Genomic DNA, 72,089 nt, shown 5'->3' on the forward strand with positions numbered 1-72,089 from the left:
CTTAATATCTTTGGTTAACACTAATCTTTTAATATCAGATTTAAAATTACATATGAGCTATCATCAACTGCCGTTTGTTAATGAGCGTTCCAAACTTCTCCCACCCTTTAGAATTGTACCATTTAGTTTATATTGCTTCTCCTCTTTCTTCCAGCCAAAATGTATCACTTCGCACTTCTCTGCTTTAATTTCATCTGCCACGTGTCCGCACATTCCACCAGCCTGTCTGTGTCCTCTTGAAATCTATCACTATCCTCCTCACTGTTCACTACACATCAAATTTTTGAGCCATCAGCAAATTTTGAAATTGTGCCCTGTGCACCCAATTCCAAGTCATTAATATATATCAAGATAAGCAGTCCTCCCAGCACTGACCTCTGGGGAACAATTCCTCCAATCAGAAAAACAATCGTTCACTGCTACTCTCTGTTTACTGTCACTTAGCCAATTTCGAATCCATGCTCCCACTGCACTTTTAATTCCTTGGGCTTCAATTCTGCTGACAAACCTGTTATGTGGAACATTATCAAACAACTTTTGAAAGTCCATATTCCCATCAACTGCATTGCCCTCATCAACCCTCTGTTACCTCATCAAAAAACTCAGTCAAGTTAGTTAAACACGATTTGCCTTTACAAATTCATGCAGGCTTTCCTTTATTAATCAACACTTGTCCAAGTGTCGATTAATGTTTTCCCGGATTATCGTTTCTAAAAGCTTCCCCAACACCGATATTAAACTGACTGGCCTGTAGTTGCCGGGTTTATCCTCACACCCTTTTTAGAATAAGGGTGTAACATTTGCAATTCTCCGGTCCTCGGGCACCACCCCCCTATCTAAGGATGATTGGAAGATTATGGTCAGAACCTCTGCAATTTCCACCCTTACTTCCCTCAGCAATCTTGGATGCATCCCAGCCGGACCGGGTGACTTATTTATTTAAGTACAGCCAGCCTTTCTAGTAGTTCCTCTCTCAATTTTTGCCTATCCAGTATCTCAACTACCTCCTTTTTTTCTGTGACTTGGCAGCATCTTCTTCCTTCGTAACGACAGATGCAAAGAACTCATTTAGTAACTCAGCTGGGACGCGGGGACATGACCTAACATTTAGAGCCAGGACTTGCAGGAGTGAAGTTAGGAAATGCTTCAACGCACAACGGGTGGGAGAAGTTTGGAACGCTGTTCTGCAAACGGCAGTTGATGCGAGCTCAATCCAGAATTCTAAATCTGAGATTGATAGATTTCTGTGAACCAAGGGTATTAAGGGATATGGGGCTAAGGCGGGTATATGGAGTTAGGTCACAGGTCCACACTGATCTGATCGAATGATGAAAAAGGCTCGAGGGGCAAAATGCCACCGCCACTTGCTGCCTCCTGATATGTGCCAGCGTCTCCTCCAAGAAAGCGGGATGTGTGCCTGCGTGATGTTCCTATCATGGTTGAAAAGCTGCCAGTGTGTGTGGCCTGTGAGTTGTGGTTGGGCGGCTTGCAACGGTGATAATGTGGAAGGGTGAGAGGGTTGAGTACTGATCGAAAGTGTATGTTGGTATGTGGGTGATGGGGGGTGTAGTGCGTGAAGCAATGGTTGCGGCTCGTGGTGTAGTTGGTAGGAGGCGCCACTTGACAGTTGATCTCACTCATTTTGACCACTCATGTCAAAGCATTGAACTTCTTCCTGTTCTGCATCCATGTTCATGATGCTGTGCGCCTGGCATTGACCTCATCTCCTACTGCCTGCCACTACCTGTTGGTTGTATGTCTGGAGGGCCTCTTGCTCCCCCCCCCCACCCCACCTCAGCGCGGATATAGGATGTCCCTCCTTTAGTCCACCTCTTGCACCAAGGTCTCTGGTGCATCAGCAGAGAACCTTGGTGCACGGAGTCTCAGACCGGCAGATTGGTGAGGTCTGGCCTGCAGATTGAAGGATGTGGGATTTAGTGGTGCACAACCTTTATTCAATGTTTTAAACTAACTCATCAGTATATAAAAATAGGGATGGAACCTGCATCTGTGCTTTGCGTGCGCGATGTCTGATCTCCGTGCAGACAGCAGGCTGTTATATTCAGCAAATAACAGGTAACAGCTACCTTTAAGAGATTTCTAACAGACAGCCTGCCTTTAAGAGATTGGAGCTACCCCTACTGGTGGAAAGTGCGAATTGCATGGAATCCTCGCTCTACGCTGATTTCCAACGCAGATTGCAGGTGAGTCCTCAGGCCTGACGCAAATCTCGTCCTGCATGTGCAGAGACCATTGGGCGTGAGTTAATAGTGGATCGTGCTTCTCCCGCCCAGTTAAAGGGGCCTCACCCTGAGATTTCACGGTGTGATCCATCCAGTTAAAGGGGCCTCACCCTGAGATTTCACGGTGTGACCCATCCAGTTAAAGGGGCCTCATCCTGAGTTCATACGGTTTGACCCGTTCAGTTACAGCAGTCTCACCCTGAGATCTCACGGTTTGAACCGTCCAGTTGAAGGGTCCTCGCACTGAGATCTCACGGTGTGACCCGTCCAGTTAAAGGGATCAAACCCTGAGATCTCACGGTATGACCCGTCCAGTTCAAGCAGTCTCACGCTGAGATCTCACGATGTGACCCGTCCAATTAAAGCGGCCTCAGCCTGAGATCGCACGGCGTGACCCGTCCAGTTAAAGGGGTCTCACCCTTAGATCTCACGGTGTGACCCATCCAGTTAAAGGGGTCTCACCCTGAGATCTCACGGTGTGACCCATCCAGTTAAAGGTGTCTCACCCTGAGATCTCACGGTTTGACCCGTCCAGTTAAAGGTGTCTCACCCTGAGCTCTCACGGTGTGACCCGTCCACTTAAAGGGTCCTCACCCTGTGATCTCACGGTGTGACCCGTCCAATTAAAGGAGCCTCACCCTCTGATCTCACGGTTTGAACTGTCCAGTTAAAGGAGCCTCACCCTGTGATCTCACGGTTTGACCCGTCCAGTTAAAGGGACGAGAGAGAGAGACAGAGGAAATTTTCCAGCTCCAGAAAAGCATGCAGGATCTGCTCCAGCTGCAATCGATGGGGATCGATGTCGGGGAGGAACTCCGGGAGTTGAAGGGCCAGAAAGTCTCACTCTTCGCCTCCGAGGCCTCGAGGATCACCTTTCGGTCCAGATCCCGCCCCGTGGGGCATGGCGAGAAGTGTTCGCGTTTCTTCTTCCAGCAGCTGCTCAGAGAGACCTCTGGTGATCAGCAGCCTGAAGGAGGAAGAGGGCTCGGTGGCGTCTTCGCAGACCGACATACTGAGTATCAGTATTAGTTGAAGTTGAATTAATTGACCAAGAGATTGATAAAAGGACTGAGGGGCAAGCTGAACATCTTACTGAGGTGCAAGGCGGTCATCTGACTGAGGGGCAAGGCAACCAACTTTTCGGCGGGCAAGGGGGCAATGTCAAACAAATTGGCCGCCATGAATCTTAAACAAAATGGCCACCCTGATCCTGCAACAAAGTGACCACCAGTAAGGCAGCCATCTGACTGAGGGGCAAGATGGAGCTTTTTATGGTGAGTGACACGGAGGGTTCGTTTGCTGGTCCTGTTAAATCACTGTTGCACTATAGTTAAAGATACAAACTACGTGAGACTGGCACTAGCTGGTGTTTAACACAAGGGTGGCGGTGCAGTGAGGGAATTAAACACCAAAATGTGAACTTCTGCAAAAAAAATGGAATAACATTTGATTATTCGGACAAAATAGTTACCGATAAGGAGTGACCAGAAATTCGGAGGAAAAGTCAAATTAGCCATTTTGTGTCGAAAATGCAATTCTAATTGTATTAAGTAAATCAGAGCAAAATTGGACTCAATCTGAATGAAGTTCTGATCTGGGATTTTGTTTGTTTCTCCTTATTCATATTTTTATTTAATCTCAAACAATAACAGTATTTGTAACAGTAACAGAGCAGGAGAGTGCTGCGGGACCCTGTCCAGTTTAGTAACACATCAGAAGGGTTAAGAGTACATTGTGATTTATTACAGAATCCAGCAGCTCACTGGGAAAGTTACACATGGTCCAGATGGAGGAGCAAAAATGTGCAAAGTCATTTTACACTTTAAATTGGGGCAATGACTTTTTATCTCCACAAGGTTTAATTTTGTATTTAACTGAAATGGTTCTTTTTCCTAAAGAAACTTCAGGAACACACCATGGCTTCATAAAGAAAACATTCAGTTCTCATCAATACACAAGAAAAGTTACAATTTGAACAACATCTTAAGTTTATGCCCGATTTAGAATTGCTTTAACACCAATAAAGCAACACATTCTGAATTCCTAAAATGCATAACCGTTTAGAAATCAAATGTCCATCTTAGACTAAGCCAATAACAGCAGTTATATCCTTATGGTTGGCTCAAGCGTGCCGGGAAGATTCCAGGTATTTTGATGGATAATGTTGCAGTGCATGGTTGGCTTTCTCTTGTATCCAGGTCATCTGCTTCACAGGCAATCTATAAACCAGCAGCGAGGCACCAATCTGGGAGTTAGCGAGCAGTCATGAAGATTCCAGTTGAGGTGGTGCTGCCAGGAAGCGAAAGGCGAGGTTGGAGCAGTCGTGGTGGATCTGTGTCTCTCCCCACTCAACTTCTGCCCAAGTTTTAAACACCGTTTCTACACAGAATCGCACCTCTGGGGATGCTGGCTTGTCAACAACAGGTTCCTACAAATACAACCCACGATTGATTGACAATTCACTTGTTTTCTCTCAGTGTCCACGGCGTAACCAAGTCAAGTCGGCAGGTGTTCAAACGACCTCCAGCCCTTCTGGAATCGTTCTTGTTGCTATAGTGATCTATCCTCTGCTGCGTGATGTTTTACAATGTGTCATTAACAATCCGTTTAACGGTCCTTCCTCCTTTTAAGAGGCCGTTTCTTTCAGACATGCTGAAGCTGATTGAGTCTCAGACTTTCGTTTATCAGATGAATGTTTATTACACAGAGCAGCTGGAAAACTCCTGCAGTAAGTAATGTTCAGGGTCATGAAACGAAGAGTGAGCGACTTTATTGTGCAGCCTCCAAGCATCACCTAAAGAAATGTCCTATTAAATCCACAAGAGTGTTAACCCAGAACAAACATGAACTGTCTGGCCTGCTTCATCTGCTGCTGTTCTGCTGGTCAGCACTCTCACACACTCCAGGCTGATTACACAGTTTGTTTGGTAATTTAATGCTTTCTGTGTTCTATTCTCACTCCTGTCTCAACCGTCCTATCACTTTATGTGTTTGTCCGCCTTTCATTGTGTCTGTTCTCTGTTTATATCGCTTATCTCTATTAATTTTCTGTGTTTTTTTCTATCTTGTTAATTCCACTTTTACTTCCATCACCTTGTAATTCTTCGTCAGTCTCTCTCTCTCGTTCCATCCATGTCTGCTTGCTCTCTCTCATGTTACATATATATTTATGCTTTCTTTCGTTCTTTTTTTCTCTATTTATTTTGTCTCTCCTGTCTTACAAACTCTCTTTATTTCTCTCCTTCTCTGTGTAATTCTGACTAAGCCCCTCTTTTTTTCTATCTCCCTATCTCATAGACCCTCTCCCTTTTATGTGAATCTGCCTTAATTTTCTGCACTTTTTGAATCATTATATTTCTTTTGCTCTGTGTTCTCTCTCTCTGTCCCCTCCTCTCTCCGTCTCTCTCTCCCACTATCTCTCTCTATCTGTCTATGTCCCCTCCTCTCTCTCTCTCTCTCTGTCTCTCTCCGTTTCTCTCTCTCTCTGTCTCTCTCTGCCTTTCTCTCTCTCTCTGTCTCTGTCCCACTATCTCCCTCTCCTTCGCTCTGTTTTTCTCTCTCTTTCTCGCTCTCTCTCCCTCTCCCTGTGTCGCTTGCTGCCTCTCTCTCACTCTTTCTCGCTCGCACTCTTTGCGTCTCTCTCTCACTCTCTATAACACTATCTCTGTCTGCCTGTCACTCTCTCTCCCCCCTCCCCCCTCTCTCCCTCTCTGTATCTCTCCCTGTCTCAGTCTCTTTCCCTCTCCCTCTTTCTCCTTCTCTCTGCCTTTCTCTCTCTCGCTCCCCCTCTCCTCCCTCTCTCCCCTCTCTCTATCCCTCTCTCTCTTCCTCTTCATTTATGTGCAGGGCACTCATTCTGACCAGGCCCACAGCAGCTACTTTCATTCCCAACTGTGCAAATATTGCTGGATGGCCATTTAGTTGAAGTCCAGCTGCGCTCTTTAGTGCCGTCATTTGGAGCAAAAATGCCCGTGTCGTTGGCAGAATAAATCCTGCCTCATTGGGTCAGATTATCAATAAAATATAACATCAGAAGCATATTTAAGATCATTTCAGGGCGCTGTGTTGCTAATATAAAAGGTACTTTCCGTCGCCCCGGGAAGTGTAGGGGATGGAGTATGAAATGGGATTTATTTCTCGTGCTTGAAACCCTTCAGCTCTTTCTATGATTTCACTAATTTAACAATTAGATTGAGTGGGTATTTCACCGCGTTCTTCAGCTCCTCTCTGAATTTAGTCTGGGTCAGGACATAAATACACGTGTTTGTGCAGGAACTGAGAAGCTGTAGCATTCCTGCTGTCTGTTTTGTGATATAATTAGGGTCGGAGTAGGAATAATAATACCGAATGTCTGCAATTCGCACATAAATGTAAAATAAAACTTGTGTCAGCCACAACAGTATAAAACTGCCCGATATACTGAAGAGTAAAATGATGGATTTCTTTCGGTTTTTCATTTCTGGATCACTCTGATTCTCTCCATTGCTGCGGCCCCGGAGTACCCTGCGAACTCGACTGGACACTAAAATACGCCTGACCGTCAGAACATTGAACAGTAAAATCAGACAGAACGGGATAAAAGGGGTTAAAATGAGGTGAAACATCTCAAATGCGGCCCATGCGGGGGAAGTACGGAAGCTCAGTATAGTCTCACAACCCCAAGGAACATTATCAACTATATGTTGAGGTTCAAATGTAAAGTACCAGGGGACACTTTGTAAACAGCCCAGCACACTCACTGTTCCCAAAACCACAGCCGCTGTTTTCTCGGTGCAATATTTAGTTTTCACATTCTCGCAACAAATGGCCACAAATCGATCAAAGGTGAAAGCGACTGTGAACCAGACAGAAACCACAGTGACTGCATTACTCAAGGAGGTAATAAAACTACACACGGGAGTAATGAGCAGGAATGAATCTCTGAAATAAACCATACAAATCCAATTCAATATCACACCAATGATAACGACCAGGAGATCAGCCACTGCCATGCCCACCAGGTAGACACTGATACATTTGGAGAGACCGCACTTTCCTCGGGACAGGATCACAATCGCCACCAAGTTAACTGCAAGAGAGAGAAAAGGAAGCAGAGAAATTACTGATCAGACCTGGAGACAAAGCAGCGGTTTGAGAGGATCTGGGGTGAAATTTCCAGCTTTGTTGCTGCATCGAAGGGTGGAAAGTGATTGATTGACCAGGGCAGAGCTTTCGGGCAGAGAGATGTTTTTAAACACAATGATCAATAATGAATTGGGAGATGGATACAGAAAGTGAATAAAGTGAGCACTGGATCCAGTGGAAGGGCTGCGTGAGGGCGCAGTGCCGGTGGGGAAGGGAGAAGGGGTTTTACACACCGGGAATCGAGCGGATTAAAGCCGGATTTGGGCTCCAGACTGACGGGAAAGAGAGCGAAGGGTCGGGAAGGTGAGGAGACAAAGAGACACATCTAGTTTGTTGCTCTGGTTTAATAGAGCCGACAGGGGCTGGCACTAAACGGGAAAGGCGGCTGCGGACCGTCCCAGTGAGACAGATTGGGAGGTAGACAAGGAAAAGGACATGTCAGAGCTGGAGGGGAGTCCGGAGCAGATAATTTGGGAACTTGCACGAACTGAAGTAAGGGATGAGGAGACAGAGGATTCAATGCAGTGAGAGGAGAGGCTGGGATTCACAGGGAGAGAAAGCAGCAGAGTGTTAGAGGAAATCTAATCTATAGGTCCCAATAACACATTCCAACTAATGCTTTCAACAGTTAATTTCTGTGGTTATTGATGTCAGGGAACCTTTGTTGGGTATTAATTATATCAACCTTGTTATTTATTGAATTCAGCCGAGTTTGAAAACACAGCATCTTCAAAATTCATCAAGATCAATAAATTGCTAATTCTACTCTTGAAGTAAATTTCAATTATATTTAGTGCTAAGTTGGAAAACAAGGAACATTCACAAAAACAGACTGAGGACCTGACAGGGATATAAACATGAGGAGCGAGTCCCACAATAAAAACTCACCCAATCTGACCACATCATAATAACACCTTCAAATCACATTTTCTCTGTTTAATTGTACTGGAAGTTTCAGCAGTTCATTCTGATGAATTATTCACACCACAGCCTCTCGCTTTACCTCTCACTCACCCTCTCTGTCACTCACTCTACTCTCTTTCTCAAGTCCATTTTCATATCCGATTAAATCCTATCATCCTGTGCCTGCATTCTGTTCACCATCCCCGTGTTTCACCGATCCTATTTTCAGTGTCGGCTTGTTGAATGGTGAAGCCTCTGTGGAATAGTTTAATATTTCAACAGATCATCCGAGTCTCCACCTGTTCACCTACACTGTTCACTTCATCTGCAAATCATGGAATAAAGAGAATCAAATGCCTCTCCCAGGGAGACCTCACAATAATTGAGATTCATTTTCCTATAATTATGAAGTAAAGGGAAAGATGGCGGGATTGTTCAATTAACAAAACGCCAAAATCACACTTATCTTCTACAGATACAAAGATGGGCTCCAGATTCCAACATATACGGTGCAAATTGAGATAACATAACAACCAAACTTTTCATTTTACAGTGAAGCCCAGTGACAGTCAGTGAATTCATCCACAGTGAAGCAGAGAAGGAGATGTGAAAGAGTCAGCAGAAAACTCAGTTCAGTAACCAGACATCTGAAGCGGCGTCAGATACACACATAATGAAATAATGTTTCATAACAGTGATCACCAATAAATACATTGAAATCCCAGTTAAACTGAAGCATGTTATTGGGGAGGGAGGACACTGCATTGCCTCCTTGTAACACTGAGACCGTGAGCTGCCTCATTATCAATCACTGAAAACACATTGATGAAAACATATTCCAGGACAGGTTAGTTCCACAACAAGAAACTGTTATCATCTCCTGATGGTCTGATACCAACTCTTAGCCCAGACACCTGATTCCAATTCATTCAGTACAGAGAATAATCCAGTAACATTGCCAGCTTTGTATATAAAAAGTCATTACAGATTTAATGTGACTCCTACAAGATCGAACATTTGGAAGCTAAGGACATACCATTATTCAACACAAAATTCAGTGCAGAGAATAATCCAGCATCAATGCCAGGGTTGGATATAAAAGGGTCATTATGAATATAATGCAGCTCCTACAAGACCGAAAGAGCAGAGGCTTAACATATTCCACCATTCAACCAATAGAACAGAACAGGTGACTGTCTTAAACGCGGTAGGAGAAAAAAATCATATCCCAAGTACAGCAGCAGAGTCAACTCTGATTTACGTCATTAACAGCTGGGATAACGGCTTACCTGGAACTCCAACCGCTGCAAGAACAGGATAATAAATGTCTTGTACCCGAAATATTACTGGATATCCCATTTCTGTGAGAAGCACTGACTTCTGGTACCCTGGAAACCAAAGCTTCGGCAGACACTCTGAGCTGCTCCATTCCAACAAGCCCTGATTTATACAGGGGATAAGTCTCCACTGACACGGTTATACTCCTGACCATTGCTATTAGTTACAGTCAGTTTAACAAACACATTCCATCAGCAGCTTTGACTCCGATGTAAATAATGTGGTGAATAAAACACAAACATCTCAAAGTCCACGATAATACTTAATCAGACCTCTCTCAGGAATAAAGTTTAAATCTGTTCTCATACAGGACTGATCCAATAATAATAAACGGCTTCATTTACAGCTTTTATATAACTATATTGACCATGTTCACTCCTGGTGTTTCATTTATAATTGAGACAGATGTCTCCGCAGTGTAGACTGAATACAGGGACACAAGCAGACCCGTTTCACTCTGTTCCTGCAGTTTCCCAGTTAAAATATGAATTGTGAGTCTCTGATACGAGGACAGTTAAAGGACAGGTTGAGGATTGCAGCCTAGAAATGAATGTGGGTGATATGAGGGGACGGACACTGAACGTGTCCCATTGACATTCCTCTCTCCGCTATTTCACTGCAGATGTTTACCCGTTTATTCTACATTGGTTAACAGCTCCAGTAAAATTGGCCCCTTGCAACACCGAGCTGAGCTCATGACCGGATTTGACCTCCATCACAAAGGCCCGGTGATTCCCTCACCCGCCTCCATTCCTTCCTCAGCCCATTGCCATTGAAACCCTCATCAATGTCTCTGTCCCCTCCAGTCTCCATTCCTCAAAGGCACTCCTGACCGGCCACCCAACCTCCACCTTCCATAAACGTGAGCTCGTCCAAAACTCTTGTCCGTGTCCAACCAGCACCAGGTCCTGCTCGGACTCACTGACCCTCACTGGCTCCCAGTTACATATTCATTAAATTTAAAATTCTCATCCTTGGGTTTAAAACCCTCCCCATTTCCATACCTTCAGACAACACACCGGTCACCATCTCATTCATCGGACACTGGCCTCTTTTGCTGGGACTACCCTCACTTGGTTCCACTCACCTATCTGATCAGAGCCAGGAGAAGCTTCTCTTCCCACCCTATCACCGTTATCTCTGATGTTTCTAAAGGTTCAATCCTTGGCTCCCTCCTCTTCCTCATCTACATGATGCCCTTTGATGAAATAGTCCACAGACATGGAGCAGCTTTCAGATGGACGCTGACAAAACCACCGCCTCTCTTGACCCTTCCAATACCTTTGTGTTGTCAGACCCACTTTCTGTTTTAGATGAGCCACCAGTTCCTCCAGTTAAAAATTGGGAAGTCATGATCTTTGGCCCCAAAATCTCCACATCCTTGCCAGGGATTCCATCCTCACCCCTGGTTTTTTGATTGGTGAGTCACTCACCAATCACTCAAGCCCTTACTGACTTGCTTTGGATTCCAATCTCCTCAGCCTTTAGTTTATTTTTATTCTTTCTCACACTTGAATCCATCAGGGCCTCACCCCTCCCTATCTCTATAAACTACCAGTTCCGACAGCCCCTCCCAAACATTCTGCTCCTCCACCTCTGGCCGCTTGTGCATCTGCAGTCCATTTGTCCCACTTCTGACAGTCGTGCCTTCAGCCATATCCACGCTCCTGAATGCCCTCCCTGAGCCCCTCCATCTCCATTCCTCCTTTCACGTGTCAGACGTGGCTCAGTGGTAGCAGTCTCACCTGTAAGATAGAAGTCTGTGCATTGAAGTCTAATTCCAGAGAGTTGAACATATAATCCCGGCTGACACTGCAGTGCAGTCCTGAGGAAGCACTCGACTATCGGAGGGTCACGACTGAGGGAGCACATTACTCTCGGAGGGTCAGTACTGAGGGAGAACATTACTCTCGGAGGGTCAGTACTGAGGGAGTGCTGTATTGTCGGAGGGTCAATATTGAGGCAGCACAGTACTGTCTGAGGGTCAGCAGTGAGGGAGTGCTGCACTGTCGGAGGGTCGGTACTGAGGGACTGGCGCACTGCTGGATGGTCAGTGCCAAAAGAGCGCGGTACTGTCGGACGGGCAGTACTCTGGGAGCGCTGTGCTGTCGAAGGTGCCGACGGTAGGATACTTTAAGCCGAGGGCCCATCTGCCCTCTCAGGTCGATGTAAAAGATCCTACAGCAATATTCGAAAAGGTGCAGGGGTGTTCCTTCCAGTGTCCTGGCCAATATTTACCCTTCAACCAATGTTAATAAAACCGAATTTCTGGCCATTTATCTCATTGCAGAGTGTGGGAGCTTGATGTGCGCAAATTGGCTGCCACGTTTCCGACATTAACACAGCGACTACTCTTAACAATGTACTTCATTGACTGTTTAGGGACGTCCCGAGGTCAAGAACGGCGCGAGATAAAAGCAAGTTCTTTCCTTCTTTCAGACCTTCCAAGAAACCCATCTCTTGCTCCAAGCTTTTGCCGTCCTTCCTACTATTTCCTTCCTTGCTCAGGGGTCGTCGAAATTCTACTCTTGAAAACCAATCATATCCCCTCCGATTCTCCATTTACTTCTCCTCCATTTACACCCTCCTTAAACCCACTCTTGACCAAGGTTTTCGCCAGTCCTCCTGATATCTTCTTATTCCTTTTACTTCTCCGTGAATCCGTTTGGGAATGTTTATTCCATTCAAGGCGGTCTGGGAATGCAAGTTGTTAACTTTCATTGGAATGTGTTCATTATTTGTCCACTGTATGAGCAAAAGTAGTTTCTGGCATCATATTCTTGTACCAGAAAGAGATTTATATCAGAGACAGACTTACTCACATAAATAAACATTGGAAACTGCTCGTGGACACCGTTTTGTTCGAACAACATAACTTGGTTTATGTTCAGGCATCGCATTGAAATCGGTTTGTACAACCGTGAGGGATCCTTTCGGGAGTGCTCTATCTAATAGGAGACAAGCAACACTGACTGGGATGAAGATTTATTAGTTATTTGTCTTTTTACTCTTTGATTATAACCCGTTTTACTGCTCTCTGGGAATGATGACTGAGATGAAGATTTATTAGTTATTTGTCTTTTTACTCTTTGATTATAACCCGTTTTACTGCTCCCTGGGACGGATGATTATGATGAAGATTTATTAGTTATTTGTCTTTTTACTCTTTGATTATAACCCGTTTTACTGCTCTCTGGGACTGATGACTGGGATGAAGATTTATTAGTTATTTATCTTTTTACTCTTTGATTATTACCCGTTTTACTGCTCTCTGGGACTGATGATTATGATGAAGATTTATTAGTTACTCTATTCGGTTAAACCACATAGTTCCATAGCAGTTTCGGTGTCCCATTATAGAAACAACATTAAAGCCATCGGGAGAGCACAATGTAGATTCACTCGAATGAGGCCAGGTAAGGGAAACTTATTTGGAAAGACTTGAAAAAACAGGATTATTTCCATGGGAATAGAAAAGACGAGACTTAAATCTTAAACAAAAACAGGCCATACGGCCCAACTGTTCCATTCCGGTGCATATGCTCCACACGAGCCTCCTCCTTACTTCATCTAACTCTTTCAGAATATCCTTCTGTTCCTCTCTCCCTCGTGTACTTATCCAGCTTCCCCTTAAATACATCTCTACTATTCGCCTCAACTACTCCAGGTAGGAGCAAGTTCCAAAATTCCATCCACTCTCATGGTTAAAAAGTTTCTCCTGAATTCCTTATTGAGATTATTAGTGACTATTTTATATTGATGACCCCAAGTTTTGGACGCCCCACAAGTGGAAACATCTTCCCGACCTCTAACATATCAAACCCCTTCCTCATTGTAAAGACCTCTATTAGGGCACTCCTCAGCCTTCTCTTCTCTAGAATAAAAATACCCAGCCTGTTCAGTCTTTCCTTATATTTATAACCTGTCAGTTCTGGTATCATTCCAGTGAATCATTTTTTGCACCTTCTCCAGTGACCGTGTATGGTTTTTATAATATGGAGACCAGAACTGTTCACAGACCTGAAATGTTAAGACTGTTTCTCTCTTCACAGATGCTGCCTGGCCTGTTGTGTGTGTCCAGCATTATCTGATTTAATTGCAGTCTGCATAGACTGGTCTGAACAAGCTCCTGTACAAGTTCAATATAATATCTCTGCTTTTCAATTCTATTCCTCGAGAAATGTTTGCATTTTTATGGCCTTCGCCCCTCAGCAAGACAGCCAGCTTGCCCCACAGTAAGATGGCCGCCTTGCCACACAGTATGATGGCCGCCTTGCCCCACAGTATGATGGCCGCCTTGCCCCTCAGTAAGATAGCCAGCTTGCCCCTCAGTCAGATAGCCAGCTTGCCCCACAGTATGATAGCCAGCTTGCCCCACAGTATGATGGCCGCCTTGGCCCTCAGTAAGATAGCCGCCTTGCCCCTCAGTAAGATGGCCGCCTTGCCCCTCAGTAAGATAGCCAGCTTGCCCCACAGTATGATGGCCGCCTTGCACCTCAGTAAGATCGCCAGCTTGCCCCACAGTATGTTGGCCGCCTTGCCCCTCAGTAAGATGGCCGCCTTGCCCCACATTATAATGGCCGCCTTGCCCCTCAGTAAGCCTTGCTGGCAGACATTATGTTTTCAGTTCAGGGAGGGAATGAATGGTTCCCTGTTACCCACTGTGTACTGTACATGTCCAGGAGCTGTCACTGTTCCATACATCGGCCGTAAAGTACAGAGAATGAGAGACACACTGAGAGAGGCATTTTGTTTAAATGTAAAGGCACTGATTTTTTTACAGGTGTTTGTCTCAATTTTGTGTTTATTCAGGGCCACCATTTTCTGTCAACACAGCACTGGGACATTTATTACAGAGTACCTCGCCTCACTGGGAAAGAAACACACTGTACAGAGGGCAGGAAATATAAAGTGAAACATAGATACAGGTCTGAATGGAGATCAGAAATTGCACAGATAAAACTAGGTGCAGATCTCGTTGTTATGTTTGAGAACTGTTTTTTTATTCCTTCATAGGATGTGGGTATCGCTGGCAAGGCCGGCATTCATTGCCCATCCCTATTTGCCCTTTAGAAGTTGGTGCTGACCTGGCTTCTTGAACCGCTGCAGTCCGTGTGGTGACAGTTCTCCCACAGTGCTGTTAGGAATGGAGTTCCAGGATTTTGACCCAGCGACGATGAAGTAACGGCGATATATTTCCAAGTCTGGGTGGTGTGTGACTTGGAGGGGAACGTGCAGGGGGTGTTGTTCCCATGTGCCTGCTGCTCTTGTCCTTCCAGGTGGTAGAGGTCGTGGGTTTGGGAGGTGCTGTCGAAGAAGCCTTAGCGGGTTACTACAGTGCATCCTGTGGATGGTACACACTGCAGCCACTGTGCGCCAATGGTGAAGGGATTCAATGTTTAGGGTGGTGGATGGGGTGCCAATCAAGCGGGCTGCTTTATCTTGGATGGTGTAGAGCTTCTTGAGTGTTTTGGAGCTGTACTCATCCAAGCAAGTTCAGAGTATTCCATCACACTCCTGACTTGTGCCTTGGAGATGGTGGAAAGGCTTTGGGGAGTCAGGAGGTGAGTCACTCGCCGCAGAATACCCAGCCTCTGACTTGCTCTCGTAGCCACAGTATTTATATGGCTGGTCCAGTTAAGATTCTGTTCAATGGTGACCCCCAGGATGTTGATGTTGGGGGATTCGGCGATGGTAATGCCGTTGAATGTCAAGGGGTTAGATTCACTCTTGTTGGAGATGGTCATTGCCTGGCACTTATCTGGCGCGAATGTTACTTGCCACTTATGAGCCCAAGCCTGGATGTTGTCCAGGTCTTGCTGCATGCGGGCTCGGACTGCTACATTATTTGAGGGGTTGCGAATGGAACTGAACACTGTGCAATCATCAGCGAATATCCCCATTTCTGACCTTATGATGGAGGGAAGGTCATTGATGAAGCAGCTGAAGAGGGTTGGGCCTTGGACACTGCCCTGAGGAACTCCTGTCGCAATAACTTGGGGCTGAGATGATTGGCCTCCAACAACCACTACAATCTTCCTTTGTGCTAGGTAAGACTCCAGCCACTGGAGAGCTTTCCACCTGACTCCTATTGACTTCAATTTTACTGGGGCTCCTTGGTGCCACACTCGGTCAAATGCTGCCTTGATGTCAAGGGCAGTCACTCTCACCTCACCACTGGAATTTAGCTCTTTTGTCCATGTTTGGACCAAGGCTGTAATGAGGTCTGGAGCCGAGTGGTCCTGGCGGAACCCAAACTGAGCATCGGTGAGCAGGTTATTGGTGAATAAGTGCCACTTGTTAGCACTGTCGACGACACCTTCCATCACTTTGCTGATGATTGAGAGTCGACTGATGGGGCGGTAATTGGCCGGATTGGATTTGTCCTGCTCTTTGTGTATGAGATTTTTGGACTGGTATGTAATGTGTATCTCAGTCTGCACTAATAGAATTGATACTCTATCTTTAAATCTCATTCTCCGAGTACATTCTGAACAGGTATCTAATTTGTTTCTCAGGTTTACTATCTTTCAATATTTCTCAATCTGATACTCAACCTGAGTTTTGGACTTGTATGCAATTTGTATCATATGATACACTTTTCGAATGGATATTGCATGTATTAAAGTCATGTGTGTGAGAGTTCTTGGCTAGTATTCAATTTGAATCTCGGGGTACATTATTGGGATTCATTCTGTACCTTTGAATCGGGTACCATGTGTGATTTCTATCTGGTATTTAATTTGTAGCTAATGTTGCTCTACTGTGAGATTATAACAGTGCCTTTCACTCTGAGAGTGTGATTTTGGACTGGGATTTTGGTATCTACCTGTCAGCGGGACTGAGTTAGGGGGAAATGGAACAGTGTCTGCCTCACCTACTCTGCTTGACTGTTGGATTGAAAATGTGTCTCTGCAAATTGTGATCAGTGTGGCACTGACTACTTCTGCTGTCTGAGACTGTGGAACTGATGACCTGTCTGTGTCTCTGTGCTGTGTGAGTGATAATATACTTACTGTGTGTGAGAAGGAGCTGGCTGCATTGTTCCTTCTGCCTCGGGTGGAGGAAGCATCACATTTATTCTGGATCGTTCAAGGGTTTGCCTGTGGAAAGAAAATTATCTCTTGTTACTCAGGAACATGTGAGGGAGAAAATTCAGAAGTGATCAGTTAAATATCTCTGTTAATGATCATTTTGAATATCCACAAAATGAAATCCAGTGATACAAACAGTGTCAGTGTCTGACTCCACTGCAGTACTGCAGCACTCAGCTTCTGCATACCAGGTGTGTTGGGCTGTTTTACAACAATTCAATGACATCCAGACACGGCCCAACCCCTGCACTGATCCATGAATGGGACTACCCGATGGGGCAGGGACCTTTGTACAGGTCAGGTTTCTAATCCCCTCTCCCATGGGACTAACCGTTCAACCGAAACTAAACAGCCGCTGTTTAAAATGTGTCCTTCACACTTCTCACCTGATGCCTGCAATAGATGCTCTTTGTATAACTCCCCACATCCTTACTGTCCGGCAATGTTTCCACTCTTCACTGTCCAATAACAATAAACAGGGTGAGGCTGGAACTAAACCAGGACCATTCACTACTGGTTTGGGGAGAGAAAGCAGCAAAGATTTTAATAGCAGGTTCCTCCCATTCTCTCTCCCTTCCCCTGGACACACCCTGTACACACACAGCCCGAGAATGACCTCTCCTTTCCCCCCTCTCACTCCATGTTCCGTGACCAGTTCCTAATCCACTCCGCCTCTTACAAACAGCCCCCGGACTCCCCCAGAACTTCCCCCGGACTCAATGCCGATCACTGATCCCATCTGCGGACACGGTCCCGAAGCGATCATCTGCTGTGACGAGGCTGCTCTTTGCTCCCTTCCCCCGGGGGCCGTGATCGCTCCATTCCCAGCTGTTTTAAACCATCTTCTTCCGCTCACTGAGGGAATGGCGCCCACAATTCCCAATCCAAAAATCGATGGAAACTTTCCCCAATTGGAATTTTTCCGAGTCTGAGCAAAGTAAGTGGGTCTGGGGGAGAGGTCAGAGGGAATGGGGTCCACAGGCAGTGCAGGAACAGGCACCCGAATGGGAAACAGATGGGATTCCACCAGTGCCTAACGCTGGAATCCAGACTGACTTTACAATCTCCAACTATTAAACTAGATGTTTCCATCCCTGCTGTTTCTCTCGGGGTCTTTTGATGGTAAAGAGCATTTCAGAGATAAAGTGAGCGGCTGTGAAATCAGCCAATGGATTCTCTTCATTAATGGCCCCTATAATGTGTGACTGGGAGAGGATTTCCCAAACCAATCCTGGAGAAACATGGGAGGAAAGTGGGAGTCGGTGTATTTGCTGGGACCGTGTAGGGTTAATATCAGGCAGCAACAGTCGCAGATTAATTTAACCGGAGTGAAACTGTAGGTCACTGAGAGTAATATCGAACAGCCCTGAGCTGTAAAACTGCAGATAGTACAACAGGCATTAGAGGGTTAAATGTGACCCATTGTTTCTGTCCCTCTCTGTACTGTCCCCGAGTGTGGGATTAATAGTGTTTCTGACCCTTGTACAATATCAGTGAGAGATGAGATTGCATCTTCTGTCTCTCCAACGCGATCTTTCTGGATAAAACGGCACTTTACCGGTCAGTCTGGAACTAATACTGTTAACGTCTGTCTGTCACTGTGTCTCACCGCTCTCTCTGTCTCTCTCACCGTGTCTGCCTCCCTCTCTCTCTCTGCTGCTGTATATGAAGGCGGATACTGCTATTGAGCGTAATTTGGACACAGATAGTGAGTGTAAGACTGATACTGTCTCTCTCTCTCTCTATTGCTGGACATGAAAGTGGGATACTGTCTGATATAAAATAGAGAGAATGAGATGTCCGTGCCGGGCCTCACTGTAACTGGGGATGTGTTCGGCTCCAGTCCCAGTTCATGGTCATAATCTTTTCACAGATTCAGGGCGAGAGTCTCTGTGAGACGGTAACACTGGCGGAGAAACTCCTCGTCATAACTCAAACCCCAACACATGAGATTCTCCAAATAAGCTGGAATAAGGTGTTTGTAAAACGCTGAACCCGTCTGGGAGGGGATGTGTGGGGAGATAGAACAGGGAAACAGACTGAAATGGAGGAGCCGAGTTGACTTGTTATTTAATGGACTGTATTTAGGCAGGAATATTAACGATTTCTCATTGTAACGGGGCTTATTTGAAAGCTTCGGGTTTTGGGAACCCTTGAATATGAAGCCCGGGTCTGTCAGGGTTTGTGCGGAGCGCTGAGGTTCGGTTCTATTATCGATAAACGGTTTGAAACTGTGGGAGGAGAGAACTGGAGGTGGAGCTGGAAGATCAGAGGCCGCTCTCCGCTCTGTCACTCTGACTGTCTCCTCCCCTCCCGATTTCTCTGTTTAATCCCCCATATGGAACCAAAGCGGGTCGGTGGACTCTAAACACGGTTTACTCGTTAACAGGACGAAAGGCGAGTAATGTTCCTGATCTCCTGGGCACCAGGCAATTCACTGTTATTTGTTTCTGTACAGAGTTACATTTCAGTGATTCCCCAGTGAGTTTGATGCGTTATGTAAATAATCCAACAAAATAGAACAGAAACGGAGCGAAGCGCTGAATCCCACAGATGTAGAAAGGTTAGTCGAGCAGTTCTGGTGATTCTTTACGAGCCCAGCATGGCAAGTAGTTTAAATAAATACAAGAAATCTGGTGATGTGTGGGCTGGGGTCTATAAGTCACCGTTTAAAGTACCGGACTGTGGTCACTGCTCTGACTCCAGTCCCATTAATACCTCATCTCGTCCACAACGAGACAAAAGCAGCTCAAAGCCACACTGGTAGCATGATATCAGGGTCTCCCTTCAGACAGTAACCAGCCCTTTCACAGATACAGAGGGTGACTCTGAAAAGAGCCTTTACATCGAGTTACATTGAACCTACAGCACAGAAACAGGCCATTCGGCCCAACGAGTCTATGCCGGCATTTATGCTGCTCATGAGCCTCCTCCTTCCTGACTTCATCTAACCCTATCGGCATATCCTTCTATTCCTTTCTCCCTCATGTGCTGATCTATCTTCCCCTTAAATGCCCCGATGTTATTTGCCTCAGCTACTCCTCGTAGTTGCAAGTTCCACATTCTAACCACTCTCTGGGTAAAGCAATTTCTCCTGAATTCCCTATTTAATTTATTAGCGACAATTTTATGTTTATTACCTGAAGTTTTGGACTCCCCACAAGTGGAAACATTTTCTCTCCATCTATCCTAACAAACCCTATCATTATCTTAAAAACCTCGATCAGATCAACCCTCAGTCTTCTCTTTTCTAGAGAAACGAGACCCAGTCTGTTCAGTCTTTCCTGATAAGAATATCCTCTCATTTCTGGTATCATCCTTGTGAATCTTGTTTGCACCTTCTCCAATGCCCCTATGTCTATAATATGGAGACGAGACCTGTTCGCAGAATTCCTAGTCTGGTCTAAACAAGGTTCTATACAAGTTCAACGTAACTTCTTTGCTTTTCAACTCTATCCCTCTAGAAATGAATCCTAGTGTTTGATTTGTCTTTTTATGACCTGATTAACCTGGGTCGTTACTTTTAGTAATTTGTGTATCTGTACCACTAGATCCCTTTGCTCCTCTATCCCGTTTAGACTCTTATTATCCAAGCAGTGTGTGACCTCCTGATTCTTCATTCTGCAAGTTTATTAATGTCATCTTGCATTTTGATGCTTTCTTCCTTTGTATTAACTAAATCCCCCAATTTGGTGTCGTCCACAAATTTTGGAATTGTACTTCCGATTCCCGAATCCAAATCGTTAATGTAAATTGTGAAGAACAGTGGTCCCAGCAACTGGAACTCCACTTCCCACCTTTTGCCACTCTGAGTAGCGACTCTTCACCTCTATTCTCGGCTTTCAGTTTTGTCACCAACTTACTATCCATTCTGCCACCTGATCCTGACTCCACGTGCTCTGAACTTAGCCATGAGTCTACAATGTGGTACATTATCGAAGGCCTTCGGAAAATCCAAATATATCACCTCCACTGCATTAAACTTGTCTGCACTTTCTGTTCCTTCTTCAAAGATTTCAATCAGGTTGGTCCTGTCGTTTGGGTTATCAGATTAAGCCTTGGCTGGTTTATTTGCTCTTGGAGCTCACAATGCTGGTTTTATTCGGCAGCAGCACGGCCTGGATATCAGACAACACCCTGAGCGATGGTCACCCGTCCCAGCAGCTTGTTGAGCTCCTCGTCGTTGCGGATGGCCAGCTGCAGGTGTCTGGGGATGATACGCGTCTTCTTGTTTGTCCCGGGCCGCTTTGCCGGGCAGCTCGAGGATTTCAGCCGTCAGATACTCGATGCACAGCAGCCAGATAGACCGGGGCTCCGGCACCCACACGTTCAGCATAGTTCCCCTTTCGCAGGAGCCTGTGAACACGGGTAACAGGGAACTGCAGTCCGCCGCGGGATGAGCGAGACTTGGCCTTGGACCGAGCTTTACCGCCGGTTTTTCCTCTTCCAGACATTTCCACAATCTCACAAACACTTTCACAAAGAATGAAGAAATCCTCCCGCACTCGCCCTTCTTATACCTTCTGGAGGAGTACAGTGGGGGCACTTGTGATGGGTCTCTCTCAGAGTGTTTACACTGCCCGCTCACCCTCACTGATATTCTATCTTTGAATTGCTGTAATATTGACCTTTAGTCATATTGCTGCTCCTCCTCCTTTCCCTATTTCCCTGTCCTTTCTAAAGATCTGAAAGACTTGAATATTAAGCTGCCATTCCTGCCCAGTTGGTGGTCAGGTCTCTGTAATGATTTAATGTAATTATTTAACTTTACTCAAAGGCTGATGTGAGCTGTGGTAAAATGTATTTCCAGCTGGTCAAGTATTGCAGGTATCGACTGTCTCTTCAGTCCGATATCAGGTGAAGAATTACTGGCTGGTGTGGAATTTCCATTGATTGGGGGTTGGCGAAATCGACTGGGCGGAAACAGGAACTGCAACAGAGCGAGAAAGGATCCGTCAGAAACCAGTGAAAATGAAGAACAAAATCCAACAGCCTGCAGTGTCTGTTCAGGATCTGATATTTGGGAACTATTTTATTGTTGATTATTTTCAGCGATGGTGGTATAGTGGTGAGCATTGCTGCCTTCCAAGCAGTTGACCCCGGTTCGATTCCCGGCCATCGCAATTAAGTGTTCTTATTAGTTTATTTCCATCAGAAACTCTTAAGTTTACAATCGAATTTGATACAGTTCAGTTGGATATTGTTTCCAAAACATAATCGGGTGTAATTAGAGTAAAATATTTTCAACCTTCATTTCTTTTCCCTATTGAAGGAAAAGAGGAAAAACATGCTGGAAATATTGAGTTACCAAGGGTCTCATGAGAGTGAGGAAGGGAAATGGTATGTTAGCCTTTATTGTAAGGGTGTTGGAATATAAGAGTAAGGAGGTCTTGCTGCAATTTTAGTATGAGGAAATATTGTGTAAAATTGGCCAATATACGGTGGAGTTTAGAAGAATGAGAGGTGGTCGCATTGAAATGTATAAAATTCTTAGACGGCTTGACAGTGTAGATGTTAAGAGTCTGATTCCCCTGGCTGGAGAGTCAAGAACTGAAGCTCATCGTCTCAAGATAAGGGGTCGGCCAATTAGGACCGACATGAGGAAACATTTCTTCACTCAAAGGATTGTGAATCTTTGGAATTCTCTACACCCCAGAGGACTGTGGATGCTCAGTCGTTGAGTTATATTCAAAGCTGAGATCGATAGATTTTTGGACTCTTGGGGAATCAAGGGATAGGGGGATCGGGCGGGAAAGTGGAGATGAGATCGAAGATCAGCCATGATCTTATTGAATGGCGGAGCAGGCTCGATAGGCCATATGGCCTATTCTGCTGCTATTTCTTATGTTCTTATGTTGAGAGCATTATTTCCAAGTGTGCTGACGACAATAATTTATGATGTGGAGATGCCGGTGATGGACTGGGGTTGACAAATGTAAGGAATCTTACAACACCAGGTTAAAGTCCAACTGTTTTATTTGAAAATCACAAGCTTTCGGAGGCTTTCTCCTTCGTCAGGTGAGTGTGGGATTCCATGGAAGGTTACCGCATTTATCGTCAGAGAACAATACCTGGTGATTACAGATAATCTTTCCAACTGCCCGTTGTCAAGGCAATCGACGTGTTCAGACAGATAGATGTAACCTCCAGGACCACCGAATATACAAACGGCCAGAACAAAAGACAGAGAGAGAGAGAGAAATTTCCGAAAGGAACAGAAAGACAGAGAATGGCCCGTTGTATTAATAACAGAGAACTTATTTTCGCTGGTGGGGTTACGTGCAGCGTGACATGAACCCAAGATCCCGGTTGAGGCCGTACTCATGGGTGCGGAACTTGGTTATCAATTTCTGCTCGACGATTTTGCGTTGCTGCATTTCTCGAAGGCTGCTTGGAGGCGAGTGTAAAGCGACCATTGTGAAGGGCAAGGTTGGGCTAACAACTGGGGAATTAGCTCAAATAGTAGAGCGCTTGCTTAACATGTGAGAAATAGTGGGATCGATGCCTGTATTTTCCCTCACTTCTTTATCTTGGGGTATTGTCCCGAAACAAAAATGGTGTCAGTTTTCAGCAAATCCATGACCCACGGAAAGCCGAAGCTTGGACAAAGAGAACTCAAGGGGCGATAAATCATTTGGTGTGCTGCAGTAAGCAAAAGTTTTTGATTTTTGTGTTTAGCAAAGATGGAAAGATGAAGTGAGACATGGAAAAAGCTTCACAGGTCCTGATATCTTTTCTGTGGTTTGAACTCAGCATTTCTAAAGATAATAAAACTGATGAATTCCCTGCTGTGTGAGGAGCGCACGAACGGTGGAGACTGCCAGGCAGCACTGACAATTTGGTCAGTTTACAAGCTATCTAAATTCATAAAGTCATGGACAGTTTGCAAAAACAATCCAGTCAGGTTGGAGCTGACCAGACAATCTTCTGATTTGTCATTCGACACGATATCCACTGCTCAACTGGCCGAGGTTGTGCAGAGAAAGTAGCAGTTCACACTCCCACAGCGCTGCGGTACGAGCAGGAACCGAGTCAGTCTCGGTCATGCACACGTGACTCCACCAGTCCGGGAGTGTCAAAAGGCGCACAGTGAAAATTTATCGTTCAGCTGGTACAGCGGAGGACTGCAATACAATTAACAGATAAAAGTCATCCTTAGGTTTCTGGTTGGAACTAGCGAACGTGCTTTTGGAGTAAGCAGAAATTAGCTCAAGGCCGTTTTCTTTACTTAACAGACAGCCAAAAGCTTAACATGTTGGCGCTGAGGCACAGGAGACCTCCTTTCCTTTCTGAAACCAAAACCTTTTGTGTCTGCCCGAAAACGGCTGTTTTCCTCGAGCACTTGCCTCTGCTCACCAGCAGGGAGTGCCTTTGAATAACAACACGTCAAACCGCACTCACTTTCAGGCAAATCAGCCTTCCATCAGTCAGTCAGACCGACAGACAGACAGAGCTCTCGCTGTTTCCTCAAGCTCGGGCTGCTGTTCATTTCCGATGACCTCGACTGCCTTCCGCAGGCTCGGGCTCTTCTCGGCATCATTCACGATTACTGTGCCTTCCCGTTCTGCTGTTGCTCACTTGCGAATACTCGATACCGCGGATTGGAGCAAAGTTTTGAAAAAATTCAGGGAGGTGGCAATTCGTGGCGCTGCTTGGAGGCGAGTGTAAAGCGACTATTGTGAAGGGCAAATAGACCCGCCAAGCAGGGGAATTAGCTCAAATGGTAGAGCGCTCGCTTCGCATGCGAGAAGTAGCGGGATCGATGCCCGCATTCTCCACTCACTTTTTTACCTTGGGGAATTGTCCCGAAACGAAAATGGTGTCAGTTTTCAGCAAATCCAGAACCCACGTCAATCCTCAGCTTCGATAAAGAGAGATCAAAGAGCAGCAAATCTTTTGGTGTGCTGCAGTCAGCAAAAGTTTTTGATTCTGGTATTTAGCAAAGATGGAAAGATGAAGTGAGTCATGGATAAAAGCTTCACAGGTCCTGATATATTTTCTGTGGATTGAACTCAGGATTTACAAAGTTAATAAAACTAATGCACTCCCTGCTGTATGAAAAGCGCATGAACGGTGGAGATTGCCAAGCAGCATTACCAATAAGGTAAGTTTGCAAGCTATCTATAGTCATAAAGTAATGGACAGTTGGCAAAAACAATCCAGTCCGGTAGGAGTTGTCCAGACAATCTTCTGATTTGTCATTAGACACGAAATCCACTGCTCCACTGGTCTCGGATGTGCAGAGATCGTAACAGCTCACACTGCCACAGCGCTGCGGTCTGAGCAGGAAATGAGTCAGTCTCGGTCATGCACACGTGACTCCACCAGTCCGGGAGTGTCACAAGGCGCACAGTGAATATTGACCAAAGAGAGCAATCTTGGCTGCTTCCCTTCGATCGTTCAGCTGGTACAGCGGAGGACTGTAATACAATTAACAGATAAAAGTCATCCTTAGTTTTCTGGTTGGAACTAGCGAACGTGCTTTTGGAGTGAGCAGAAATTAGCTCAAGGCCGTTTTCTTTACTTTACAGACAGCCTACAGCTTAATATGTTGGCGCTGAGGCACAGGAGACCTCCTTTCCTTTCTGAAACCTGAAAGTTTTTTGTGTCTGCCCGAAAACGGCTGTTTTGCTCGAGCACTTGCCTCTGCTCACCAGCAGGGCGTACCTTTGAATAACAACACGTCAAACCGCACTCACTTTCAGGCAAATAAGCCTTCCATCAGTCAGTCAGACCGACAGACAGACAGAGCTCTCGCTGTTTCCTCGAGCTCGGGCTGCTGTTCTTGTCCGATGACCTCGTCTGCGTTCCGCAGGCTCGGGCTCTTCTCGGCATCATTCACGATTACTGTGCCTTCCCGTTCTGCGGTTGCTCACTTGCGAATACTCGATTCCGCGGATTGGAGCAAAATATTGAGAAAATTCAGGGAGGTGGCAATTCGTGGCGCTGTTTGGAGGCGAGTGTGAAGCGACTATTGTGAAGGGCAATTGGTCCCGTTACGCAGGGGAATTAGCTCAAATGGTAGAGCGCTCGCTTTGCACGCGAGAAGTAGCGGGATCAATGCCCGCATTCTCCACTCACTTTTTTACCTTGGGGAATTGTCCCGAAACAAAAATGGTGTCAGTTTTCAGCAAATCCAGAACCCACGTCAATCCTCAGCTTCGATAAAGAGAGATCAAAGAGCAGCAAATCTTTTGGTGTGCTGCAGTCAGCAAAAGTTTTTGATTCTGGTATTTAGCAAAGATGGAAAGATGAAGTGAGGCATGGATAAAAGCTTCACAGGTCCTGATATATTTTCTGTGGATTGAACTCAGGATTTACAAAGTTAATAAAACTATTAGATTCCCTGCTGTGTGAAGAGCACACGAACGGTGGAGACTGCCAGGCAGCACTGCCAACTAGGTTAGTTTGCAAGCTAACTAAAGTCATAAAGTAATGGACAGTTGGCAAAAACAATCCAGTCAGGTAGGAGTTGTCCAGACAATCTTCTGATTTGTCATTGGACACGATATCCACTGCACCACTGGGCTCGGGTGTGCAGAGAAAGCAGCAGCTCACACTGCCACAGCGCTGCGGTATGAGCAGGAAATGAGTCAGTCTCGGTCATGCACACGTGACTCCACGAGTCCGCGAGTGTCAAAAGGCACACAGTGAATATTTACCAAAGTGAGCAATCTTGGCTGCTTCCCTTCGATCGTTCAGCTGGTGCAGCGGAGGACTGCAATACAATTAACAGATACAAGTCATCCTTAGGTTTCTGGTTGGAACTAGCGAACGTGCTTTTGGAGTAAGCAGAAATTAGCTCAAGGCCGTTTTCTTTACTTTACAGACAGCCAAAAGCTTAACATGTTGGCGCTGAGGCACAGGAGACCTCCTTTCATCTCTGAAACCAAAAGCTTTTTGTGTCTGCCCGAAAACGGCTGTTCTGCTCCAGCACTTGCCTCTGCTCACCAGCAGGGCGTACCTTTGAATAACAACACGTCAAATCGCACTCACTTTCAGGCAAATAAGCCTTCCATCAGTCAGTCAGACAGACAGACAGACAGAGCTCTCGCTGTTTCCTCAAGCTCGGGCTGCTGTTCTTTTCCGATCACCTCGTCTGCGTTCCGCAGGCTCGGGCTCTTCTCGGCATCATTCACGATTACTGTGCCATCCCGTTCTGCTGTTGCTCAATTGCGAATACTCGATACCGCGGATTGGAGCATTGAATGCATTCAGGGAGGGGGCAATTCGTGGCACTGCCTGGAGACGAGTGTTAAGCGATTATTGTGAAGGGCAAATTCACCACCGCACCTGGGGATTTAGCTCAAATGGTAGAGCGCTCGCTTCGCATGCGAGAAGTAGCGGGATCGATGCCCGCATTTTCCACTCACTTTTTTACCTTGGGGAATTGTCCCGAAACAAAACTGGTTTCAGTTTTCAGCAAATCCATAACCCACGTGAATCCTGAGCTTCGATAAATCGAGATCAAGGGGCAGTAAATCTTTTGGTGTGCTGCAGTAACCAAAAGTTTTTGATTTTGGTGTTTCGCAAAGATGGAAAGATAAAGTGAGACGTGGAAAAAAGCTTCACGGGTCCTGGTATCTTTTCTGTGGATTGAACTCAGGATTTACAAAGTGAATAAAACTAATGCATTTCCTGCTCTGTTAAAAGCGCACGAACGGTGGAGACTGCCAGGCAGCACTGCCAATTCGGTCAATTTGCAAGCTATTAAAAGTCATAAAGTAATGGACAGTTTGCAAAAACAATCCAGTCAGGTTGGAGTTGACCAGACAATCTTCTGATTTGTCATAAGACACGGTATCCACTGCTGCATTCGCCTCTCGGGTGTGCAGAGAAAGTAACAGCTCACACTCCCATAACGATGCGCTATCAGCAGATAATGAGTCAGTCTCGGTCATGCACATGTGACTCCACGAGTCCGGGAGTGTCAAAAGGCGCACAGTGAACATTTACCAAAGAGAGAAATCTTTGCTGCTTCCCTTCGATCGTTCAGCTGGTACAGCGGAGGACTGTAATAGAATTAACAGATAAAAGTCATCCTTAGGATTCTGGTTGGAACCAGCGAACGTGCCTTTGGAGTAAGCATAAATTAGCTCAAGGCCGTTTTCTTTACTTTACAGACAGCCAACAGCTTAACATGTTGGCGCTGAGGCACAGGAGACCTCCTTTCCTTCCTTCAACCTGAAAGCTTTGTGCATCTGCCCAATAAACGTCTGTTTTGCTCGAGCACTTGCCTCTGCTCACCAGCAGGCCAAGTGCACCTTTGAGTAACAAAACGTCAAACCGCACTGAAATTGTAACGAACAGAAGACAAACACACGTCTTCGTTCAAAAACCACCCTGCAGGTGGACACGGAGTGAGATAAACACAGGGCAGAGATGCAGACAGTATCCGGAAACATCGGGAAGTAGACAAGAGGAATAGATTGAGCGCTTTGTTGTCAGAAAATTGTCTGAACCTCCACGGTCAATGAAAGGGTTTTTGTTGGTCGGTTTCTCATTGAACCGGATAATTCGGGAGAACTTGGTCAATGGTTGGTTCGTATTCCCTTGTCCCCCACCAGCGGAAAAGGTTTGTCGATCCCACCCGACAACTCCTTTCAAAAGCCACTCTGTCCAAAGCCAATGTATCCTTCCAGATTAAAAGGGAATAAAACTTGAAATGAGCATCACTGTGGATCAGTTTTCTCTCACTCAAAGTTATCTGTTTAATGAAGTGAACGATGCAGCTTCCAAAGAATCAGGGAACAGCCACTGTCCCCCTTTTTGGCAGGAGAATAAACTCGATCTGGATGTTGATCGAGACCAAGTTCCAACATAATGTTCCCACCCGGTATCAAACCAGAGTCCTTTTAAGAGTAAAGTGAACGTGATAACCGCGACACTACGGAAACCGATGGTATTTATCTGAACACAATGGGCAACTGAATGGTGTCCTCTCTCTGCTCGTACTTGGAATGTGTTGTTCTGAGCACAGCAAGCGATCGAGACAGTGGCTGCTCCACCTTTGCTTTAAAAATTCTCAGGGTAGTGAGTTTGAGCCCCACGTTGGGCGAGTACCGTTTTAAACTTTTATGCTGCTTCCACCGGTGAGCCCCAGCTCTGACACTTCCCCCACCCCCATCTCCGTCTCACCGCGCACGATGGGGCCGCGCCCGGGCTGAATCTCTCCAATTCGGTTTCCGCCCCTGTCGCAGCATGAAATCTTCCTTATCAACGTCACAAATGATACCCGACGTGACTACCACCATGATAAACTATCCCTCCTCATCCTTCTCAAATACAATATCTCACCGTGCTGTTATGGTGTTAGACTGGTCTCCTCTCTCTGCTCTCATTTGGAATGTGCTGCTTTTCCGTCTGATAACACTTAGTATCATCGTATTATGTTGGTCCAGAAGAGGAGATCATTCGGCCCATCGTGCCTGTGCCGGGGCAAACACACGTATTCGTTCAAAATTCGTTCAGAGATAGATTGAGTGCTTTGTTATCAGAAAATTGCCTGAACCCCCACAGTCTGCAACTTTCCTCCTCGCTATCAACCACACGGCCTATTTTTGTGTCACCGGCAAATTTCTCAATCATGCCCCCTACTTTTGAGTCCAAATCGTTAATGTCTACCAGAAAATGCAAAGGACCAAGTACCGAGCCCTGCGGCACTCCACTGGAAACAGCCTTCCTGCCACAAAAACATCCCTTGACCATTACCCTTTGCTTTCTGTCACTGAGCCAATTATGGATCCAACAAGCCACATTCCCTTGGATCCCATGGGCCTTTACTTTTTTGACCAATCTGCCATGTGGGAACTTTTCAAAAGCCTTGCTAAATCCATGCAGACAACATCAATTGCGCTACCCTCATCGATCCTCCTTGTCACCTCCTCGAAAAATTAAATCAGGTTCGTCAGACACGACCTCCCCTCAACAAATCCATGCTGACTGTCCTTGATTCGTCCGTGTCTTTCCAAGTGACAGTTTATCCCGTCCCTCAGAATTGATTCCAATAATTTGAAATGGAGTCTTTCTCCTGCTTGCTGCAATAACAAATAAAGCTGCAAGGTGCATTCAGGTCCGGCTAGCTCAGTCGGCAGCGCATGAGATTCTTAATCTCAGGGTCGTGGGATCGAACCCCACGTTGGGCGTGTATCCTTTTAAACTTTTATGCTGTTTTCACTGGCCAACAGTGCAGAAATGATGCAGAATCAAAAATAAATTCGGTCGTCTTGATGGCCGAGTGTTGTAAGGCGCTGCGTTGAGGTCGCAGTGTTTTCTTGGAGGCGTGGGTTCGAATTCTACTTCTGACAGTGCTCATTTCTACGACTTCGTGATAATATTTTATTTGTGGATTGGGCTGCAGCTGATTTTTCTGCCAAGTTGATTTTCTCCTCCCACAAAAGCAACTGTCTTTGTCATGGATATGTGACTTGAGAAGTTTCGAACGGTGAAATGTTTGACATATTAATGACCTGGACAAAGAAATAGAACAGCAGTGGGAAACATTTAAAACGGTGATCAATAGAGTCCAGGAGAAATATATCCCATTAAAATGCAAGAACAAACCAGCCAGAAATGACACACCAGGGATGAAAAAAGAAATAAGGGCGAAATTGAAACTAAGGAAAAAGGCACACACTGGACAATAAAGGAGAGAGGGGAATGTGAAAAGACTGGGAAAGAAGTCTAAAGAACTATTGGAAAGGCAAAAAGGAATAACAAAAAAAGAGAAGTATTCTGGAGACATCAACAGCCAAAGAAAATTTCGGATAGGAATAGGGCCACTCAGGGAAACACACGACAAACTCACAGGCAATGACAGCGAAATGGCAGAAATATTAAATAATCACTTTGCTTCAGTATTTACCAGGGAGACTAGTATTGAGGGCATGACAGTGGAAGAAGAGAGCAAAAAATATGTAAAGGCATTTAAGATCGAAAGGGGGGAGATAATTGATAAACTAATCAAACTTAGAGAGGAAATTTCCTGTTAGGAGCCTAACCAGAGTTTCAAACCGCTCAGCCACGCTAATTTCCGTATTACTGTTCAGGAGCTCATTTCACAGGGACACGATTACCGCGCTCCATTTAGAGAGGCTCAATGAAAGGTAGAAATTGATCTATTAATCGAATCATAGAATAGGACAGCGCCATTCGAATGCCATTCGGCCCATCGTGCCTGTGCCAGCTCTCTGAAAGTGCTGTCCAGTTAGTCCCACTCGCCTGCTGTTTCCCCATAGCCCTGAAAAAGTTTCCATCCAAGCGTTTATCCAATTCCCTTTTGAAAACTGAGAGTTAAGAAAAACAATATTGAAAGGGGTGATGGGGCCTCTGCAGCGTCGATGTAGATTGTGTGATGATTGAAGTTATCAAGATGGTTGCTTTACACATGGTATGTTGTGCAATCATCCTGAAATATCTTCAATATCCAATACAAATTGAATTGTAAACCTGACGGACAAACACTGGAAAACAAGTCACGAGCGAACGCAAATCATCTGGGACCCCTTTTCAGCCTCAATGCAAAGTGAAATAACTTTGCATTGAAAAGATTTGGAACTTGCATCTGTGCCTTTATCTGTTCCATTTCTTAAAGTTGCTGGCGTCTGGTGATGTGCACGCCTCTGCTCCCTCCATTGAACAAGAAAGGAGGTGTTTGACGTTGACGGGACCTGTTGGTTATGAGCTCATCCTTTACACTGAGTGGGTTCGCGTCTTTTAAACGGCGTCAACTTTAGCCCAGCGGTGAACTTCGCAGCAAACAAGTTCGACACCGTCTCACCGCGGGAGCTGACTGACATGTTTATTGTTATTTCTTTCAGACCTAAATAAATAGGAACCGTGATTTTAAATTTGCACTAAGTGATTTTTAGGTAGTCTGCATTAAGTGTTTCAAAGGCGACCCCTAATTTATGATAGTCCGGCCATTTCACCAGCCATGTTGAAAACAAAACATGTCTCAGCTTTTCGCGTCTTTTTTCGAAAGGCAAAAAATATATTTCCCGTGACCTCTGAAGGATGGACAAGTACATTTCAGAAAGCAGAAGCAAGTTCACCGAGCTTAAATCGTCTGACCACGTTAAAGGCGATATATACAGATATATATATATATACAAGTAGTTCCTGTCTGTTTCTGTGTGTGTCCATCTGCAGGTCGATTTTGAATCAATACCAGTATTCGTGTCAGTTTGTTGCATGAAATAAATGAGGGTATCAGGCGCTCCCCTCCCTGCCACTGGGTAGGTACTGAGTCAGGGTTTAGACCAAACATCAGTTTTTTTTTGTGAAAAAGCAATGAAAACCTTCATTCGGGAATGATCCAGTCTCATGTGAGCGGTGAAAGAAACAATGACCCCGATGTGATGTGAACACGCAGCCTTTTGAGTCAGACCTTTGCGCCACGCACTCTGAAGACAGGATCCTGGATGTTATTATTTTATGAATGTTTCTCAAGCACCGTTTCAGACATTGGTTTCATCGATAGGGCTTATCAAATCTCCGCCAGGTCCCACCGGGTGTGAGACAGTATTGGAAGCAGCCTTCACCCCCAATATCACGCTGGCTTTCATCGCCTGCTCTCAGCGGACTGCATTAACAGGGCTGGGAGATATGGACTTTGTTCACATTCTTCAGCAATGTGAATCGTTCAGTGTTCAATCATTTTTAATGGGGACAAGGTTTCAAAATGTTTCCGCCTGGTTTCGAACCGGAGATCTTTCGCGTGTTCGGCGAACGTGATAACCACTACACTACGGAAACCTGATCTCGCAGTCGCCGTGTTAAGGATATAACCCCTCAGCCAAAATAATTTCCGTATTACTGTCCAGGAGCTCATTTCACAGGGATACATTTACTGCGCTGTATTTCGGAAGGCTGCAGAGAAGGATCGGTGGCGATGGTCAGGCAGGGAATCCCAGAGCATCGCGCCCACACAAACATTTCACTGTTTTTTTTGCATGTGGCTGATATCTGATGGCAGTGTAAATTATGGCGAATCAGGCATGCTCAGATGACATTGTTCACAGAGTGTTTTCTTGCAGCCAAATCGCACATTTGAAAACTTGAAATGAGATCGGAGCAATTTAAAGTGCTCCCAGTTACTGCAGATCAGGAATAAAACCTGGCACCGGCTTCAGGGCGATCAGAATGAGGCAATGAATCCGAAAGTGGGAAGAAAAAGGTGGAATTTTCGACCCTGGGTGGATTTGAACCACGAACTTTTCAGTTAACAGCCAAACGCGCTAACCGATGGCGCCACAGAGACCATCGGATGCTTTTTTTTTGCAAGATACACTAAAGCAGCGTGTCACCTAGCCAAAGTTACATGTTGCAGCCAAAGAAATGCAATTGTCCACTATCAGTGTTACTTTTCCAGAAATAAAGGATGAGACATTGTTTGTGGAAACATGGAAACGGTCTGGTCTCGCTCACAGCATCGATATCACCGCCAACCAGCTCTCCTGCAACCGGCGCGCCCACCGGTGCTTTGTCTATTATCAAGTAGCACTGCGGGAGAACGTTCACCACACGGACTGCAGCACCACCACCTTCTCAAGGGCAATTCCAGATGGGCAATAAATGCCGGCCTCGCCAGCGACGTCCACATCCCATGAACAAATAAAGAAAAAGTATTCTGAGCGTCCTGACGCTGATGTCAGGTTTTGATCCCTGATCTGCAGTAACTGAGAGCGCTTTAAATGGCTCCGAACTCTTAATTTTACCCACAACATCAGAGGAACTGTTCCAGGGGGACATGCCCGACTCAGCTGCGTCTTGGCCGCCTGTCTGGCCAGTCCTTTATTCGCCTCCAATTCCGTTTCCCAAAGCGTATCTACAGATTCACAAAGCTGTTTGTCATTTCGGTTCCTTTCGATTTGTCCAGCTCCCGACTGGCAATAATTTGCAAACCTGGTTGCAACCCTCCACCTTGCATCGTGTCCAGGGATGGGTTATGTGGAGAGACTGGAGAAGCTGGGATTGTTCTCCTTGGAGCAAAAAAAGTTTGAGGGGAGATTTAATGGAGGTGTTCAAAATTATGAGGGGATTTTGAAAGAATGGATGGGGAGAAGCTGTTTCCATTGGCAGGAGGGTTGATAACCAGAGGACTCAACCAGCATTTACATAGCGCCTTCAACGTCGTAAAACGTCACAAGGTGCTTCACAGGAGCGTTATTAAACAAAACTTGACACTAAGCCACAGATGGAGATATTGGGACAGGTGACCAAAAGCTTAGTCGAAGAGGTAGGTTTAAAGGTATGTGTTAACGGAGAGAGAGGCGGAGAGGTTTAAGGATGGAATTCCAGAGCTTCGGGCCGAGGCAGCTGAAGGCATAGCCGCAAATGGTGGAGCGATTAAAATCGGCGATGCGCAAGAGGCCAGAACTGGATGAGCACAGAGATATTTTTTTATTCGTTCATGGGATGTGGGCGTCGCTGGCTGGGCCAGCATTTATTGCCCATCCCTAATTGCCCTTGAGAAGGTGGTGGTGAGCCGCCTTCTTGAACCGCTGCAGTCCGTGTGGTGAAGGTTCTCCCACAGTGCTGTTAGGAAGTGAGTTCCAGGATTTTGACCCAGCGACGATGAAGGAACGGCCGATGTATGCTTGATGCAGTGTTCCCTCGTGATTGGGAATAGTTCATTGCACAAAAATAATTCAAGTCTGTGAGACACTTATTGTTCTTTTTAATCACCATTAATACGTTCTGTTGCACACTGAAGGAAATGCTAACTTGTTTGTAAAGTGACAATTAAAACGTTGATAAAACTTTGTGCTTTGCATGTCATGAACTTTTATCTCTTCCCATTTTACATACTGTATTTTAGGAGTCTGCTTCAAAATGTACAGTGCTTATTATACCAGGAATCTGGTGCGGCCGCTGTTAAATTAAAAAAGGTTTGTAGCCCCTTTCACGCTTGATGAAACTCGACCCTGGAGGTTTCTGGGGAGCAAGTCCCAAAAAATGCTTCCCTCCGAGGTCAAATCGGGGACTTTCTGCCTGTAACTGGTGAACATGATAACCGCTACACTCTGGAAATGACAAACTTTTCGATCTCAGGTCTGAAGGAAATGTCTCGGGAAAACATGAACTGCTGACTCTCTTTACACTGACTCTTTTCACGAACATTTCATCGATAGAAACTATACAAGTCACAGAGAAAAAATGTCAAAGTCATTAAACTCCCGAATTAGCCCCAAAATCTATCAATCTCAGTTTTTAAATTTTCAATTGACCCCCAGCCTCAACAGTTTTTTGGGGGAAGAGTGTTCCAGATTTCCACTCCCCTTTGTGTGAAGAAGTGCTTCCTGACATCACCCCTGAACGGCCTAGCTCCAATTGTAAGGTTCTGCCCCTTGTTCTGGATTCCCTACCAGAGGAAATAGTGTCTATCTGCCCTGTCAAATCCTTTAATAATCGCAACACCTCAATTAGATCACCCCTTAATATTCTATACTCAAGGGAATGCAAGTCGAGTCTTTGCAAGCTGTCCTCATAATTGCTTATCAATGATAGCCACCAAAAAGGGTTTTACGATGGCTGGCTCTTGTGTGCGTTAGCTTTTGTCAATGGCCTCGTTGGTCTAGGGGTATGATTCTCGCTTTGGGGTTGTTTGTCTAAATATGTGAGAGGTAGCGGGTTCAAATCCCGGACGTACCCTTATTTTACTTTTGATCTTGAACTTCCAAAGACAGAAAAGTACCCAAATCACCCCACATGAGTGAAACAATTCCTGTGTTTCATACTATTACCGAACACAACTGCCCAACTTGGTTCTGATGAAAGGTCATTGACCTGAAACATTAACTCTGTTTCTCTCTCCACAGATGCTGTCTGACCTGCTGAGGGCTTCCAGCATTTTCCATGTTATCAGAGTATCACTTCCCTCATCACCTAACTACACTCCTCCACTAGATGTCGCCTTGTGGTGCAAACAGGCTCCTTCCGCACAGCCAGGTGTTCTGCTTTAGACATTATAGAATAGAATCATCGAAGTTACAACATGGAAACAGGCCCTTCGGCCCAACATGTCCATGTCGCCCAGTTTATACCACTAAGCTAGTCCCAATTGCCTGCACTTGGCCCATATCCCTCGATACCCATCTTCCCCATGTAAATAGAATCATTAATTATAACTATAACTTTTGAACTTGTTCGTTAAAACATATGGCCTTTCCCATTGACCAGAAATCAGAATGGTGTTTATCTCTCACCAGTACAGCCCTTTCCCGCTGGGTCAGTATGGAATGATACGGAGCAATCATACAGATGTCACACCTCTCCTGCTTCCCTGTGAAGCTGGTAAGACGAATAGCACACAATGCTGTCTGACACACATACACACCAGCTCTGAATGATTTAAAGGCCTTCTTATTATTGTCAGAGAATTGTTTATATCAAAAGGATAATTAAACTTACGAGTATTATGATATCAGCTACAATCCAAGAGTTTCTGGACTTCAGAATCTTCTCGTCTCTATATTAAACATATGCATGCATTTAAAATGAAGCAAATCCGTCTTATGATTGTAGTTTCATTCACCCAACAGAGATTTATACTTCCTTACTTAAGAAGCAAAAGCTAAAGTTTAATATTACTTCAATATAAAGACTAACTCTTCCCTTACAATACAATTAACCAAACTAATATAACACCTCAAACTGATGGAGCCTCTCAAACTAAAACAGTACCTCAAGCTAATGCAGTACCTCAAACAGATAGAGAATCTGAAACTAATATAATACCTCAAGCTAATACATCATCTCAAATTAATAGAGTACCTTAAACTAATACAGTACCTCAAACCGATACAGAACTTGAAACTAATATAATACCTCAAACTAATACTGTACCTGGAATTAATACTGTTCCTCAAACAAATACAGTACCTCAAACTAATATTGTTCCTCAAACAAATCCAGCACCTCAAACTAATAGTGTTCCTCAAACAAATCCAGCACCTCAAACTGATAGTGTTCCTCAAACAAATACAGCACCTCAAACTAATAGCGTTCCTCAAACAAATACAGCACCTCAAACTAATAGTGTTCCTCAAAAAATACATCACCTCAAACTAATAGTGTTCCTCAAACAAATACAGCACCTCAAACTAATAGTGTTCCTCAAACAAATACAGCACCTCAAACCAATCGAACACCTCAAACTAATACAATACCCCAAAACTAATCATTAACTGAAATGTTAAAGTCCGAAAAGGACAAGCAGGTTGACCATGACAGGTGGCGGATCAGTTAGGAGGATATTAAACTGCAGGAGAAAGTCCCGTTGAGGAACTGCAGTTGTATTCAATTAATTTCGAGTCTTTTCTCAACATTAGAGCAGAGAAACACGTGGTACGTAATATCACCGCAGGGCCTTCCATGGTCGGCCGAATTCAGTGCAACATCCCCAGTACATTTGGTCTGAAGCTCATCACCAGATGCCTTTCAAGTCACCTTTGCTGATTTGTTGCAGTTCAGTTTCGGTTTGAATGGAGTTGTTTGATTACCAGCATAGCTTTATTGGGGCGAGGGATATTTGAGTTTGTACCGGGCAATCTGTAGTTGCCCATTGTTAATTGATCTTCAATTGACTCAATACATTTCAATTGAACTATCACAAAAAGACGGGCTATTCCTGCACCCACTCCCCGCCCCCACCCACCCCCCCCAATGTTCCAACTTACTCCACTTCTCCATCGCTACTTCTACCAATCTATAACTCTGTCTCTATTTATAAATCTGTCTATCGTGCTCTCTTTCTACTCAGTTTATGTTCCTTCATCTCTTTCAACTATATCCATTGTTATTTTCACATTATTAAAAATCAATATAATCTCCTTCGACCGATTCGTATGTATCGTTGTCTCTCCACTGCTTTAAATGTATCCATCTATCTATCTATCTATCTGTCTATCTATCTATCTTTCGTTCCATCCATCTATCTATCCATCCATCTATCTATCCATCTATCTATCTCTATCTATCCATCCAGCTATCTAAGTGTCACCTTTATCTTCCTATTTCGCTATATCTGTTTCTCCCTTCACCTGTTTATTGCTCTGTTGTTGTTTCTCTATCGCTTTCTGTCTCTCCTCCTTCATTACTAAAGTTTATCAAATAACTTTCTAATCTTTATCAAAAATGCAATATTAAAGCATGAGGACGAGGTAAATTAGCAAATTCCAATTCTCTAATCTCTAACCAATTATTTGCAACCGAGATGTTAACGTTCAAGGGGAAGGCAAAGGACGAGTCCTGTCGCCCAGCCGCCTGTTTATGAGAGAAAATATTAACTTACAGAGAAAGGTACATTTCAGGAGCCCCGGTTTTTAATAAGTCAATCATTTGCTCTGTACAACTTTCGACGAAGAAAACATGTGGTAAGTTTTAAAGAAATCCCCAATGTAATGAATGCCTAATAATTTCAATGGTGTGGTGTTTTATTCCAAAGAAACGTTTATTTAAACGAAAATGTAGTTGTTATCTCAAGATCATTAATAAATTAGCCGCATTCACATGGAACTTTTAAATTGATAAAATACATTTTTACATAAAGGTTTGTCATGTACATTTTCTAATATTTCACCGTCTTGAACTTAGCTTTTATCGAACACAGCAAAATACTTATCACCTGTTCAAGATTAATTTGCATTTTTTTAATGTACTGGTTTATTTTAAGGAACTGGTGTGGTCTTTATCAGCCTTACAAGGAAACGAAATTAAAGTGAGCATCCGGACACACACACACACACACACACACACACACACACACATACAGACACACACACAGACCCATACAAATACACACACACACACACACACACACATACAGACCCATACAAATACACAGACACACACACACACACACACACACACAGACCCATACAAATACACAGAGACACAGGCACACACAGACCCATACAAATACACACAGAAACACACAGACCCATACAGATTCACAGAGACACAGGCACACACAGACCCATACAAATACACAGACACACACACACACCCATACAAATACACAGAGACACAGGCACACAGACCCATACAAATACACAGAGACACACACACACAGACCCATACAAATACACAGACACACGAGTTATAATCAAAGGCTAAAAAGACAAGTAACTAAAAAATCTTCATCCTTGTCATCAGTCGCAGAGAGCATTAAAACGGGATATAATCAAAGAGTACAAAGACAAATAACTAATAAATCTTCATCCCAGTCATCAGTCCCAGAGAGCAGTAAAACGGGTTATAATCAAAGAATTAAAAGGCAAATAACTAATAAATCTTCATCCCAGTCAGTGTTGCTGGTCTCCTATTAGATAGAGCACTCCTTAAAGCTTCCCTCACGGTTGTGCAAACCGATATCAATTCGATGTCTGCACATAAACCAAGCTATGCTGTTGTAACAAAACTGTGTCCACGACTAGTTTCCAGTGTTAATTTATCTCAACACGTAAGTGTATGATATAAATCTCTTCCTGGTATAAGAATATGATCCCAGAAATTACTTTTGCTCATTTGGTTGACAAATAATGAACACATTCCGATGAAAGTTAATAAAACTTGCATTCCCAGGCCGCCTTTGACGTAATAAACATTTCCAATGGGATTCACTGAGAAGTAAAAGGAATAAGAAGATATCAGGAAGACTGGCGAAAACCTTGGTCAAAGAGTGGGTTTAAGGAGGGTTTAAAAGGAGGAGAAGTAAATGGAGAGTCGGAGGGGATAAGATTGGTTTTCAAGAGTAGAATTTCGATGTCTGAAGGACAAAAATGGATCCCCGGCCAAAGAAGGAGATAGTAGGAGGGATGACAAACGTTTGGAGCAAGAGATGGGTTTCATGGGAGGTTTGAAAGAAGGAAATAACTTGCCTTTACATAGCACCTTTCAAGGCCTCAGGACGTCCCAAAACAGTCAATGAAGGACATTATGAAGTGTAGTCACTGTGGTAATGTAGGAAAAGCGGCAGCCAATTTACACACAGCAAGATCCCACAAACTGCAATGAGATAGATGGCCAGAAAGTCTGCCTTAGTAATGTTGTTTGAGGGATAAATATTGGCTAGGACTCCGGAAAGAAATCCCCTGCTCTTTTTCGAATATGGCGGTGGGATTTCTTACATCTACCTGAGAGGGCAGATGGGCCCTCAGCTTAACGTTTCCTATGTTGTCACCTCCGACAGTACACCACTCCCTCAGTACTGCCCCTCCAATAGTACTGTGCTCCCACAGCACTGACCATCCAACAGAATGCCAGTCCCTCAGTACTGACCCTCCGACAGTGCAGCACTTCCTCAGTACTGCGCCTCTGACAGTCCTGCGCTCCCTCAGAATTAACCCTCCATCAATATTGCACTCCCTCAGTACTGACCCTCTGAAACTATTGCACTCCATCAGTATTGCCACTCTGACAGTGCACCACTTCCTTAGTACTGACCCTCCGACAGTGCACCACTTCCTCAGTACTGACCCTCCGACAGGGCAGCACTCCCTCAATACTGACTCTCCGACAGTAATGTGCTCCCTCAGCACTGACCCTCCGATGGTACCGCGCTCCCTCAGTACTGACCCATCAGCAGTGCACCATTCCCTCAGTACTGACGCCCTGACAGTATTGCGCTCCCACAGCAGTGACCCTCCGACAGTGCAGCCCTCCCTCAGTACTGACCCTCTGACAGTACTGCACTCCTTCAGTGGTGAAACTCCGAAAGTGCAGCCCTCCCTCAGTACTGACCCTCCGACAGTGCAGTGCTCCTTCAGGACTGTACTGCAGTGTCAGCCCCTGGATTATTTGTTCAAGTCTCTGGAATTGGACGTCAATGCACAGCCTTCGAACGCACAGGTGAGACTGCTACCACTGAGCCACGCCTGACACCTGAAAGGGTGAGAAAGAGATGCAGGGGCTTCGGAAGGGAATTCAGGAGCGTGGATATGGCTGAAGTCACCGCTGTCAAAATAGGGCAAATGGACTCCGGATGCACAAGCGGCCAGAGGTGAAGTAGCAGAGTGTTTGGGAGGGGCTGTCGGACTGGAGGTCAGAGATAGGGAGGGGTGAGGGCCTGATGGATTTAAGTGTAGGAAAGAATCAAAATAAACTACAGGCTAAGGAGATTGGAATCCAACGCAGGTCAGTGAGGGCTTCGGTGATTGGTGAGCCACTCACCAATCAAAAAGCCAGGGGTGGGGATGGATTCCGTGGCTAAGATGTAGAAATTTTGTGGCCAAAGATCATGTGTACCAATTTGTACCTGTAGGAACTGGTGGGTCATCAAAAACAGAATGTGGGTCGAACAACACAGAGACATTGGAGAGGCGGTGGTTTTGTCAGCGTCCATCTGAAAGCTGCTCAGTGTCTGTGCACTGTCACCAAAGGGCAGCATGCAGATGAGGAAGAGGAGGGAGTCAAGGATTAAACTTTTAGAAACATCAGAGATAACGGTGATACGGTGGGAAGAGAAGCTTCTCCTGGCTCTGATCAGATAGATGAGTGGAACCAAATCTTCATCCCAGTCATCAGTCCCAGAGAGCAGAAAAACGGGTTATAATCCAAGAGTAAAAAGTGAGGGTAGCTCCAGTAAAGACGCCAGTGTCCGAGGATTGAGGAGGTGACGGGTGGGTTGTCGGTAGGTTTGGAGATGGGGGTGCGTGGGGGTTGGGCCATGGAAGGATCTAACACTAGGGATGAGAATTTTAAATGTACGCGATATGGAACTGGGAGCCTGTGAGGGTCAGTGAGGCCGAGCAGGACCTGATGCTGGTTGGACACGGACTACACAGTTTTGGATGAGCTCACGTTTATGGAAGGTGGAGGTTGGGTGGCCGGCCAGGACTGCATTTGGGGAATGGAGTCTGGAGGGACAGAGGCATTAATGAGGGTTTCAATGGGCAATGGGCTGAGGAAGGAATGGAGGCGGGTGAGGGAATCACGGGGCCTTTGTGATGGAGGTCAAATCGGGTCATGGGCTCAGCTCGGTGTTACACGGGACCAATTTTACTGGAGCCGCTAACCAATGTCGAATAAACGGGTAAACATCTGCAGTAAAATAGCGGAGAGAGGAATGTCAATGGGACACGTTCAGGTTCCGTCCCCTAATATCACCCACAGTCATTTCTAGGCTGCAATCCTCAACCTGCCCTTGAACTGTCCCCGTGTCAGAGACTCACAATTCATATTTTCACTGGGAAACTGCAGGAACAGAGTGAAACGGGTCTGCTTGTGTCCCTGGATTCAGTCTACACTGCGGACAATCGGTAACATTTAAAAATGAATCACCAGGAGTGAACATGGTCAATACAATTATATAAAAACTGTAAATGGGCCCACTCATTATTATTGGATCAGTGCTGTCTGAGAACAGATTTAAACTTTATTCCTGAGAGAGGTGTGATTGAGATAATGATCTGGACTTTGAGATGTTTGTGTTTTATGCACCACATTATTTACATCGGAGTCAAAGTTGCGGAGGTAATATGTTTGTTAAACTGACTGTAACTAATAGCAATGGTCAGGAGTATAACCGTGTCAGTGGAGACTTATCCCCTGTATAAATCAGGGCTTGTTGGAATGGATCAGCTCAGAGTGCCTGCTGGAGCTGTGGTTTCCTGGCCGACAGAAGTCAGTGCTTCTCACAGAAATGGGATATCCAGTAATGTATCAGATAATGCGCATTTATTATCCTGTTCTTGCAGCATTTGGAGTTCCGGGTAAGCCGTTATCTCAGCTGTTAATAGTGTAAATCGGTGTTAACTCTGTTGCTGTACTTGGTAAATTATATTTTCTCCCTGCATGTTTTACAGTCGCCTGTTCTGTTCTATTGGTTGAATGATGGAATGTGTTAAGTCTCTTTAGGTCTTGTCGGAGCTGCATTATATCCGTAATGATTTTTGTGTGTCCAACCCTGGCATTGTTACTGGATTATTCCTTGTACTGAATGTAATGTTGAACAATGGTATGTCCTTAACTTCTCAAAGTTCGGTCTGAATGTGTTACATTATATCTGTATGGCCTTTCTCTATCCAGCCCCGGCATTGTTCCTGGAATAATCACTGTACTGAATATATTGGGGTCAGGTCTCTGGGCGAAGAGCTGATGTCAGACCATCAGGAGCTGTTAATAGTTTCATCGTGTGGAACTAACCTGCCCTGGAGTATGTTTTCATCAATGTGTTTTCAGTGATTGATAATGAGACAGCTCACAATGTCAGTGTTACAAGGAGGGAGCACAGTGTATTCCCTACACAATAATATGCTTCAGCTAAACTGGGATTTTAATTGGTTATCAATGTTATGAAATATTATTTCATTATGTGTGTATCTGACGCCGATTCAGATGTCTGGTTACTGAACTGAGTTTTCTGCTGACTCTTTCACATCTCCTTCTCTGCTTCACTGTGGATGAATTCACTGACTGTCACTGGACTTCACTGTAAAATGAAATGTTTTGGTGTTATGTTGTCTCAGTTTGCACTGTCCCTTTTGGAATCAGGAGCCCTTCTATGTATCTGTAGATTATAAGTGTGATCTTGGCGTTTTGTTAATTGAACAATCCCGCCATCTATCGCTATACTTTATAATTACAGGTGAAGGAATCTCAATTATTGAGAGATCTGTCTGGAAGAGGAATTTGATTCTGTTTATTCCATGATTTGTAGATGAAGTGAACAGTATAGGTGAACAGATGGAGAATTGAATCATCTGTTGAAACATTAAACTATACCACAGAGGCTTCACAATTTAACAAACTAACACTGAGAATAGGATCGGTGGAACAAGGGGCTGGTGGACAGAATGCAGGCACAAGATGTTAGGATTTAATCGGATATGAAAATGGACTTGAGAAAGAGAGTAGAGTGAGTGATAGAGAGGGCGACTGAGAGGGAAAGCGAGAGGCTGTGGTGTGAATAATTCATCAGAATGAACTGCTGAAACTTCCAGTACAATTAAATGTAGAAAATGTGATTTGAAGGTGTTATTATGATGTGGTCAGATTGGGTGAGTTTGTATGTTGGGACTCGCTCCTCATGTTTATATCCCTGTCAGGTCCTCAGTCTGTTTTTATGAATGTTCCTTGTTTTGCACATTGACACTAAACATAATTAAAATTTGCTCAAAGAATAGAATCAGTAATTTATTGATCATAATGAATTATTCGGATACTTTACGTTAAAACTCAGCTGAGTTCAATAAAAAAACAGGTTGATTTAATTAATACATATCGATTGAATGTACAAAGTAAATTTATTGAACACATTTTACACCCAACACAGATTTCCTGACACCAATAACCACAGAAATGAACTGTTGAATGTAATGGTTGGTTTGTTTTAGTGAGACCTATAGATTAGATTTCCTCCAACACTCTGCTGCAGTCTCTCCCTGTGAATCCCAGCCTCTCCTCCCACTGCATTGAATCCTCTGTCTTCTCGTCCGTTGCTTCAGTTTGTTCGCTTTCCCAAACCATCTGCTCCTGACTCCCCTCCAGCTCCTACTTGTCGCCCTCCCAATCTCACTCACTGGCTCGGTCTCCAGCTGACTTTCCCGTTTAGTGCCAGCCCCTGTAGGCTCACTTAACCCAGAACAACAAACCAACTACACCTCCCCCTGTCCCCTCACCTTCCTGACCCTCCGCTCTCCTTCCTCGTCCGTCTGGAGCCCAAATCCGGCATTAATCCGCTGGATTCTCGTTGTGTAAAACCCCTTCTCCCTTTCCCACCGGCACTGAGCTCTCACTTAGCCCTTCCAGTGGATCCAGTGCTCACTTTATTCACTTTCTGTTTCCATCTCCCAATTCATTATTGATCATTGTGTTTAAAAACATCTCTCTGCCCGAAAGCGCTGCCCAGGTCAATGAATCACTTTCCACCCTTCGATGCAGCAACAAAGCTGACAATTTCACCCCAGATCCTCTCAAACTGCTGCTTTGGCTCCAGGTCTGATCAGTAATTTCTCTGCTTCCCTTTCTCTCTCTTACAGTTAACTTGGTGGCGATTGTGATCCTGTCCCGAGGAAAGTGCGGTCTCTCCAAATGTATCAGTCGCTATCTGGTTGGAATGGCAGTGGCCGATCTCCTGGTCGTTATCACTGATCCGATATTGAACAGGATTAATACGATGTTTCTCCCACGGTCATTCCTGGACATTACTCCCGTGTGTAGTTTTATTTACTTCTGCAGTTTTTCAGTCACGGTGTTGTCTGTTTGGTTCACAGTCGCTTTCACCTTTGATCGATTTGTGGCCATTTGTTGTGAGAAGCTGAAAACTAAATATTGCACCGAGAGAACGGCGGCTGTGGTTCTGGGAACAGTGAGTGTGCTGGGCTGTTTGGAGAGTGTCCCCACGTACTTTATATATGAACCAAGATTTGTAACTGATAATGTTCCCTGGTTTTGTGTGGGTAAACCGAGTTTCCGTACTTCCCCCGCATGGGCCGCATTTGACATGTTTAACCTCATTTTAACCCCTTGTGTCCCGTTCTGTCTGATTTTGCTGCTCAATGTTCTGACGGTCAGGCGTATTTTAATGTCCAGTCGAGTCCGCAGAGGACTCCGGAGCCGCAGCAATGGAGAGAATCAGAGTGATCCAGAGATGGAGAACCGAAAGAAATCCATCATTTTACTCTTCAGTATATCGGGCAGTTTTATACTGTTGTGGCTGACAAAGGTTGTATTTTACATTTATCTGCGAATTTCAGACCTTCGGTCCTATTACTCCTACACTGACCCCAATTATATCACACATCGGACATCAACAATGCTGCAGCTTCTCAGTTCCTGCATAAACACGTGTATTTATGTCCTGACTCAGACTAAATTCAGAGAGGAGCTGAAGAACGCGGTGAAATACCCTCTCAATCTAATTGTTAAATTAGTGAAATCATAAGAAGTGCTGAAGGGTTTCAAGCACTAGAACTAAATCCCAGTTCATTCTCCATCCCCTACATTTCCCGGGGGATGGAAAGTAAATTTTATATTAGCAGCACGGAGCCACTAAATGATCTGAAATACGGTTCTGATGTTATAGTTTATTGAAAATCTGACTTTTAAGGCTGGATTTATTCTGCAGACGACATATGTATTGTTGCTCGAAATTGCAGGTGGACTTCAAATAAATGGCCGTCCAGCAAAATATGCAACGCAGGGAATCAAAGTAGCTGCTAAGGGCCTGATCAGAATGGGTGCACGCCACATAAATGGATAATGAGTGAGGGGGAGGGATAGAGAGGGCGAGATAGTGAGTGAGAGAGGGAACAAGGGAGACAAAGTCAGAGTGATGGAGACTGAGGGAGAGGGAGAGAGCTTGAGACAGGGGGAGATACAGAGAGGAAGAGAAAGAGGGGAGAAAGAGTGACAGAGAGACATAGACAAACACACAGCGAAAGAGAGTGAGAGAGAGAGAGATAGTGATTTGGAGAATGAGAGAGAGACAGGGAGTGAAAGCGAGAAAGAGAGAGAGAGGCAGGGAGCGACACAAGGAGAGAGTGAGAGAGAATCAAAGAGAAAGAGAGGGCGATAGTGAGACAGAGACAGAGAGAAAGAGAGAAAGACAGTGAGAGGGACAGACAGAGAGACAGAAGGAGATAGAGAAGGAGAGAGGAGGTGACAGCGAGAGAGGACACAGGGACAAAAGAAATATAATTATTAAATAGTGCAGAACATCAAAAAAGATTTCCATAAAAGAGAGACGGTGTGTGAGAGAGAGATAGAAACAAAGAGGCGTAGAGACAGAGTTACACAGAGAGAGAGATAAATAAAGACAGTTTGTAAGACAGGAGAGAAAAATAAAGAGAGAAAGAAGAGTGAAAGAAAGCATAATGTGAGAGAGCAAGCAGACTTGGATGGAACGAGAGAGGAACAGACTCACAAAGAATTACAAAGTGATTGAAGTAGAAGTGGAAATAACAAGATCGAAAAACAGACAGAAAATAGAGACAAACGATATAAACAGAGAACAGACACAATGAAAGACAGAGAAACATCTAAAGTGACAGGAGGGTAGAGACAGGAGTGAAAATAGGACACAGAAAGCATTAAATAACCAAACAAACTGTGTAATCAGGCTGGAGTGTGTGAGAGTGCTGACCAGCAGAAGAGCAGCAGATGAAGCAGGCCAGACATTTTTTTTTTCTGGGTTAACACTCTTCTGGATTTAATTTTGACATTTCTAAAGGTGATGTATGGAGGATGCACAATAAAGTCACTCAGCCTTGTGTACCTAACCCTGACCATTACTTACTGCAGGAGTTTCCCAGCTGCTCTGTGTAGTAAAAAAATCATCTGATAAACGAAAGCCTGAGATTAAATCGGCTTCAGCATGTCTGAAGGAAAGGACACTTAAAAGGTGGAAGGGCTGTTAGAAGGACTGTTAATGACACATTGTAAAAGATCACATAGCAGAGGATAGATCACCAGAGCAAGAAGAACGATTCCAGGAGGGCTAGAGGTAGTTTGAACACCTGCCGAATTAACTTCGTTACGTTGTGGACACTGAGAGAAAACAAGGGAAGTGTCAATCAATCGTGGGTTGCATTCGTAGGAACCTATTGTTGCAAGTCACCGTCCCAGAGGTGTTATTCTGTGTTAAAAAATCTCTTTAAAAGCTGGGCAGAAGTTGAGTGGGGAGAGACATAGATCCACCGCGACTGCTGCAAACTCACCTTTCACTTCCTGGTAGCACCACCTCACCTGGAATCTTCCTGATTGCTCGCTACCTCCCAGCATGATTTACAGATTGCCTGTGAAGCAGATGACCTGGCTACAAGAACAAGTCACGCGAAACTACAACACGATCCATCAAAATGCCCGGAATCTTCCCGGCAAGCTTGAGCCAACCATCAGTGGACAAGTTTCGTTTTTGGCTTAGTCTAAGATAGACATTTGTTTTCCAAACGGTTATACATTTTGCGAATTCAGAATGTGTTGTTTTATTGTGATTAAAGCAATTCTAAATTGGGCATAAACCCAAGTTGTTGCTTAATTTGTAATGTCGCTTGTTCCAGTGTATTAATAATAATAAATGAATGTTTTGTTCATAACGCCATGGTTTGTGCCTGAAGTTTCTTTAGGAAAAAGAACTCATCAAGTTAAATGGAAAATTAAACCTCGTGGAAACAAAAAGTAATTGCCCCAAATTAAAGTGTAAAATCACTTTGCACCTTTCTGCTCCTCCATCTGTACCATGTGTAACTTTCCCAGTGAGCTGCTGGATTCTGTAATAAATCACAATGTACTCTTACCCCTTCTGCTGTGTTACTAAACTGGACAGGGTCCCGCAGCACTCTCCTGATCTGTTACTGTTACAAATACTGTTATTGTTTCAGTTTAAAGAAAAATATGAATACTGGACAAATGAACTAAATCCCAGATCAGAACTACATTCAGATTGAGTCCAATTTTACTCTGATTTATTTAATAGAAGCTAGAATTACATTCTCTACACGAAATGGCTAATTGGACCTTTCCTCCGAATGTCTGGTCTCTCCTTCTCATTAAGCATTGCATCCAAATAATTAAATGTTAATCCATTTTTGTTGCAGAAGTCCACATTTTGGTGTTTAATTCCCTCACTGCACCGCTGTCTTCGTGTTAAACACCAGCTAGTACCAGTCTCACTCAGTTTGTACCTTTAACTATAGTGCAACAGTGATTTAACAGGAAGAGCAAATGAACCCTCTCCGTCTCTCTCACCATAACAAGCTCCACCTTGCCCCTCACCCTTACTGGTTGCCCATTTTGCTTCAGTTTCAATGCGGCTATTTTGAGTAATCTTCATGACAGCCATTTTGTTTAAGATGCCCACCTTGGCCCTCACGAAGATGGCCGACCTACCTTTCATCCAGATGTCTGCATTACTGGCAGCCATTTCGTTTCAGGTTCATGGCAGCAATTTTGTGAAAGCTTCAGGACGGCCATTTTGTTTAACAAGGTCACCTTGACCCCAATAAGATGGCCACCTTGCCCCCAGATATGATATCCAGTTTGCCCCTCAGTAAGATCTCTACCGTAGAGGCGGCTATTTTGTTTCCTGTCATAGACTTTGAAGTTGTTGTTCATAGTATCATAGTGGGTACAACACAGGAGAAGGCCATTCGGCCCACCGTGCCTGGGCTGACTCTTTAAAAGGGCGATCCCATTTCCCTCTCAGCTATGTGGCCGGGTCCTGCTCCGACTTCGTGTGTTCTTTAGATTTGTGGTTGGGATCAGATCAGCCATGATCTTATTGAATGGCGGAGCAGGCTCGAGGGGCCGATTGGCCTACTCCTGCTCCAATTTCTTATGTTCTTATGTTCTTATGTTCTCCCCCACCCCCGATCCTTATCTGGGCCATGTAGTAGTGATAATGTGTAAATATATATATATGTATATATATATATATATATACATATATATACAAGTTGTTGTTGTAGTTGTCGCTGTAATATATAAATACAAGTTGTTATGTCTGTAAAGATTGTCTCTCAATCTTTACATTTATCTCCTTTATAAACTGGGCTTTGTTTCTGTGTAAATGAATGTTGCTGAGAGATTGTCCCTGTAACTGTGTGAGGGATCTTGCTGTCTATTTGTTTTAAGTTCTTTGCTTTAGTTCTTTGAAATGACATGAATTTATTTGAACTCTTTGGCTAATTGGAAAAGCCACAAACTGAACGTTGACCACAAACTACCGGCTTTTTATCCACTGCTAATTAAAACAAGAGAAAAGAGCAAAGGGAAAGTTCGTTCACCTTTTTGTTCCCTGTTCCAGGAACAGAAGAGAAAACGAACTCGCGGCAGTTTGGACCCTGCAGCAAACATTGACCAGGACAGAGAGTCAGACCGGCACCTTTTAGGGGGAATGAGTGAGTGGCAAAGCAGGAGAGAAAACCCTGGAAACTTGTATTGGAGAAAGAGTGAAACAACATGCGCTCTTCAGTCTGTCACGAGTGTCTCTCTCTCTCTCTCTCTCTCCCAACTTTCCTCCCTTTTCTTTAGAGTCTCAGATTTGTAACTGGGGATTTTATCAATGGTGTTTGCTGAGAGATTGCCTATGGAACGGAATGAATGTGAGTGAGTGTGAGTGTGAGGGAACTCTGGGCTCTCGCTGTGCTTTTTTCATCTCTTGCTTTGTTTTTAATCAATTCCTTATTTCTCTCTCTGTAGTGGATTATTTTTGTGGAAATGCCGTAACATGAAGATGTGGAAAGAGAAATTTTGGGAGGAAGAGGAATCCTTGGAGAAGAAGCTTTCTCTCCAGAGGGGACTGACCGAGGCCTTCACCACAGGCTGCACCCAATGGGGCTCACGTGAGTTGTGTCTGGGTTACTGTGGGATCACTGGGAGCACAGTGTGATCACTGTGCGATCTCTGTGGGGTATTGAGCGATCACTTGGTCATTGTGATCACTGGGCCACTGTGGGATCATTGGGTCACTGTGGTGTCACTGGGTCATTGTGGGATTATTGGGTCACTGTGGTGTCACTGGGTCATTGTGGGATTATTGGGTCACTGTGGTGTCACTGGGTCATTGTGGGATCATTGTGGGACACTGTGGGATCACTGGGATCACTGTAGGTTCACAGTGAGATCATTGGGTCACCGTGGGATGACTGTGTTTTTGAGGAATCACTGTGGGACACAGCGGGATCACTGGGACACCATGGGATCACTGGGGCACAACGGTATCACTGGGTCACTGTGGGATACTGTGGGATCACTGGGAAACTGTGCGATCACTGGGAAACTGTGCGATCACTGGGACATTGTGGGATCAGTGGGTCGCTGTGAGATATCTGTGGAGCATTGAGGGGTAACTGGGATCACTGAGTCACTATGGTCTCCTCCTGTTCCTGTGTAAAATGTTGAGGTGCTGAAAGGCTTTCTCCTGTTCCTGTGTAACAGACTTGAGGGGCTGAATGGCCTCCTCCTGTTCCTACTTAACCGGCTCGAGGGGCTGAATGGACTCGACTTTCCAGTGCATTTGGTTCGAGAGGCTGAATGGCCTTCGGTTCCGGTATAACAGGCTCGAGGGGCTGAATGGCCTCCTGTTGCGATCGAACAAGCTGAGTGGCTGATTGGGCTCATCCTGCTCCAGTGTAACAGGCCCAAGGTTCTGAATGCCCCCCCCCGCCCTGTTCTTATGCGACAGGCTCGAGGGGCTGAATGGCCTCCTCCTATTCTGATCCAACAGGCTTGAGGGGCTAAATGGCCTCCTCCTGTTCCTACGCGACAGGTTCGAGGGGCTGAATGGCCTCCTCCTGCTCCTATGCGACAGGGTCGAGGGTTTGTATGGCCTCCTTCAGCTCCTGTGTAACAGTCTCGAGGGGTTGAAGGGTCTCCTGCTGCTACAATGAAATAGCCTTGATGGGCTGAATGGCCTCCTCCAGTTCCTGTTTAACAGCCTCAAGGGGATGAAAGGCCTCCTCCTGTTCCTGTGAAACAGCCTTGAGAGGATGAATGGCCTCCTCCTGTTCCTTTGTAACAGCCTTAAGGGGCTGAATGGCCTCCCCCTTTTCCTATGTAACTGGCTTGAGGGACTGATTGGCCTTCTGTTCCTGTGTAACAGCCTTGAGAGGCAGAATGGCCTCCTCCAGTACCTGTGTTAAAGCCTTGAGGGGCTCAATGTCCTCCTCCTGATCCTACATGATAGGCTCGTGCGGCTGAATGGCCTTGTCCTTTTGAAGTGCAATAGGCTCGAGGGGCTGAATGGCCTTAAGTTCCTGTATAACAGCCTTGAGGGGTTGAATGGCCTCCCCTGGTACCTGTGATAAAGCCTTGAGGGGCTCAATGGCCTCCTCCTGATCCTACATGATAGGCTCGAGGGGCTGAATGGCCTTCATATCCTGTATAACAGGCTCGAGGGCCTGAATGGCCTTCATTTCCTGTATAACAGGCTCGAGGGGCTGAATAGCCTCTCCCTGTTCCGATCTATCAGGCTTAAGGGGCTGATTGGCCTCATCCTGCTGCTGTGTAACAGGCCCTAGGGGCGAAAAGGCCTCCTCAAGTTCCTATCTGACTGGCTTGAGGGACTGAATGACCTCCTCCTGTTCCTGTGTAACAGGCTCGAGGGGTTGAATGCCCTCCTCCTAATCCTACATCGCAGGATCAAGGGTCTTAATGGCCTCATTCTTTGCCAGTGTAATAGGGTCCGAATGGCCTTCAGTTCCCTTATAACAGACGCGAGGGGCTGAATGGCTGCCTCCTGTTCCTATCTAACAGGTTTGAGGGGCTGATTTCCCTCATCCTGCTCGTGTGTTACAGGCTCCAGGGGCTGAATTGCCTCGTACTGCTCCTGTGTAACATGCCCTAGGGGCTGAATGGTCTCCAAATGTTCCTAAGTATTAGAGTTGAGGGGCTGATTGGCCTCCTCCAGTTCCTGTGTTCCAGCCTTGAGGGGCTCAATGGCCTCCTCCTTTTTTAATTTTTTTTTTATTCGTTCACGGGATGTGGGCATCGCTGGCGAGGCCGGCATTTATTGCCCATCCCGAATTGCCCTTGAGGAGGTGGTGGTGAGCCGCCTTCTTGAACCGCTGCAGTCCGTGTGGTGACGGTTCTCCCACAGTGCTGTTAGGAAGGGAGTTCCAGGATTTTGACCCAGCGACAATGAAGGAACGGCGATATATTTCCAAGTCGGGATGGTGTGTGACTTGGAGGGGAACGTGCAGGTGGTGTTTTTCCCATGCGCCTGCTGCCCTTGTCCTTCTAGGTGGTAGAGGTCGCGGGTTTGGGAGGTGCTGTCGAAGAAGCCTTGGCGAGTTGCTGCAGTGCATCCTGTGGATGGTGCACACTGCAGCCACAGTGCCCCGGTGGTGAAGGGAGTGAATGTTTAGGGTGGTGGATGGGGTGCCAATCAAGCGGGCTGCTTTATCTTGGATGGTGTCGAGCTTCTTGAGTGTTGTTGGAGCTGCACTCATCCAGGCAAGTGGAGAGTTTTCCATCACACTCCTGACTTAGAGTCACAGAGTCATAGAGTTATACAGCACGGAGAGAGGCTCTTCGGCCCATCTTGTCCGCGCCGGCCATCAGCCCTGTCTACTCTAATCCCATATTCCAGCATTTGGTCCGTAGCCTTGTATGCTATGGCATTTCAAGTGCTCATCCAAATGCTTCTTGAATGTTGTGAGGGTTCCTGCCTCCACATCCCTTTCAGGCAGTGAGTTCCAGACTCCAACCACCCTCTGGGCGAAAAAGTTCTTTCTCAAATCCCCTCCAAACCTCCCGCCTTTTACCTTGAATCTATGTCCCCTTGTTATAGAACCCTCAACGAAGGGAAAAAGCTCCTTAGTATCCATCCTATCTGTGCCCCTCATAATTTTGTACACCTCAATCATGTCCCCCCTCAGCCTCCTCTGCTCCAAGGAAAACAAACCCAATCTTCCCAGTCTCTCTTCATAGCTGAAGCGCTCCAGCCCTGGTAACATCCTGGTGAATCTCCTCTGCACCCTCTCCAAAGCGATCACATCCTTCCTGTAGTGTGGCGACCAGAACTGCAAACAGTACTCCAGCTGTGGCCTAACCAGTGTTTTATACAGCTCCATCATAACCTCCTTGCTCTTATATTCTATGCCTCGGCTAATAAAGGCAAGTATCCCATATGCCTTCTTTACCACCTTATCTACCTGTTCCGCCGCCTTCAGGGATCTGTGAACTTGCACACCAAGATCCCTCTGACCCTCTGTCTTGCCTAGGGTCCTCCCATTCATTGTGTATTCCCTTGCCTTGTTAGTCCCTCCAAAGAGCATCACCTCGCACTTTTCCGGGTTAAATTCCATTTGCCACTGTTCCGCCCATCTGACCAACCCATCTATATCGTCCTGCAGACTGAGGCTATCCTCCTCGCTATTTACCACCCTACCAATTTTTGTATCATCAGCGAAATTACTGATCATACCTTTCACATTCATATCCAAATCATTATTGTACACCACAAACAGCAAGGGACCCAGCACCGATCCCTGGTGTACCCCACTGGCCACAGGCTTCCAGTCACAAAAACAACCTTCGACCATCACCCTCTGCCTTCTGCCACTAAGCCAGTTTTGTATCCAAAGTGCCAAGGCACCCTGGATTCCATGGGCTCGTACCTTCTTGACCAGTCTCCTGTGGGGGACTTTATCGAAGGCCTTACTGAAATCCATGTATACCACATCCACTGCGTTACCCTCATCCACAAGCCGAGTCACCCCCTCAAAAAATTCAATCAAATTAGTCAGACATGATCTTCCCTTGACAAAGCCATGTTGACTATCCCTCATTAATCCTTGCTTCTCCAAGTGGAGACTAATTTTGTCCTTCAGAATTTTTTCCAATAATTTTCCGACCACTGATGTTAGGCTCACTGGCCTGTAGTTCCCCGGTTTTTCCCTACTCCCCTTCTTGAATAATGGTATTACATTAGCGGTTCTCCAGTCCTCTGGCACATCCCCTGTGGCCAGAGAGGTTCTGAATATATGTGTCAGAGCCCCCGCAATCTCCTCCTTTGCCTCACACAGTAGCCTGGGATACATTTCGTCCGGGCCTGGGGATTGCCATTTTTGTCCCTAATGGGCCCTATTTTTTCCCAAGTCATCCTCTTACCCTTAATATACTTATAAAACATCTCATGATTTTCCTTTATTTTGCTCGCCAGTGTTATTTCATGGCCCCTCCTTGATCTCCTAATTGTTCCTTGTAGATAGTGGAAAGGGTTTGGGGGGTCAGGAGGTGAGTCACTCGCCGCAGAATACCCAGCCTCTGACCTGCTCTCGTAGCCACAGTATTTATATGGCTGGTCCAGTTAAGTTTCTGGTCAATGGTGACCCCCAGGATGTTGATGGTGGGGGATTCGGCGATGGTAATGCCGTTGAATGTCAAGGGGAGGTGGTTAGACTCTCTCTTGTTCGAGATGGTCATTGCCTGGAACTTATCTGGCGCGAATGTTACTTGCCACTTATCAGCCCAAGCCTGGATGTTGTCCAGGTCTTGCTGCATGCAGGCTCGGACTGCTTCATTATCTGAGGGGTTGCGAATGGAACTGAACACTGTGCAGTCATCAGCGAACATCCCCATTTCTGACGTTATGATGGAGGGAAGGTCATTGATGAAGCAGCTGAAGATGGTTGGGCCTAGGACACTGCCCTGAGGAACTCCTGCAGCAATGCCCTGGGGCTGAGATGATTGGCCTCCAACAACCACTACCACCTTCCTTTGTGCTCGGTATGAATCCAGCCACTGTAGAGTTTTCCCCCTGATTCCCATTGACTTCAATTTTACTAGTGGTCCTTGGTGCCACACTCGATCAAATGCTGCCTTGATGTCAAGGGCAGTCACTCTCACCTCACCTCTGGAATTCAGCTCTTTTGTCCATGTTTGGACCAAGGTTGTAATGAGGTCTGGAGCCGAGTGGTCCTGGCGGAACCCAAACTGAGCATCGGTGAGCAGGTTATTGGTGAGTAAGTGCCGCTTGATAGCACTGTCGACGACAACTTCCATCACTTTGCTGATGATTGAGAGTAGACTGATGGGGCGGTAATTGGCCGGATTGGATTTGTCCTCCTTTTTGTGGACAAGACATACCTGGGCAATTTTCCACATTGTCGGGTGGATGCCAGTGTTGTAGCTGTAATGGAACAGCTTGGCTAGAGGCTCAGCTAGTTCTGGAGCACAAGTCTTCAGCACAACAGCTGGGATGTTGTCAGGGCCCATAGCCTTTGCTGTATCCAGTGCACTCAGCCGTTTCTTGATATCACGTGGAGTGAATCGAATTGGCCGAAGACTGGCTTCCGTGATGGTGGGGATATCGGGAGGAGGCTGAGATAGATCATCCACTCGGCACTTCTGGCTGAAGATGGTTGCAAACGCTTCAGCCTTGTCTTTTGCACTCACGTGCTGGACTCCGCCATCATTGAGAATGGGGATGTTTGCAGAGCCTCCTCCTCCCGTTAGTTGTTTAATTGTCCACCACCATTCACGACTGGATGTGGCAGGACTGCAGAGCTTTGATCTGATCCGTTGGTTGTGGAATCGCTTAGCTCTGTCTATGGCATGTTGCTTCCGCTGTTTAGCATGCATGTAGCCCTGAGTTGTAGCTTCACCAGGTTGGCACCTCATTTTTAGGTACGCCTGGTGCTGCTCCTGGCATGCTCTTCTACACTCCTCATTGAACCAGGATTGATCCCCTGGCTTGTTGGTAATGGTAGAGTGAGGAATATGCTGGGCCAAGAGGTTACGGATTGTGCTGGAATACAATTCTGCTGCTGCTGATGGCCCACAGCGCCTCATGGATGCCCAGTTTTGAGCGGCTAGATCTGTTCTGAATCCATCCCATTTAGCACGGTGGTAGTGCCACACAACACGTTGGATGGTGTCCTCAGTGCGAAGACGGGATTTCATCTCCACGAGGACTGTGCGGTGGTCACTCCTACCAATACTGTCATGGACAGATGCATTTGCGACAGGTAGATTGGTGAGGACGAGGTCAAGTAAGTTTTTCCCTCGTGTTGGTTCGCTCAGCACCTGCCGCAGGCCCAGTCTAGCAGCTATGTCCTTCAGGACTCGGCCAGCTCGGTCAGGAGTGGTGCTACCGAGCCACTTTTGGTGATGGACATTGAAGTCCCCCACCCAGCGTACATTTTGTGCCCTTGCTACCCTCAGTGCTTCCTCCAAGTGGTGTTCAACATGGAGGAGGACTGATTCATCAGCTGAGGGAGGACGGTAGGTGGTAATCAGCAGGAGGTTTCCTTGCCCATGTTTGACCTGATGCCATGAGATCCTACATAACAGGCTCAAGGGGCTGAATGGCCTCGTCCTTTTCCAGTGTAATATGCTTGAGGGGCTGAATGGCCTTCAGTTCCTGTTTAACGGACTCGAGGGGCTGAATGGCCTCCTCCTTTTCCTGTGTAACAGGTTTGAGGGGCTGATTGCCCTCATCCTGCTCCTGTGTTACAGGCTCCAGGGGCTGAATGGCCTCCTCCTGTTCCTGTGCAACAGGCCCCATGGGCTGAATATACTCTACCTGTTCCTATGTGACAGGCATATGCGGCTGAATGGCCTCCTCCAGTTCTTATGTAACAGGCTTGAGGTGCTGAATGGCCTCCTCCTGTTCCAATGTACAAGGTTTCATGGGCTGATTGGCCGACTCTTCCTGCGTAACCGCCTTGAGGGGCTGAATGGCCTCCTCCTGTTTCTACTTAACAGCCTCGAGAGGCTGAATGGGCCTCGTCCGTTTCCAGTGTAATAGGCTCGACGGGCTGAATGGCCTTCAGTTCCTGTATAACAGGCTTGACGGGCTGTATGGCCTCCTCCTGTTCCGATCTTACAGGCTTGAAGGGCTGATTGGCCTCATCCTGTTCCTGTGAAACAGCCTTGAGGGGCTGAATGTTCTCCTCCTGTTCCTGTGTAACAGCCTTGAGGGGCTGATCGGCCTCCTCTTCTTCCTGTGAAACAGGCCTTCGGGGCTGAATAGCCTCCTCCTGTACCTACGTGACAGACTCGAGGGGCTGAATGACCTCCTCCTGTTCCTATGTAACAGGCCCTAAGGTCTGAATGACCTCCACCAATTCCTGTGTAACAGGCTCGTGGGGTTGAATGGCCTCCTCCTGTTCCTACAAAACAGGCACGAGGGGCTGAATGGACTCCTCCTGATCCTACATAACAGGTTCGAGGCGCTGAATGGCTTCGTCCTGCTCCTGTGTAACATGTCCTAGGGACTGAATGGTCTCCTCCTGTTCCTAAGTATTAGTGATTTATTAACCTTCGTTGCACTGCCTCCAAGGCAAGTACACCCTCCCTTCGATAAGGGGACCAAAACTGTGCACAGTACTCCAGGTGAGTTCTCACCAAAGCCCTGGACAATTGCAGAAATACTTCTTTAGTTTTGTATTTCAACCGTCTTGCAATAAAGGCCAACATTGCATTTGCCTTCCGAATTGCTTGCTTTGCTTGCATGCCAACTTTCTGTATTTCATGTACGAGCTTCAGTCTGTATCGAACCCGTGCTGTTGCTGCCCTGGGTGTGTTTGACAGGACAGTGTGGAGGGAGCTTTACTCTGTATCTAACCCGTGCTGTAACTGCCCTGGGAGTGTTTGACAGGACAGTGTCGAGGGAGCTTTACTCTGCATCTAACCCATGTTGTAGGAATAGTTTATCGTGCCCTTAACAGTTGTTATAGTGTTGGATAGAGTATAAATCAGGAAATTAGAGGAGCATGCAATAAGGGTAATGCAATAATCGTGGGGGGACTTTAATCTTCATATAGACTGGGCAAACCAAATTGGCAAAAGTAGTTTGGAGGACGAGTTCATGGAATACATTCGAGACAGTTTTCTCGAACAATTTGTCGAGGAACCGACAAGAGAACTGGTTATTTTAGATCTAATATCGTGAAATGATAGTGTTTACTGGTTGATTGAAATGCTCAGTCGTCGAACATATTCAAGGCTGAGATTGATAGATTTTTGGCCAATGAGGGAATCAAGGGATATGGGGATCGGGCGGGAAAGTGGAGCGGAGGTAGAAGTTCAGCCCTGATCTTATTGAATGGGGAACAGGCTCGAGGGACCGTGTGGCCTACTCCTGCCCCTATTACTTATGTTCTTATGCACCTGCCCAGGAAGTGCTTGATGGGACAATGTAGAGGGAACTATAGTCTGCATCGAACACATGCTGTATCTGCCCTGGGTGTGTTTGATGGGACAGCGTAGAGGGAGCTTTAGTCTGTATCTAACCCGTGCTGTATCTGCCCTTGGAGTGTTTGACGGGACAGTTGTATTGGGAGCTTTTCTCTGTATCTCACCCATGTTGCACCTGCGCCGGGAGTGTTTGATGAGACAGTACAGAGGGAACTTTATTCTGTACCTCGCACGCACTGTACCTGCCCTGGGAGTGTTTGGTGGGACAGTGCAAAGGGAGCTTTATTCTGTATCTCACACGTACTGTACCTGCCTTGATGGGATGGTGTGGAGAGAGATTTACTCTGCATCATACCCGTGCTGTGGAATTAGTTTATAATGCTCCTAACAGTCGTTGTTGGATTTGACAGAGTATAAATCAGGAAATTCGAGGGGAATGTAACAAAGGCAATGCAGTAATCGTGAGGGAATGTAATCTTCATATAGAATGGGCAAACCAAATTGTCAAAAGTAGTTTGGAGGGCGATTTCATGGAATACTTTCGAGATAGTTCTTTGGAACAATATGTCGAGGAACCGACTAGGGAACAGATTATTTTAGATCTAATATTGTGTAATGTAAGTGTTAATTAGTAATCTCAGAGTTAAGGATCCTCTGGGACACAGTGATCATAATATGATAGGATTTCATATTGAGTTTAAGAGTGATGTAGTTATATCCGAAAGGCGGGGAAAGTTGGCTCAGGCATTAAAATATGACAGTAGATAATCAGTGGCCAACATTTCAAGAAATAATTCATAATTCCCAATGAATATACATTCCCTTGAGGAATAACAACTAGATGGGAAAAAAATATTCAACCTTGGCTAACTAGAGAAGTTCAGTTTAAAGAAGAGACATACAATGTTGCCAAAAAGAGTAGTTAGCCTGAGGATTGGGAGAGTTTTAGAAATCAGCAAAGGATGACCAAGAAATTGATAAAAGGGGGAAAATTGAATATGCAAGTAGACTTGCAAGAAATATAAAAACAGATTGTAAGAGCTTCTATAAGTATGGAAAAAGGAAAAGATTAGCGAAGGTGGTCATGGAAAAGGACAGGGAGGGGCCGGAAATAAAGTTTCTAAATTGGGGGAAGGCCGATTTTAATAGGATAAGGCAGGATCTGGCCAAAATGGACCTGGATCAGCTGCTTGTAGGAAAATCCGCATCGGAGCAATGGGAGTCTTTCAGAAGGGAGATTGAGACCATACAATGGCAACATGTTTCCGTAAAGGTCAAGGGTGGTTCCAGGGAACCTTGGATGTCAGGGGATATACGAGAATGGATTCGGAAAAAAAGGAGGGATTTTGGCAGATACAAAAGGCTAAAGACGGAGGAAGCCCTAGAGGAGTACAAAAAATGCAGGGGGATACTTAAAAAAGAAATTAGGAGATCAAGGAGGGGCCATTAAATAACACTGGCGAGCAAAATAAAGGAAAATCCAAAGATGTTTTATAAGTATATTAAGGGTAAGAGGATGACAAAGGAACGAATAGGGCCCATTAGGGACAAAAATGACAATCTGTGTGTGGAGCCGGCAGATGTAGGAGGGGTTCTAAATGAATTTTTTGCATCTGTTTTCACTATGGAGAAGGACGATGTAGACATAGAAATACGGCAGGGGGACTGTGATATACTCGAACATATTAACATCGAGCGGGAGGAGGTATTGGCGGTTTTAGCAGGCCTAAAAATGGATAAATCCCCAGGCCCGGACGAAATGTATCCCAGGCAACTGTGTGAGGCAAAGGAGGAGATTGCGGGGGCTCTAACATATATATTCAGAAACTCTCTGACCACAGGGGATGTGCCAGAGGACTGGAGAACCGCTAATGTAGTACCATTATTCAAGAAGGGGAGTAGGGAAAAACCGGGGAACTACAGGCCAGTGAGCCGAACATCAGTGGTAGGAAAATTATTGGAAAAAATTCTGAAGGACAAAATTAGTCTCCACTTGGAGAAGCAAGGATTAATCAGGGATAGTCAACATGGCTTTGTCAAGGGAAGATCATGTCTGACTAATTTGATTGAATTTTTTGAGGGGGTGACTAGGTGTGTGGATGAGGGTAACGCAGTGGATGTGGTATACTTGGATTTCAGTAAGGCCTTCGATAAAGTCCCGCACAGGAGACTGGTCAAGAAGGTACGAGCCCATGGAATCCAGGGTGCCTTGGCACTTTGGATACAAAACTGGCTTAGTGGCAGAAGGCAGAGGGTGATGGTCGAAGGTTGTTTTTGTGACTGGAAGCCTGTGGCCAGTGGGGTACCACAGGGATCGGTGCTGGGTCCCTTGCTGTTTGTGGTCTACATTAACGACTTGTATATGAATGTAAAAGGTATGATCAGTAAGTTCGCTGATGATACAAAAATTGGTAGGGTGGTAAATAGCGAGGAGGATAGCCTCAGTCTGCAGAACGATATAGATGGGTTGGTCAGATGGGCGGAACAGTGGCAAATGGAATTTAACCCGGAAAAGTGCGAGGTGATGCACTTTGGAGGGACTAACAAGGCAAGGGAATACACAATGAATGGGAGGACCCGAGGCAAGACAGAGGGTCAGAGGGATCTTGGTGTGCAAGTTCACAGATCCCTGAAGGCGGCGGAACAGGTAGATAAGGTGGTAAAGAAGGCATATGGGATACTTGCCTTTATTAGCCGAGGCATAGAATATAAGAGCAAGGAGGTTATGATGGAGCTGTATAAAACACTGGTTAGGCCACAGCTGGAGTACTGTGTGCAGTTCTGGTCGCCACACTACAGGAAGGATGTGATCGCTTTGGAGAGGGTGCAGAGGAGATTCACCAGGATGTTACCAGGGCTGGAGCGCTTCAGCTATGATGAGAGACTGGGAAGATTGGGTTTGTTTTCCTTGGAGCAGAGGAGGCTGAGGGGGGACATGATTGAGGTGTACAAAATTATAAGGGGCACAGATTGGATGGATACTAAGGAGCTTTTTCCCTTCGTTGGGGGTTCTATAACAAGGGGGCATAGATTCAAGGTAAAAGGCGGGAGGTTTAGAGGGGATTTGAGAAAGAACTTTTTCACCCAGAGGGTGGTTGGAGTCTGGAACTCACTGCCTGAAAGGGTTGTGGAGGCAGGAACCCTCACAACATTCAAGAAGCATTTGGATGAGCACTTGAAATGCCATAGCATACAAGGCTACGGACCAAATGCTGGAATATGGGATTAGATTAGACAGGGCTTGATGGCCGGCGCAGACACGATGGGCCGAAGGGCCTCTATCCGTGCTCTATGACTCTAAGCAAAACGTTGGTCCCTCAGAGGCTGAGAGGGGAGAAATTATAATGGGGAATAATTTCAAAATTTGCAGATCACACAAAGCTTGCAAGCATCGTAAACAGTGAGGAGGATAGTAATAGACTTCAAGAGGACATGGACAGGCTGGTGAAATGGGCGGACACATGGAACATGAAATTTAACGCAGAGAAGTAATACATCTTGGCAGGAAGAATGAGGAGAGGCAATGTAAACTAAATGGTACAATTCTAAAGGGGGTGCAGGAACAGATATACCTGGGGGTGTATGTACACAAATCTTTGAAGGTTGCAGGACTGGTTGAGAAACCGGTTTAAAATTATAGAGGCCTAGAGTATAAAAACAAGCAGGTTGTTTACATAGGAACTGGAGGAGGCCGTTCAGCCTCTCGAACCTGTTGCGCAGTAACAGCAGGAGACCATTCAGCCCGTCAAGCCCATTACACAGTAACAGGAGTAGCCACTCAGCCCCTCAAATCTGTTACACAGGATCAGGAGGAGGCCGTTCAACCCCTCGAGCCTGTTACACAGGAACAGGAAGAGGCCATTCATTCCATCGAGCCTGTTACACAGGAACAGGAGGAGGCGATTCAGCCCCTCGAGTCTGTTACAGAGGAGTAGGAGGAGGCCATTCAGCCCCTCGTGCCGCTTACACAGAGCAGGAAGAGGCGTTTCAGCCCCTCGAGCCTGTTATAAAGGAAGAGGAGAAGGCAATTCAGCGACTGTAATATGTTTTGTAGAAACAGGAGGAGGCCATTAAGACCATCGGGCCTGTAACACAGGAACAGAAAAAGGCCATTCAGTGCGTCGAGCCTGTCACACTGTAACAGCAGGGGACCATTCAGTCTCTTCAAACTTTAACTCAAGAACAGAAGCACACCATTCATCCCCTGGAGTCTGTGACATAGGAACAGGAGGAGGCCATTCATCCCCTGGAGTCTGTTACACAGGAACAGGAGGAGGCCATTTATCCCCTGGAGTCTGTTACACAGGAACAGGACGAGGCCATTCATCCCCTGGAGTCTGTTACACAGGAACAGGAGGAGGCCATTCATCCCCTGGAGTCTGTTACACAGGAACAGGACGAAGCCATTTATCCCCTGGAGTCTGTTACACAGGAACAGGAGGAGGCCATTCATCCTCTGGAGTCTGTTACACAGGAACAGGAGGAGGCCATTCATCCCCTGGAGTCTGTTACACAGGAACAGGAGGAGGCCATTCATCCCCTGGAGTCTTTTACACAGGAACAGGAGGAGGCCATTCATCCCCTGGAGTCTGTTACACAGGAACAGGAGGAGGCCATTCAGCCCCTGGAGTCTGTTACACAGGAACAGGAGGAGGCCATTCAGCCCCTGGAGTCTGTGACATAGGAACAGGAGGAGGCCATTCAGGCCCTGGAGTCTGTTACACAGGAACAGGAGCAGGCCATTCAGGCCCTGGAGTCTGTTACACAGGAACAGGAGGAGGCCATTCAGCCCCTGGAGTCTGTTACACAGGAACAGGAGGAGGCCATTCAGGCCCTGGAGTCTGTTACACAGGAACAGGAGCAGGCCATTCAGCCCCTGGAGTCTGTGACATAGGAACAGGAGGAGGCCATTCAGGCCCTGGAGTCTGTTACACAGGAACAGGAGCAGGCCATTCAGGCCCTGGAGTCTGTTACACAGGAACAGGAGGAGGCCATTCATCCCCTGGAGTCTGTTACACAGGAACAGGAGGAGGCCATTCAGGCCCTGGAGTCTGCTACACAGGAACAGGAGGAGGCCATTCAGCCCCTGGAGTCTGTTACTTAGGAACAGGAGGAGGCCATTCAGCCCCTGGAGTCTGTTACACGGGAACAGGAGGAGGCCATTCAGCCCCTGGAGTCTGTTACACAGGAACAGGAGGAGGCCATTCAGCCCCTGGAGTCTGTTACATAGGAAGAGGAGGAGGCCATTCAGCCCCTGGAGTCTGTTACACGGGAACAGGAGGAGGCCATTCAGCCCCTGGAGTCTGTTACACAGGAACAGGAGGAGGCCATTCAGCCTCTGGAGTCTGTGACATAGAAACAGGAGGAGGCCATTCAGCCCCTGGAGTCTGTTACACAGGAACAGGAGGAGGCCATTCAGCCCTTGGAGTCTGTGACATAGGAACAAGAGGAGGCCATTCAGCCCATGGAGTCTGTTACACAGGAACAGGAGGAGGCCAGTCAGCCCCACGTGCCAGTTACATAGTAACAGTTGGAGGCAATTCCTCCCCTCGAACCTGTTGCACAGAACCAGGAGGAGGCCATTCTGCCCCTGGAGCCTGTTCCGTTGGAACAGGAGGAGGCAATTCAGCCCCTCGAGGAAATGATTTTAAATAAGACGAGGTCATTCAACCCCTCGAGCGTGTTACACATCAGAAGCAGACTTCAGGAGGACATAGACAGATTGTTGAAATGGGCACACACAAGGCAGATGCAATTTTACGCGGATAAGTGTGAAGTGATGCACTTTGGGTGGAACAACATGGAGAGACAGGATAATCTAAATGGTATTTTGAGGGAGGAGGAAGAACAGAGGGACCTGGGGGCGCATATTCACAAATCTTTGAAGGTGACAGGGCAAGTTGGTAATGCGGTGAAGAAAGCGCCTGGGATAATTGGTTTAATAAATAGGGACATTGAATACAAAAACAAGGAAGCCAAGCTAAACCTTTACAAATCACTGGTTAGGCCCCAGCTGGAGTATTGTTTTCAATTCTGGGTATCGCACTTTAGGAAAGATGTCAAGGCATTGAAAAGGGTGCACAGGAGATTTACCAGAATTATACCAGGGGTGAGGGACTTCAGTTGTGTGGAGAGATTGGAGAAGCTGGGATTGTTCTCTTTAGACCAGAGAAGGTTACGGGGAGATCGAATAGAGGTGTTCAAAATTATGAGGGGTGTTGACAGAGCAAATAGAGAGAAACTGTTTCCTTTGGCAACTTGGTCAGTGACCAGAGGGCATAGATTTAAAATAATTTCAAACGAACTCGAGGGGAAATGAGGAGAAATCCTTTCACAGAGATATTTTTGAAGATCTGGAACGCACTTGCTTAAAGGAACTTTCAAAAGGTAATTGGACATGTATTTGAAGAGGATTAGTTTTCAGGGTGATGGGGATAAAAGTGTCAGTAATAGTGTTATTAATAAACACTGTACATTATTATTAGTATCAGCAATAGTGTTCTTAATAAACACTGGGGATTTACATTGATTCCTGTTATTTCGCTGTCTCTGATCCCCAGCAAATGGGATATCGGTCTGAGAGATTCTTGCACCAATGATCTCTCCTCCGCTCTCAGTACAAAGCGGTCACTGACGGATCTGAACCTGGGTTTTAATGAACTGGGAGATTCAGGAGTGAAACTATTGTTTGCGGCTCTGAAGAACCCAAACTGTAAAATACAGAAACTGCAGGAAGTATCAGACTGTTTGAGATTGTGTTTGTAATAACTGGATGACTAACACTGTACATTATTATTAATATCAGTAATAGTGTTATTAATAAACAGTGTATATTGTTATTAGCATCAGTAATAGTGTTTTTAAACAGTGTACATTATTATTAGTATCATTAAGAGTGTTATTAATAAGCATTGCATATTATTATTAGTATCAGTAATGGTGTTATTAATAAATGCTGTTCATTATTATCAGTATCAGTAATAGTGCTACTAATAAACTACGTTATTGATAGTATCCATAACAGTGTTATTAATAAACACTGTACATTATTATTAGGATCAGTAATAGTGCCACTAATAATCGACATTGTTATTAGTATCAGTTATAGTGTTATTAATAACCACCGTACATTATTATTAATATCAGTCATACTGTTATTAATAAACAGTTTATATAATTATTAGTATCAGTAATAGTGTTATTAAACAGTGTACATTATTATTAGTATCTGAAATAGTGTTATTAATGACCTCTGTACATACATATCAGTATCACTAATAGTGCTACTAATAATCGACATTATTAATATGATCAATAATAGTGTTATTAATATACATTATAATTGATATCAGTAATAGTGTTCTCAATGAACACTGTACATTATTATTAGCATCAATACGTGTTATTAAAAAACAGTGTACATTATTAGTATCAGTAACAGTTTTATTATTAAACACTGTACAGTATTATTAGTATCAGTAATAGTGTTATAAATAAACACTGTACATTATTATTAGTATCAGTAATCGTGTTATTAATAAACACTGGACATTATTATTAGTATCAGTAATAGTGTTATTAATAAACACTGGGGATTTACCCTGATTCCTGTTATTTCTCTCTCTCTCATCCCCAGTCTGGATGATGTCGGTCTCACAGATTCTTGCACCGAAGATCTTGTCTCCGCTCTCAGTACAAACTGATCACTGACAGGTCTGTCCCTGGGATCAAACTCCTTCACAGACCGATCTGTCCCCGCTCTCCGCTCCCTCATACTGACCCGCAAGAGTCAGGAGCGGATCGGGTGAGTGTTTGTGTTAATGTTTAATGTAATAAATAAAACATCACTGGCATTCAGGCTCTTTTATGGATAATATTTGTCTGTAATTATTATTGAAATATTAACCCCAGTCTCCCTGTTATTTACACTGTTGTTCAATCTGTTTATTTCCTGTTTAATCTTTAATCTGTTTCAGGTTGAGGGAGAATCAGTTCAGTTCAAACGGAAGGAGACACTTGGAGTCACTGCGGGAATCCAGACCCGGACGAAGTGTGGAACATTTCAATTTATAACCATGACTGGTCTCATGATATGAACATTTCAATTTATAACCATTCCTGGTCTCATTATATGAACATTTCAATTCATAACCATTCCTGGTCTCATTATATGAACATTTCAATTTATAACCATTCCTGGTCTCATGATATGAAGATTTCAATTTATATCCATTCCTGATCTCATTATATGAACATTTCAATTTATAACCATTCCTGGTCTCATTATATGAACATTTCAATTTATAACCATTCCTGGTCTCATGATATGAACATTTCAATTTATAACCATTCCTGGTCTCATCATATGAACATTTCAATTTATTAACATCCCTGGTCTCATGATATGAACATTTCAATTTATAACCATTCCTGGTCTCATGATATGAACATTTTTGGCCGATTCCCTGTCCCTCCCCTTTAACCGGCCGCGCTCCAGGTTCAAATCCGAACGGCCCTTTAACGGTTTCCAGCTCGAGCTGAGCGAGCGTCGTCTCCCATTGTGACGTCAGAGGCCCAGCGACAGGGTCACGAGACTCAGTCACCCGGTCCCACAGCGCTGATTCTGCCGGATATCCGGGGCTGGATGGTCCCCAATGGGGCACTGGGTCAATGTACAGACAGGAAGGGCCCAGGGTGTGGATCAGTCTGGGCTGCAGTGGGACACTGGGTCAATGTACAGACAGGAAGGGCCCAGGGTGGGGCTCAGTCTGGGCTGCAGTGGGACACTGGGTCAATGTACAGACAGGAAGGGTCCAGGGTGGGGCTCAGTCTGGGCTGCAGTGGGACACTGGGTCAATGTACAGACAGGAAGGGCCCAGGGTGGGGGCTCAGTCTGGGCTGCAGTGGGACACTGGGTCAATGTACAGACAGGAGGGGCCCAGGGTGGGGCTCAGTCTGGGCTGCAGTGGGACACTGGGTCAATGTACAGACAGGAAGGGCACAGGGTGGGGCTCAGTCTGGGCTGCAGTGGGACACTGGGTCAATGTACAGACAGGAAGGGTCCAGGGTGGGGCTCAGTCTGGGCTGCAGTGGGACACTGGGTCAATGTACAGACAGGAAGGGCTCAGGGTGGGGCTCAGTCTGGGCTGCAGTGGGACACTGGGTCAATGTACAGAGAGAAAGTGCCCAGGGTGGGTCTCAGTCTGGGCTGCAGTGGGACATTGGGTCACTGTACAGTCAGGAAGGGCCCAGGGTGGGGCTCAGTCTGGGCTAAAGTGGGACACTGGGTCAATGTACAGACAGGAGGGGCCCAGGGTGGGGCTCAGTCTGGGCTGCAGTGGGACACTGGGTCAATGTACAGACAGGAAGGGCCCAGGGTGGGGCTCAGTCTGGGCTGCAGTGAGACACTGGGTCAATGTACAGACATAAAGGGCCCAGGGTGGGGCTCAGTCTGGGCTGCAGTGGGACACTGGATCAATGTACAGACAGGAAGGGCCCAGGGTGGGGCTCAGTCTGGGCTGCAGTGAGACACTGGGTCAATGTACAGACAGGAAGGGCCCAGGGTGGGGCTCAGTCTGGGCTGCAGTGAGACACTGGGTCAATGTACAGACAGGAAGGGCCCAGGGTGGGGCTCAGTCTGGGCTGCAGTGAGACACTGGGTCAATGTACAGACAGGCAGGGCCCAGGGTGGGGCTCAGTCTCGGCTGCAGTGGGGCATTGGATCAATGTACAGACAGGAAGGGCCCAGGGTGGGGTCAGACTGGGCTGCAGTGGTGCATTGGGTCAATGTACAGACAGGAAGGTCCCAGGGTGGGGCTCAGTCTGCTCTGCAGTGGGACACGGGGTCAATGTACAGACAGGAAGGGCCCAGAGTGGGGCTCAGTCTGGGCAGCAGTGGGACACTGGGTCAATGCACAGTCAGGAAGGGCCCAGGGTGGGGCTCAGTCTGGGCTGCAGTGTGACACGGGGTCAATGTACAGACAGGAAGGGCCCAGGGTGAGGCTCAGTCTGGGCTGCAGTGGGACACTGGGTCAATGTACAGACAGCAAGGGCCTGGGGTGGGGTTCAGTCTGAGCAGCAGTGGGACACTGGGTCAATTTACAGATAGTAAAGGCCCAGGGTGGGGCTCCGCCTGGGCTGCAGTGGGACACTGGGTCAATGTACAGACAGGAAGGGCCCAGGGTGGGGCTCAGTCTGGGCAGCAGTGGGACACTGGGTTAATGTGCAGACTGGAAGCGCTAAGGGTGGAGCTCCGCCTGGGCTGCAGTGAGACACTGGGTCAATTTACAGACAGGAAGGGCCCAGGGTGGGGCTCAGTCTGGGCTGGAGTGGGACAATCGGTCAATGGACAGACAGGAAGGGCCCAGGGTGGTGCTCAGTCTGGGCTGCAGTGGGACACTGGGTCAATGTGCAGACAGGAAGGGCCCAGGGTGTGTCTCAGTCTGGGCTGCAGTGAGACACTGGGTCAATGTACAGACAGGAAGTTCCCAGGGTGGGGCTCAGTCTGGGCTGCAGTGGGATACTGGGTCAATGTACAGACAGGAAGGGCCCAGGGTGGGGCTCAGTCTGGGCTGCAGTGGGACATTGTGTCATTGTACAGACAGGAAGGGCCCAGTGTGGGGCTCAGTCTGGGCTGCAATGGGACACTGGGTCAATGTGCAGACAGGAAGGGCCCAGGATGGTGTTTATTCTGGGCTGCAGTGGGACACTGGGTCAATGTACAGACAGGAAGGGCCCAGGGTGGGGCTCAGTCTGGGCTGCAGTGGGACATTGGTCAATGTACAGACAGGAAGGGCCCAGGGTGGGGTTCAGTCTGGGCTGCAGTGGGGCACTGGGTCAATGTACAGACAGGAAGGGCCCCGGGTGGGACTCAGTCTGGGCTGCATTTGGACACTGGGTCAAAGTACAGACAGGAAGGGCCCCGGTTGGGGCTCATTCTGGGCTGCAGTTGGACACTGGGTCAATTTACAGACAGTAAAGGCCCAGAGTGGGGCTCAGTCTGGGCTGCATTGGGACACTGGTTCAATGTACAGACAGGAAGGGCCCAGGGTGGGGCTCAGTCTGGTCTGCAGTGGGACACTGGGTCAATGTACAGTCAGGAAGGGCCCACGTTGGGGCTCAGTCTAGGCTGCAGTGGGACACTGGGTGGATCTCAGTCTGGGCTGCAGTGGGACACTGGGTCAATGTACACAGAGGAAGGTACCAGGGTGTGGCTCAGTCTGGGCTGCAGTGGGACACTGGGTAAATGCAAAGACAGGAAGTGCCCAAGGGGGTGGGGCTCAGTCTGGGCTGCAGTGGGACACTGGGTCAATGTACAGACAGGAAGGGCACAGGGTGGGGCTCAGTCTGGGCTGCAGTGGGTCACTGGGTCAATGTACAGACAGGAAGGGCCCAGGGTGGGGCTCAGTCTGGGCTGCAGTGGGACAGTGGGTCAATGTACAGACGAAGGGCACAGGGTGGGTCTCAGTCTGGACTGCAGTGGGACACTGGGATAATGTACAGATAGGAAGAGCCCAGTGTGGGGCTCAGTCTGAGCTGCAGTGGGACACTGGGTCAATGTACAGACAGGAAGGGCCCAGGGTGGGGCTCAGTCTGGGCTGCAGTGGGACTCTGGGTCAATGTACAGACAGGAAGGTTCCAGCATGGGGCTCCACAGTTACATCCACTGAAACGAAGGGGGCCCTGATTTATCATCTCATCTCGGGAATGTAAAATCAGGCGGAGTGAAAAACGAGCTGCCAACTCGCTGTCCCCGTTTTGCTCTAACGCCCGAGGTGAATTTATTCTCTAATCTATTCCCTGGACTGGCGATCTAATGGGGTTAAATTGTCAGATATCTAAATAGTGAATCTTAAATTAATCTCACCAATCTGCAGTCGTGTCAGACACTGATCTAAATTATAATGTGATAATCAGTGATCCAGCTAATGCTGAATTACAGTGATACTCTCAGCTGCTTTTACAATCGGTTATTCATTGTGTTAAGCATCAGCCTATTCATTATGTTATTAGGATTGATACATGACCCTGTATACAACTGTTTATATGTACTTATTATTGCTATACTCAATGTTTAAACAACGGTAATTATGATGTCCAAGCCAATCAACCATTTTTGTTCATGGTTTACTCTCTGACTTCTTTGAAGATTTGGTAAGAAAGTGTTAATCCATTCACTCAGTAGCTTTTGGGGATCCTAATTAATGGTCGGTGAGGTGAACTCATTTAATCTGAACTGGGAGATGTAAGACAGTTCAGTGAGCAATATTAGGCATCATTCACTTCTGGACATGGGCTGGGAGGTTCAACCCAGACGGTTCCTTCGTGAGGAGGTAAGGTGAAGGGGTCAAAGGTTCATCTGGTCCCTTGCCATGTATTTGTTGGGACACTGAATACCAGCGTTCTCACGGGCTTATAGCACACAACCCTCTGGTTCAGAAGCGATTGTGCTCCCACTGAACCACAGCTAACACTAGAATGGAATGAAATCCAAATCCACCTGTATGAATGAGCCAAGCTACAGATGTCAAGATATGAATAGGATTGAAGGTACAATGTACATGAAGATCTCAGAGTGACAGCATCTGGTCTCGGGGAAGACCCCCAGTTTCAGCACTGTGAATTAAACCAGTGCATCGTGATAGCAAGGGACAGGATAGGAAAAGCCGAATCTGTCGAGGTACAAGCCCAGGATCAGTCTGCCCAGTGAGGAGAGGACACAGCTCCACATCTCTTCAAGTTATGCAATCGTCCATTGGCATCATTAAATAAACCTCAATGTTTCTGGATCAAATTCATAAAATGATTCCTTGTTGGTTGTCTGCTAAAAACGGTGAGCAAATGTCATACCTGTTTATCAAATAGTGTGTGTCTGACTCTGTGTTAAGATGCAGCCCCTCCCCCTATTATAGAAAGTGTCTCTGCCTGATCGAACAGAGCACTTTAAGCCGCGGTTATCCCGCGACAGAAACAGTCTGCACTTTCCAGAAAGCCATGTCTGTTTCTCTTGCCCTCTCTCTATCAGTTTCCCTCTCTCCTCTCTCCCTCTTTCTGTTTCTCCCTAAATCTCTGTTTTTATTTGTTCTTGTTCTTTCTCTGATCGCCATAGAATCATAGAAGTAATAACATTACAGTTAATTGTTATAATGAAAATGATAACTGATAGAGTGGAATAAACTGAAAGTTAGTAGTTAAATTGGACATAATAACTAATACATAAGGGAATAAAATTACAGTTGATTGTTAATATATAATCATGATAACCAATACACTGGGGAATATATTTACAGTTGTTTGTTCATATAGTCATGATAACCAATACACGGTGGAAAAAAATGCTGTTAATTGTTAAATTGAACATGGTAACTGATACATAAGAACATAAGAAATAGGATCAGGGTTAGGATGCGTCCCTCGAGACTGCTCCGCCATTCAATAAGATCATGGCTGATCTTCGACCTCAACTCCACTTTCGCGCCCGATCCCCATATCCCTTGATTCCCCTGGAGTCCAAAAATCTATCGAGCTCAGCCTTGAATATAATCAACGGCTCAGCATCCACGGCCCTCTGGGGTAAAGGATTCCAAATATTCACTACCCTCTGAGTGAAGAAATTCCTCCTCATCTCAGTATTAAATGGCCAGCCCCTTATCCTGAGACTATGCCCCCTTGTTCCAGACTCTCCAGCCAGGGGAAACAACCTCTCAGCATCGACCCTCTCAAGCCCCGTCAGAACTTCATGGGCCCGATATGAGCATGGTGGCGGGTTCGCGGCGGGGGGTCGACTGGGCTCGTGTGT

General features: G+C 45.9%; 2 non-coding genes across 2 annotated transcripts; both read left to right on the forward strand.

Annotated features, from left to right (window-relative positions):
• Positions 1-21,753: 21,753 nt before the first annotated feature.
• Positions 21,754-21,825, forward strand: trnag-ucc (transfer RNA glycine (anticodon UCC)). The gene has a single exon. It is a non-coding gene; the product is annotated as a tRNA-Gly (tRNA).
• A 7,949-nt stretch (positions 21,826-29,774) lies between these two features.
• trnak-cuu (transfer RNA lysine (anticodon CUU)) lies at positions 29,775-29,847 on the forward strand. Its single transcript has one exon. It is a non-coding gene; the product is annotated as a tRNA-Lys (tRNA).
• Positions 29,848-72,089: the final 42,242 nt, after the last annotated feature.

The sequence above is a fragment of the Heptranchias perlo genome, unplaced genomic scaffold (genome assembly GCF_035084215.1).
Source record: "Heptranchias perlo isolate sHepPer1 unplaced genomic scaffold, sHepPer1.hap1 HAP1_SCAFFOLD_47, whole genome shotgun sequence".
NCBI lineage: Eukaryota > Metazoa > Chordata > Chondrichthyes > Hexanchiformes > Hexanchidae > Heptranchias > Heptranchias perlo.